At 40.0% G+C, this 72,089-nt stretch overlaps 1 long non-coding RNA gene across 3 annotated transcripts; it reads right to left on the minus strand.

Annotated features, from left to right (window-relative positions):
* Window positions 1-21,724: 21,724 nt before the first annotated feature.
* On the minus strand, window positions 21,725-25,809 carry LOC147308779 (uncharacterized). 3 transcript variants are annotated; one of them, XR_015126185.1, is made up of 8 exons: window positions 25,762-25,809; window positions 25,469-25,598; window positions 23,845-23,976; window positions 23,628-23,727; window positions 23,450-23,509; window positions 23,270-23,360; window positions 22,946-23,103; window positions 21,725-22,278 (listed from the first exon to the last, which is right to left on the minus strand). It is a non-coding gene; the product is annotated as an uncharacterized LOC147308779 (long non-coding RNA). The 3 variants fall into 3 exon arrangements; XR_015126186.1 differs by having other exon boundaries at window positions 25,474-25,794; XR_015126184.1 differs by having other exon boundaries at window positions 25,469-25,794.
* Between the last annotated feature and the right edge of the window lie 46,280 nt (window positions 25,810-72,089).

A 72,089-nucleotide genomic window follows, 5' to 3' on the forward strand; every position in this document is an offset into this window, starting at 1 on the left:
GGAAGTTTTACATCATGACTTCATCACCATTTTGCTGACTTTTAAGTAATATGAAGCTATAACCCTCACGTGATTAAAAGCACTTGTGTCTGTGTCTGTATGATCAGATCATGTTCAGTAAAGTTATTTTTCAAACAAAAGGAAATAATTACTATGTTACCCAAAGTCAGTCTTTTAAAAAAATGTACACCCACCTATCTGTTGGCCACTGGACGGGCATCTGTTTACCTGCTAGCCAACACAGGCCATCATCTTGCATCCAGTTTGGACATGAGCGCAACATAAAGAGCTTTGACTGTCAAAGCAGACTCAGTGCTGCCTCCCCATGATGTGTTGGGGAATCAAAATAAAACCAGCTGAGCATCATCACAACATGTAAAAGTCTAACATTTTGTTTTATATAAAAAACATAAAATTGCTACACACTTGGTAGATATACTGAAGAAGTTACCGTTTATCACATGACACATAAAAGATGTAATATTCGTGCACCAGGAACTTAGTCAGACGGGGTTTTTCTGCCTGCAGCTGCAAAATGCTAACCTCATCCCGATTATCATACACGCTGCAGGAGTGATTGTTTTTCACATTATATATTCTTTTTCTCTTTTGCCGGTGTGGTGCTTGAAATCAAAATGGATCATCCCACCTACTCTCACCAACAAGTCTCTGCTGAATCCTTCTACCATTTCAAATGACAATCAAATGCAAGTCACTTTCCACCACACTTGCCGCCCCATAAATATTACATCTGTTTTGTTTACGGCAACACATTTTGAAGCCATTAATCTTTTAATGTGATTTTAAATTTAAATACCCCTCCACCCCCCCACCCCAATTCAAGCTGATTTTCTTTGTTAAAAATATTCTGTGGCCATCCTTTTTAGTGAGGGCGTTAAATGTATTCCTGCAGTCCAGATACAAGAAACTGTGCCAGCATAGAGCTGAATTAAGGCAATTGTGCTGAATGTAAGATTTTTTTATTTTTTTATTTTTTTGCTATGCACTGTTCCTTTGTGCAGACACTCTGAGTGATGCGGTTGTAAAGAGGCCCGGACAGAGTTCTTTATCATAGGTCTATGAGACTTTCAGAGTCTCTCCAGTAATCAGGTCCACATGCCAATAGTGATGGATTCTGCTCTGCAGCTACCCTGCAGACAACACGCACATACAAATCAGAATTTACATGCCCAAGTCCTTCTTGATCAATAAACATTTACTCCTGAGGAGAGTCTCCATCTGCGAGCCTGTCGTCGTAATCAGATCAACCTTTTGTATTGAAAAATGAGAAAATGCATAAATGGGGTGACCTCTCAGTACTTTTGTCACGTACTTTCTGTCAGTGTACGTAAACAGAACAGGGTTTTCTCACCTCAGGATGCCGTGGCGTTAACCTGACTCCAAACTGTTACATAGGGCGCTAATGAAATCAGACCTAAAGCAAATTCTGGCAGGGACACACAAATTACAAGGATGCTGATGACATTGCTCCTAAGAGACAGAGATCATTTTAATCAATTAACTGAGAGCATTTTGCTTCACTGATTAAGCCGGAGAGAGGAGCAACAAATGGCAGGGCTTGCTTTGGTTGGATGAAGAGGATGCCTTCCTATTTCAGCCATGACAGATGCTGGAGCATGCCTGGACACTGCTGGACTACTAAATCCTTGCAGTCAGATGTTTGATATTTCACATGCGACCTCAGCACGTCTCCATGGCTAGAAATGTAATACACGTTTGACTGCCTGACGATGAGAGAACAGACTCATGCTGTGACTCAGATTGAAGTTGCGAAGAGTTTTTCTGCTGGACCGTCAGTTTGTGCAGTCCTCTGCCGTCCTACATGTACCATTTGCTTTTTATGTAAAAATAACATATTCATGTGCCTTCCTAGAATGATAATGTAACACCACTAAGTTGGACTGGTTGTAGCCAGATATTTTTTTTTGTATTTGTCTGTCATTTTTTTTTTACTTTAGGTATGAATACTAATGCGTTTCAATTTAGCCTCCACAGACAGACACACTTTAGCTGTTTTTAAATGAATGCTAATCTCTCACATATTTAATTCTGATTGAACATTCCTACTTCTTACCAAATCAGTTTTTTCCTGGCGCTGCTATCTTACTCATGCAGGGGCAAAAAGGAGATAGTGTTTAACGCCTGAAGGCGAGGAGATTTTTAAAAAAATGTTTTTTATTCACTTACTTACCTCTGTGGGAAGGTCAGAGGTCAGAGTCAGCTACAGGCCGCTAGTCCTGGAGCAGGTAGGGATTCGGTGTCAAGCTCAAGGACGTTATGGTGAGAAGGTTTCTTGCCGAGTCTTCTGATGCAAAGGTCAGTAACCTGCTCAATGTGCTACCTCGCAGCCCAATATGTCCTCCAAACAGACAGCATAAATAAAATGCATGATCAGTAATAATACAAAAATTATTTTGCAAAGTATCTGTGGTAATGTTCATTCCTATAGCAGTTGTTATGTCAGCTGTAAATCAATACAAGGCCTAATTGAACATTATTGCTGTGCAGAAAGCTCTCCTCTGAGTCCCGATCTGTTCTTTGTCACGTTGGAGAATGCGAGTCACATTCATCCCATTCTGCGTTATTGTATCTGTAATTACACATTATCATGTTTTCATTTAGACTATTTATGGTAAAAAAGAAAAGAAAAAGAAAAAAATGAAATGCCACCTGCGTTCTTGCCATCCTCTCTCCCCATGTCTCTGTCAGAAGTATTGTCATGACTCATTCGTTCCCTTTCTCCAGTCCTCTCTGCATCTCATCCTGTCTGCAAAAGAACACACAATCTCTAAAAAGTTCTTCCCTCCTGTTCGTCTTTGCATGACGCAAGTCTAATTACGTTGAATTATTTGGCCAATGGTCTGTGAAGCACATTGCGGCCACGATCGGTGCACTACAAACAGACCGTTATCAGTGAAATCCCTCTGCTTGCGAGTGCATGGAGATGGAAGCATAATTAAAATGCAAGGAAACCAGGTCACAGATAAAACTATCCACTGGCCAAAGAGTAGACTCCTACACTGGCACGACTGTGTACTCTGCATTTTCATTTGGAAGCATTTTTTTTCATCCCACATCTCACAGTTAATTTACATCTTTTGGTACTTTAGCTAATATTATTCTCAGGATATTACTTTTACTAAATACAAGAAGTCTTTTTCAGTCATTAAAGGATAGCATTTTATACAGAAACATTACACTGTAGTAAGTAAACATTAGACTGTATAGTACTTGTGTTTAATTGATGATTACATGAATCCTGCATTTGATTTAGTAACAGAAACCATCTGTTTAGAAAAAACCTCACCATCTGTCACTGAAGGAGAGAATTAGTTAAGATGGCTTAACAGCCAACATTGAATTTACAGTCAAACTTTGCAATAAACGACACAAAAACTTGGTGACCAGAGAACGAGGGAGGAGTGAAATACAAATGGGCAGGACGGTTAATTAGTCATTCATCAGCGCTTCCCTAATAACGCCTGACCCGGGACGTTATAGCCGGTAATGATTATTTACTAAGTAACCAGCTGGAGGATATTACATTAGTGACTCATTGGGTAATTATCGGTTCATAATTAACATAAATCGATATCGCTCATCACCTTTTTTTCATGTGTCTCTCCTGATTAAAATGATACAAATGTCATGCTTCACTTTACTTGAGGGGACACAGACACAGAAGGTAATGATGAGTAATTCTGAAATAATGACCGAATTAAAGTATGATGATTCAGGTGGCACAAAAAGAGTAATGGTTGGAATAAATAGTACACATCAGTGTTAATCAGGAATTCTTATGAATTGATTCAGCAGCATGATGCCGTCTAAACAGTGTCCAGGAGATGACCTGACCGCAGACCTCTCGCCCGCTGAAAACATTCACACATTCAGAAATAAAGGAGAATATTTCCTTAAGAACAGGTGATGCAACACAATGATAGACATGCTTCTGCCCCATCTTTCATAAAATAAGCATATTGTCATGGTCCTGGGTCGGTGACCCAGCGCTTTTAGTTTGTTATCATTTTCTAGATGATGATTGTTTAAGTTCTGTGTTATTTTCGATCTGCCTCTGAGTCTGCGTCTGTACCTGTCTGTCTATGGTGTCTCCCCATCTGTTTGTGAATCTGTCTGTTTAGTTCAATGTCTTGTCTGGTTCCATGTATCTGAGTTTCCTGTTTTATTGTGAAGGTCCGTGTCATATGTGAGTGTGATCAGTTTACGTTTCCCCTGTCCCGTCAGCCCAGATTCCTCCCAGCTGTGTTGCCCTCCTGTCTCTCATCCCCTGATTACTGGTGTGTGTATTTAAGCCCTGTGTGTTCTCCTGCCTGTTGCCGGTTCGTCTGTGTTCCTCCGTGTCAGTCTGTTACCGTCTGTTACCCTGTGTTCCACTGTGTTCCACGGTGTCCTGTTCCTCGTCTGCGTCTCTCTGCTATTCATCATCCGTTGTCATATGCTCCCAGGTCTGTTATTTTAGTTCTCCCAGTTTAGGTGTCTTTAGTTGTTTGTTATGCCCCACTGTTTGTTTGCCACTACACCTCTGTAAATAAACCACCGGTATCTCATCCACTGCCTGCATCTTGGGTCCTCCTTCTATATCCAAAACAAAAAAAATAGACTGTCAAATGTATCAATTTCAGCCATTATTGTGTTGTTTTTAAGTGACTCTCAATTAAATATAAGACTTTAATGATTTTAACATTACTGCAATTTGTTTTTGTTTAGGCAGCAATGTGACAACTTTTTTTGTTGTTGTGTAAATGGAGCTGTAATTTTTTCCCTAATGATCACTACAGTATTATCTTTTGTTAAACAATGCGCGTATGCTTGAAATTCCTGTATTAGGAGTTATTACTGTTAATGAACGACTCATTAACTATGATGCCATTCCTGTTTGTTGTTAGGGCCCAGGTCTGTGACCCGGCGTTTTGAGTTTATTTTGTATTTTTGTTTTTCTCATGTTAGATTGCATTTATGTTAAGTTTTTGTGTCAATTAGTTAAGGTTTAGTTGAGTGATTTATTCCAGTTTATGTTTCTTTCATGTCTCCGTGTTTATGAGTCTTTTCCTGTCTTCTGTGTTAGTCTGTCTTGTCCTCTATGTTTAATGTTTAGTTATGCCCATGCTTTCGCCTCCCTTATCTGTTCCCATGTGTCTCTCCTTGTGTTTCTTGTGTCACGTGTGTGTGTTTCCATGTCTATTGTCAAGCTTGTCTTGTCATGTCCATTATGTTTCTTGTTTTATTTTGAAAGCCTTCCATGTTCAGTGTGTTTAGTTTTACTTCCCCTGTCGTGTCATGTTAATTTGTGTCAGCTGTGTTTCCCCAGGTGTTTCCACTTCCCTCATTAACCTTGTGTGTTTAAGTCCTCTGTCTTCCTCTGTTCAGTGTCGGGTTGTCTAGCGTCATGTACTTCAAGTCGCAGGATTATTTTCAAGCTTAGGTTCATATTCATGTTTCTGTTTCAAGTCACAGTTTACATAGTTAATCCTATAGCTTCCCCAGTTCAGCTTATAGTTTAGTTTCGCCATTGCCTTTCTATGTTCCTCTATCAGCCATAATTAAAAGCTCGCTTTTTGTTAAAATCCTGTTCTCTCCTGTTTTCCTGCTCTTGGGTCCGCACCACAAACACACCGGCTATCCTGGCCGTAACACCCTCCTTCTTCAGTCTTGATTTATATGTGGTATATATATGATTTATATATGGCCCAACTAAACATTGTGGTGTACTTATGAAAATTTGTATTACTAGTGTCACCAGGCTGCACCTTTTAGGAGTTAGTCCACAAATGATAAAAGTCATCTTTCTATTACAGTAAACACTATTACTGGAGTTGTGTTGCAGGAGTCATTCAGCTAATGTCTGCTGGCTGCCTGCCCTGAACAGTCATCATCCAATCATCCAATCACTGCTTCAGAGGTGAGTCAAGCCTTTGACTTCTTACATGTCTATGGGGCTGTAGTTCGAGTGATCCCTGACATTTAAATTACACCAATTTCCAGTTCTATATTCTTATTCTGTGTCTAAAAAAGAATCATTATTCACAGTTAACAAAATCCTTATTGAACTTATACAAAGCCCTGGTGAAGCCCCCTCAGGTCATCAGCTCACCCATTGCCTGAAATAAGCCCTTTTAGTGCCCATCCTCATCATGGCCCCAAACACAACCTGGTGTTTCTGAGTACCTCTTCACCTTTCTCAAAATACACTACATTACCAAATCTGATCCAAACTATGAGAGCATACAGCCCAAACATCCACAGCAATTAATATTACAGAGGCCCATTACCTGCTCATTTTGAGAGCTAATGTTGGATTTAGTCTTTTAATTACATTTAGACAGTATTGATATGATCTCAGTTAATCAGCACACACGAGGGAAATGCACCAAAAAGGTTAAAATTGAGAACTTCTGCTGTCTGGAAATATTGAATATTATCTGATGTGGTGGTGACTGGTAGCTCCCTGTACTGTGGCTTATAATAGCTTTCTCAAATACAAAACAGCTTGAAAACCTGTGTAGAATTATAAATTACAGCTTAGCTAAATACATCTTTTATGCTGTGCTTTCAGTCTATTATATAACATAGTAAGCTATTATATATACTCTGCTGATCAATACAAGACCATATTAATTCCCTTTTTTTAAAATCAAACACATTTAAGGATGGAAAAAACTTCCAGATTGAGAGTCATATGGATCCTGAGATTCTGGCTCGTTGTGAATACTTGCACATATGCTGATCTGAAATTAAGCAGAAAATAAGCAGCCACCATACAATCTACACTCAATGGAGTCAAAGGAGCTTGCAAAGAAAAGCGTCTGGACTTCTTTAAGTTGCTTGAAGACGTTTCACCTCTCATCCGAGAAGCTTCTTCAGTTCTAAGGTCAAATGGGGGAGAGTCCCAGATATAAACCTAGTGGGAGTATCCCCCCACAGAGGGACGAAAGGAGCCCCTGATGATCCTCTAATCGCCTGAGCCAAGGTGTGAAACTGGGTGTGGGTCCCAATCAGCCAGAGTTTCGGGTGTGTTCATTGTGAAACCTGGCCCCACCTTATCATGCGAATTCCTGAGGTCAGATGGCCCAGGATGTGAGTGGGCGTTAAGGCGTCTGGGAAGGGATCTCAAAACTGGATTATAGATGGCAGAGAGTTGGTGTCGTAAACCCCCGCCTCTGTTCAAAGATGGTCACTCACAATGAACACACCCGAAACTCTGGCTGATTGGGACCCACACCCAGTTTCACACCTTGGCTCAGGCGATTAGAGGATCATCAGGGGGTCCTTTTGTCCCTCTGTGGGGGGTCACTCCCACTCGGTTTATATCTGGGACTCTCCACCATTTGACCTTAGAACTGAAGAAGCTTCTCGGATGAGAGGTGAAACGTCTTCAAGCAACTTAAAGAAGTCCAGACGCTTTTCTTTGCAAGCTCCTTTGACTACGATGACCTGGATGACTGAGAACCTTCACAGACATACACTCAATGGACACTTTATTAGGTACACCATGCTCGTAATGCATTTGAACCTGTTTGCCTTCAAAACTGCCTGGATTCAATAAGATGTTTGAAACATTTTTGGTTTTGGGGATTTTGGTCCATATTCACACGATAGCATCACGCAGCTGCTGCACATCCATGATGTGAATCACCACATCCCAAAGGTGCTCTGTTGGATTGATATCTGGTGATCGTGGAGGTTGTTTGAGTACAATGGACACACTGTCGTGTTCAAGAAACTAGTTTGAGATGATTTCAGGTTTGTGACATGGTTTGTCAGCCATAAGAAGATGGGTACACTGGGCTCATAAAGGGATGAACATACTCAGCTGGGCTGATGCTCAGTTTGTACTGAAAGTGTGCAGAGAAAATATCCCTTACACTGTTACAGCACCAACAGTCTGAAGCATAAATACAAGGCAAAGAATATTCATGCTTTCATGTTGTTTACACCAAATTCTGAACCTGCCATCCGAATGTCACAGCATTTGGGTTACATTTTTACAGTTTTCTAGTGTCCAATTTTGGTAAGCCAGTGTGAATCGTAGCCTCTGTCCTGTTCTTAATTGGCAGGAGAGCCACCTGGTTTGGTCTTCTGCTGCTGTAGCCCATCTGCTTCAAGGTTCCATTTATTCTGTGTTCAGAGATTCTCTTCTATATACCTTTGTTGTAATGAGTGGTTATTTGAGGTACTGTTGCTTTTCTATCATCTTGTAGCAGCCTGGTCAGTCTCCTCTGACCTCTGGCAACAAGGCATTTTTGCTCCGAGAGCTGTCCTTCACTGGATACTTTCACTTTTTCGGACCATTCTCTGCAGACCTTTGAAATGGCTGTGTGGGAAAATCACAGCAGATCAGCAGTTTGTGACATGCTCAGATCATGCTGTCTGACACCAACAACCATGCTGCATTTGAAATCTCTTAAATCTTCTCCATTCTGACGCTCAGTTTGAACAATGTCTGCATGTGTAAATGTAGAGTTGCTGCCATGTGATTGGCTCATTAAAATATATGCGTTAATGAGCAGTTGAAGAGGGGTGCCTAATTAAGTGGCCAGTGAGTCAGTGTATATATGACAGTGACAGGATAAATGAGGAAAAGCAGGTCCATGTCGTGGTCCGCATGTCTTCAGTGTCACCTTTCTTGTGTTCTCTCTCTCTCTTATCTCGTGAGAATGGGTATGTGCATGGCAGGTTACCGCCTCAGGAGGCGTGACAGTAATTAAGTTCATGAAAGAGCTGGATGCGCACACCTGACGGCCATTATTCATCACACTGTCTTGAGGATTTCCTCGGTGTGTGGCTTCTCTGTACGGCCTTTTTGGAGTCACAGTTCTACTTGGACATGTTCTTTAGATTTCACTCTTGAGAGGTTGTTTCAGTACCTAATGTGAAAACCAGCTCTTGTAAACAAAGCATCTCAGTAGTTGCTGTGTCTAGCTCCATCAGATCTTAGCTAATTGTGAACCAAAATGAAAACAGAAAAGTGCAAAAATATAAATATAAGAATAAATAAATAACAGAATAATAAGAATAAATAACAGCTTGTCCATCTCACTACCTATTTATTTTAAAAAAGCACAATGACTAGCACACTTGGATGCCGTTTGGGTTAAATGAGCTTGTTTCGACCTGCTTTGTATTTGTATTGCAGCATAATCTCAAAACCAGACATAGCCTTTGAATGAACTCAGAGAGGCTATTCTGAGATTGGCTGACTACCTAGCTACAGCTGAATGTTGAAAAAAATCTCCTATACTTAAGCAAAATTAGCAATCGTCAGAAAAAACCAAAGGATGCTGCTTTTGTCTGCCTAAAAAATTCATAAATAAATAATAAAAAGTGATCTATAACAGCAATCATCTTATGTGTGGGAGACTGAATTGAGTTCACAAATCAAAACTGAAATAAAAAGTCATGGGGAAAAATGGTTCCTTCATCAAAGTGAACGCTCAAAGCTCATCAGTGGTGTTTACATTGAGCTTGTAAACCTTAATGTCCACCACGAAGACCACATAGCAGCTTACCTCATTAGGTTATAGAGCTCATCATAATGTTTACAGTGTAGTTTGTTGGCTTTTTCCAGCCCATGATACAGTCCTAAATCTTATTAGTTATTCCAAATAGCTCGTGCTCTAGTTAGCACAATTCATTTGGGTCTCATTAAAGTGTTTTTGATGAATAAAGAACTGACTTAATGTGCTCCGGTAGTGACCTATAATGATTTAGAACATCATTAGAATCACCAGCCATCAAAGTGTAGGCTGATGCTGGCTGATTATCATGAATCTGGACAAAGTTGTTTGGAAAACCTAAAAAAAAAAAAAAAACCCTCAAAAAAAAAAAAAAAAAAAAAAACACCACACCAAGTTAAATATGGCCCATTTACAATTTGACGTGTTGCAAATATATGCTACATAAAGCAAATAGCTTTAAAAACTTTATTACAAAGGGAAAAGAAAGAAAAACTGCGGTGGTGGTCATTAATATATAGATTCAGTTACTGTGACTCAGAGTGTGTGTCGAAAATAATTAGCAGATTTAATGACTTGTGATTTTCCATTAAAATAAAATGCTTGCAAATTACCATGGTTACCATGTGTACATATCCACGGCCCTGTCAAATATGAATATATTCTTATTTATATTACGAGTATTAAATAGTCACTGACCTGACACTAATGCTGTTAGATATGACTCCGTTTAATTTGTTTAAATTAGCAACTTTCAAGAACGCGGTGAGGCGCAGAATGTGTAAGCCTGTCGTTTTCAGTAAGTCACATTAAATATTAAAAAGACCTTTCTGCTTTCATTTCCTTAGCTTTTACAAGTAAATGTTCTTGAAATCAAAACTAATTAATTAAATACCAAGAGATGATGTGAATATATATAACCATGACACAAAAAGCTACTTTCTGTCTGTGCAATATTCGCCACTTCTACCTCATGCCATTTATTCCGTCCCTTTGTGCATCTTCACACAGCGTGCAGTGCACCTCCAGTTTGATAATGCACTGCGTTTGATACTAAAAAATCTGCTGTTTTCAAGGCTGGAGTAAAGCTGAGTATGGCAGGAAGAAGTTCTTTTAAATAAAGCACATACAGGCACAGTTGGCTGGAGGTTAAAGAATGAGGCTCTTAAATGGAAGCATGAGGATTTGGAGCCTCTCAATTGGGTGAGGACATGAGAATGTGAATAGAAGAGAAAAGGAGTAATGGTGAAAGCAAAGTGCCCTTAAATATGTCCTTCAGAAGCTGACCATGGAATACTGGGGACACTTTATACACCTGAAAGACTGGGAAACAAAGCATAGGCACTCACAGAGAGACATAATATGCCCTCCTACAGTCTAAAAACATGAAGGTTAGGTGAAGTAGAGAAATAGCGTGTGTGTGTGTGTGTGTGTGTGTGTGCGTATGTGTTCTTGGAATAGACTGCCAACCTGTTGAGAGTGTAGTAGGGTATAGCTGAATGCATGCTGGGACAGGCTCCAGCAAACCCCCTGTAAGCCTGCATGAGATAAGAAAGGACAGAAAATGAATGGATATTAATTCCCACCATGCAACACACTAAGTGAGCTTTCTCAGGGTAAGTAAAATAGTTATCTCATTAAAGTACATTTAAAAGTACATTAGCGCTGTAACTTTTGAGAGAAGACATACGACTTTTGTTACCTAACAAATGAAATTTTACATAAATCACATCCTTACTCAATTCATCGCAGTCACACGCGCTGCTCCAGCTTTCCTCGGTCTGTTATGATCACGAGATTTCGGCTGCTAATGTCAGTCAAAGCTGAGTCCTTTCCCAGTAATACATTTTGGTACAGTACACAAAAATGCTTGTACTTATGATTCAATATGAAAGTTACAGAATCATTAAGAGTTGCTGAACAACATAATGTCGGTGACACAAAGTAAGGCGTTTGAGGTTTTTTGAAGTCGTACCTCAGCGCTTAACGATTTTTGTGCCCCTTGAAGTGAAGCGGTGTAACCACATTCCAGGTTTTAGCTGGGGATCAGGCTGACTGTAAAAGAAGGCATTTGAACTGTCATACTCAGAGCGCTTACAGCCTATTAATATTCCCGTCCCCGTCATAGTCTGGCTGAGAGTACTGTGGAGGAAGATGGCACACGTGCTCATTGATGGCGGGTGGGCGTGAGATCAATAAATATAAAGTGCTGTTTTTGCAGCATAAAACTGTGTTTAATGTGCATGTGGATAGGTGAAAGTGGCCTTCAGTATAAATAAGACTAAATGTAAATGCTAGTCCATAATAAGATTTGGCCATGGAAAGGCAATAACTCAGAGGTCATGAAGTAATGAGGCACAACTTTAAAAGCTTCTCAGTATTATGTATCTCTTGGGGGTGCGCGGAAAGAGTAAATATTGATTCAGTAATGAGGAATGAACGGGTCATTATCGTCCTGTAGCTGAAGAAAGTCCTTGTGGAGAAAGTGATCCTTACAACTTACCTCCATTGTTTAACAGATAGTCGTGAACCAATCTTCACCTATTGATTTATCAACATGCTACGTGACCGTTTGTACTCTGGCAGCTCATCATCGTTTACTGTGCAGCCTCTAATTCACTCAGCAATGACTCCAGCTTTAACAACAACATCAACTGCACTTCAATTACACAACGAGAGACTTAAATCGGATCAAATTGTGCAACTGAAGTTTTTACCCAAGTGCCTCTGACAGACACTCCACTCACCGACCACTTTATTAGGTGCACTTTGCTAGTGCTGAGCTGGACCTCCTTTTATCTTCAGAGCTGCATTAATTTTTCATGACATGGACTCAACAAGGTGCTGGAAACATTCCTAAGAGGTTTTAGTCCATATTGGCATGACAGCGTCACACAGTTGGTGCAAATTCAACAGATGCACATCCATGATGCGAATCTCCTGTTCCATCGACATCCCAAAGGTGCTCTGATGGATTGTGATGTGGTGACTGTGGAGGCCATTTGAGTGCAGTGAGCTCATTGTCATGTTCAGGAAACCAGTTTGAGATGATTTGACTCTGTGACACTGCGTGATCCTGCTGGAAGGAGCTGTCAGAAGATGGGTGTACTGTGGTCACAAAGGGATGGACTCAGGTAGGCTGAGGTGACTAGCAGAGATGGGCAGTAATGTGTTACAGTAATCTGATTACTTTTTTCAAGTAATGAGTAAAGGGATTACTATTACAAAAAAGTAATTAGATTACTGTTACTTTTCCATAAACACGCTGTGTTACTGCGTTACTAAACCGTGATTTTGTTTATGAGAGTGTCTCATGACAATGACGTGCGAGCGTGCGACGTCTCTGGCAGCAACAGACGTGTGCAGATCAACAATGGATAATATGGAGTGTTGGAGAGAGTACGACCATGCAGCGTTTAAAGCTGGGAAGTACTGACATTACTCTGAGTTTGATTCCGTAAAAAGTGACAAAAACACTAGTGTCTGTTGTACACTCTGTGTGGGAAGAAAAGTTCTTTCTACAGCGAAAAATAAAATGTCAAATCTGACCAAGCACCCGGCAAACCTCCAACAGCCCCACTCCTGCTAAACAGGTGAAAATCTACTTAAGAGAGACAGGACTCAGTGCTGCTGAATCTTTGATTTTATTTATTTTTCGCTGTGTTTTACTTGCATCTATTTGAAAGAGTGAGTGTAAATACAAAAATATTTCATTTCATATGCTGGGATATGCAGAAAATAGGGTTAAATGTTAAACAAATTTCTTCAAGTCAAAGACTGTTGCATATAATTTAATTTTTTACTTGATGCAATGTGCATAAAGTTAAAAGATTAAAACTAATAAAACACAAAAAGTTGTTAAAAAGTTTTAACAAGAGACATTTTCATTTGATTCATTTTTAATTGATGGAAAATGCAGAAAAAAAAAAAAAGAATTGGGCTGAAAGGTTTTGCTTCATTAGGTATTCAGGTTGTGTATCATGTTTTTAAAAAGTAAGTAATGAAGTAACTAATTACTTTTGAAAATACGTAATCAGTAAAGTAGCTGGATTACTTTCTTAGAGAAATAATCAGTAACTAATTACTATTTTCAAGTGACCAACACTACTGACTAGGGACCCAAGAAAATATCCCTCATACCATTACGGTACACGACCACCACTGGAACCCATATTTTTGAGTATAATATGTAACAAAGTAATGTATGTGTGTAACGTATGAGCTCAGAATACTTTTTGTCCTATGCTTCATTTCTGGTTTGTAATAATTTAATTCATAAATGTTACCAACACTAGTCCCTCATCACCAAGAAGTAAATCGTCAAGGAAAATGTTGCTTTAAACTAAGCACTGAAATCACTCAGCAACACTGTTCTGTGTGATTACAGCTGTATATATTTAAGTCAAATAGTATGATTTTGTCATTTGTGACATTTTGAAGAGTAGTTGAGTATTTAACCCTGTAAAGCCTGAACCAATGAAATAATTGCCAGCAAATTAAATATTTTTGAAATTCTATTTAATGAATCTTATGACAAAAATTATAAATTTGTACATATGTGTTTTCATTTTTTGCAGTTCATTTAAAAAGAAAAGAAAAAAAAGAATCACACTGATGATGTAGACGTCAAAGAACTCACAAATATGACACAGCTGAATCTTAACACAGGGTATTATGTGGTTCTAGGTTGCTACAAAGGCAAGGAAGTTATTTATAGGTGTGTTTACAACTAGAAAAACACCATACTGGAGCTGGAGAGTCATAGTTTTCCACACGAAATGTTGAACAATATTCAGAAATTTTATTATTCACACCCAAGTGCTCGAACAGAACAATGTATTTCTAATATGCAGCCACAGTGACAAACCCGACAGCAACATGAGTGCAATACACACAAACTTAATTCATGAATTATTCATATGAATTTATTTACAAATCATGTTCTTGCTGCGTTTGGGTTTCCTTCTGTGCAAATGCATCAATTTTCACCCTAAAGTCATAAAGTCCTGTTTGTACCACTCGTAAGCTTTAAGTTCTCAAATCTCAGTTCTCAAGTCTTTTTCTTTGTTTGTTTTTCCATACTTTTTTTTTTTTTTTTAATCTGGCCACTATTATGATGAGAACTAGCTCAAAAAATTGTAACAAAGATGCACTGTCACTGTTTACCTGTCAAGGGTTTCTTGATGTTCATCTGCATCACCGCTCATCTACAAAACAGTCCAATTAGGCAGCTCGTCTCTTTGGCATGCATGCAGGAATTGGGTCATATTGGGTGGCAACAGAGGTGGTTTGAAACTCAAAACATGAAGCTCAAACTAGAAAACATAACCAGGCAACAGAGAACCAGAACATTACCAGAATGACAGCAGAAAAACACAGCAAGCATAGAAGACAACAACAGAGGACAACACGGGGCTTAAATACACCAGGGAGTAACGATGGAATGGAAAACAGGAGGTAAGCACAGCTGGGGCTAATCTGACATAACCAGACACAGGAAGCAAAGCAGGATACATTGATATAGGACACAGACTATCAAAGTAAAACAGGAAACAGGAGATAGGCACAGAGACGCAGATTTGACAAGGGGACACGGCTGACGGGGAAGACAGAGCGAACAAGGAGCACAGAGACAGGAGTAACAAACTGCAACACAAGGACACGACTGGCTTTAAAGACACAGGAGACACTAGACAGGAAACTAGACAAGGGGCGTGAAACACAGGGGAGGCATTGAGACAAAACCAAAGAATTAGAAAACTCCAAAAGATATAACAAGAATTTAACCGAAACAAAGAATATTAATGATCAAAACATAAACACCGAGTCACCAAACTCAGGACCCTGACAAATGGTCTTTCTTAGTCTGTAAGAGTGGTTTCATATTAGCATGTTTTTAGTCACATTAGCGGTTTATCTATTAAAACAACACATCATAGCAAACTGTAAAAGAAAACTGCAGTCTTCACCGTACACATGTTCAATGCTTGAGTCAGTGTCAACCTCACATACACACTGTAACTCACATCATAGTGGCTGTAATGAGACCCCGTCAGCTCCACAGCAGGTCAGAATTTTCACTCGTTCCTTAAAATGTCTGAACATTTACTTGATGGACTGTCAGCCATAACTGCAATAACTCACAAACTATAGTTTTAAATTTGCTTCATTTACTTACATGACAAGTGCACCTGTACTGATGCTTACTCAGGACCACTTGGTGTTACATGTTCACAGACCTCCATAGACCTCCATAGATTCTTGAGTAATCATAATTCAATTCAATTGAGTTTTATTTACATAGAACCAACAATAGTTGTAATATGGTAATTAACTGTGATAAATTGGTGAATAAGTATTGCCAGTGACATACATAGAAATTCATAAAAACTACATAGATTGTGAGTGCAGCCAGAACTTCATAGTAATTCCTTTATAATAGAGATGCAACAACAAAATCTCATAGATGCTCAGCAACCCTGCTTTTATATAGGAATATAACCAGAATGCAAACAGGTTAGTAATTAGTTGAGTTGAATCCCCACTGCAAAAAGATGTGCAGCTACCACATCAGACCATGATTGGTACCTGCCCCAGGTAAGCTGTGCAGTCCCCTTGTGAGCATAAGTGGTTGCCTTTGAGGGTGTTGCTCAACCTCTAGGTGAACAGTTGCAATCATATGAATGTGAAAACATGCAATCACTGTTCAACCACCAAATTTTCCCAGCTGCGAGTCAGTTGCCTCCTATTTATACTGTGGTGCCCATGAGCCTTAAAGACAGTCAGACAAGTGACGTGACATGTGTGCATATAATGCGCAATTTAATATTTTTAAGATTAAATGTTGAATTTGGAAAGATCTATGCAAATCACCCCAATAACCATGCACCTCAGACTGTGCCCTCGTTGAGCTGTATCAACACAGCATCTTCCCTGTGGTGGAAGGAGCAGTGTTTTGCCTTAATTAACCCACTTAGATTGTATTTGAGGCCGAGATTAAACGATACCTTTCATTCTGTGCCAGTAGCCAGCCTCGTTTGTCTTCAGGACACAGTCTGTTTTAAGTCAAGGGTAAAGAACAACGCATTGGGTGGTTTACCAATTGTGTACCTCAGAGTTGGGATAAGTGAGCAGAGACCCTCTCTCTTATGAATTGATTACTTTTGCATCACTCTGGCATTTCTTGCTTTCCTTTGTATCGGTGTTTTTGTGTGTGTCTGAGTGATACAGGGAAGGGGGAGCCTGGCTCTATAACACAAATTATTTTCAATGGAGAAACCCGCTATCACAAAAAACAGGAAATTAGATAGGTTAGACATTCTTCTTAGCTTCAAAAAAGTCCATCTTTGGTATTCATGTGAGCCCATGAGGGACCTGTCGAGGAACCTCCCTCCTAATATTCAGAAGGATTAACTCTCGGTGTGATAGAGGACACACTTCCTTTCCCACATTCCTGTTATAAGAACTAATTAACAGGCAGGAAAAACATTCAGCCTCGAACATTCATTCTATTCAATTCAAAAGACTCACTCACGGACCACTCATCCTGAAAATGTCAGTTTGTGCCCAATAGATTTTTTGGCAAAGTGAATTAGTCAGTACTTCAAACTGTGTGTCAGTCAAACACTTGAGTAATGAATAAGTAATTCAGGTGGTTTTTTTTCTGAAGGAGGAATAGATCAATTGCAAAGATCTTCAAAATGCAGCCATATCACTCACTGACAGAAGAAGGGAGAGAAATCGATAGATCAGCTCTAACCTAAATCAGTATACGATGTCTTTTTCTTTTTTTATTTTCAGCCACAACTTTCTGACAACTGATAAACAAGACACGTTTTGCATGCAATCAATAGTGTTTGCAGGACCGTTCGACTGGGTCGGACCGATTTAAAAATTAACTCGCTTCCCTGAACTGAAGCCTATACTTAGAGCTTGTCGGCATTTGACCACACACTTACACAAATTAAAGTGATCTACGCATCTAGCAAAAACAAAACTGCAATAAATCTTTCCTGCCGTTTCCCGCGGTTGCCGATCCTCTATCACACGTGGCCTTTTTGGATTCTCCTCACAGAAAACTGAGGGGAGATAACAAGCCAGACTGATCCTCTGTAAGTTAGCTCTTCAGAATCAGCCTTTGAGTGTAAACAACAACAGATAACAAGCTTCCATATTAAACTTTACCGCGTGTGCTCCACTCTGTTTGTGCTCTAAAGCTATTTTTATTAATTCAGAAACCTGTTTTGATATGAAGATACTGCGACAGGGCTGTAATATAAGCAGAAGCACGAGTGCAGCATCTGTAACCAACACGAATACTTAACTGTTCCTCAAAGGTCAAATGTGCAATTTACAGTGTTTCATTTTTTCTCGTGATTTATAGGAGTACAGATCGTTTCCATCAATCAGAAACTTATTAATTAAGCTTTTCTTATAGAAGGCTTGTCATTATTCATCAGGCAGAATTTATGATGTGTTATACAATAGCTAAAATAGATGAATTAATTACACTATGCGACCATTATTCTACATGTCACTGAACTTTTGATTTACAATAAATTGTGATTTTTTCATCTTCTTACCCAAACAGAGGGGAAACAATATTTATACCTAGATTAACTTTTCCCTCACTTTAGGGCCAAAAAACAGATTGTAAAGAGGGAAAATACAGTTATGAAGAATCTGCTGTTACCTGTGAATAGATATCCAATATTCCCACCTTATTTTTGGCTCCTGAGGTCTGCTCATTTTATCTGTCTGCTGTTTTCGTGCTGTGCAGATAGCGTACAATCTGTATTTACAGCTTTTTGGCTGAAAACATTAGCCTGCTACACTTGGAAATAACACTGCTGTGAGCAGAGACGGTGAACCAAGAAAAAATGAGAGTAAGTCAAAACAATGAAAGAAATCATCTGAAAGATGCTAAAACAGTTTGAACAGCAGATTTGGGTGATAAATTTCTGTTTTTGTCTCTCCGTTTCTCTCCTCGCCATTGCTTCATTCACTGAAATCATTCACTGGTGCAGCCGTAAATGAGTAAAATTACACCAAGTAGTTAATGCTGCTATAGTTAACTGATAGCATTGCATTTGCGAGCATAGCAGGCATTTTAAAATGAGGCAGGCTTTATTCTTTCAACCTTCCGTTTCCACTGCTGAAATATGAATAACTTAAAACTGCTCACATAAATAAATGAAAAATAACATAACTGAAAGAAATTCTAATTAAATGGGCCATATTCTTTGTGCATTTCGGCAAATGGTTGTTTGAGCATCTCCTATCCTTGAATACACGGTATTATGCTTCTCAAAAGAATACAAGTGCAAAAAACAAAACAAAAAAACACTTGGTCACTGAATGAATGCATTTCAAATGAAATAAACTACAGAAATAAAAGGTTCTTGTTCTGTGAAAAACATGTGAAGGCCTAAAATTGGAATAATGCCCCGCTTGTTTTTTTGCTCCTTGTTCATCACCAGGGAGAAGATGTAACCAAAGTGTTCTCTGTGCGTGCTGCAGGACCGATGATTGCAATCTTTTTGATCTCTGACGGAGTGTGTGTCCTAGAAAGGATCTCCACTGGGAGATGCTCACGAATGCGTTGGAGTGCGATATGATGAACTGAAGACACGCCTGACGCCCTCCTAAAGGTGAGGGAAGCCAGAGGTGTAGTCTTAGCCTTTTCTAAAACTTGGCCAGGACCAGTAAAGGAGTTAGACTTTCCCTAAGCCTCAGCTCATGAGCATCAAGCAGGCATCTCATCTTATATCACAGCTTGTGTCACTGCTGTGCTTTGCAGCAGCATCTTTATGCCACTCAAAAGATGCCTGGCTTTGAGCTGTTTTGACGAAGTTAAGTGATGCAACCCTCCGTCTCAAATGCTGAAATGTGGCAAGTCATGTAGATGAAGTACAAATATTCTCTTAGATGTTGGGGCACGGTTTCTGCTGACATTACTGTTTCAACAACACATGATAAAAGGCTGCGAACGTGTCTCTAGTATTCACGGAGCTCCGCTGACTGACGTCAACACTGGCAACTCCTCGTTCAGTCGTGATGTGCCGAAGACAGATGAGAGAGGAAAAGATTTGCACATCTGTCATGCCTTCAGTCATAAAAAAAGGGGGAGCCGGGTGTTGCTGTGCATCAAGGGAGGGCGCAGCATCCGAAAGCTCTGAAAGTAAGTTTATGTGAGATGGAGGAGATGTTTGAGATTCACGGGCACAGAGCGGGCTTGTGTGCTAAGACAAAGAGTGTGTTTGTGACTTGAAGAAAACACAACTGTAAAAACCTGATTATAGTATAAAAAGATATAGTATAAAAGACACACGCACACAATTTATACATAATCCTGATCAAGCTACCTTCATTTTTTTTTAAAAATCAAAGACTACCAAAAACCATGACTTTCTAATACAAATTGATGTGTCACACCCTCGCATTGATTTGTGTCTCCTCTTAATCTCACTAATTAAGTAAACCTTCAAATGAAATGAACTCCCATTGGGTGAGACAGATAGCTGCCCGTCCTGAGCCTGAAACAGTGCTGGTGACAATTATTATATAATCTTGAATCTTATATAATAATATATATAATAATCTTGAAGGCCTAAAATGTAAAGTGTTCTACGATGACTGTGGTTGTCATAACTTAAATGAAAAGATGGTGAAACCAGAAAGACAGGAATTTAATCAAAATAAATCAAAATATCACCACTAGCCCGTAAACTTGGTGCACTTATTCAATTAAGAATTGGGGATGCAATTACGCCATCGTTTGAAATTTTGTGTCGGGTGAATGGTTCGACTGATGTATAAAAACATGTTTTTCTTGATTCCCTGTAATTTTATAGTGACTCACCTGTCAAAATGAATTATTACCTCCACCAAGGAGCTCTTTTATTCTCCACGGGACATTTCTGCTTCCTACAGATACGGTTTTTGTGAAACTGCCTGCACGGAACGTGTGCTGGGTCACATCTGCATTTATGGCATTGAAAGGATTACAGTTAGTCAAATTCAGTGGAACTGTTGGAATTGGTGATTTTCCCAGTGGACTGCATGTGTATAAATCTGAGCTGGTTTTGTGCAGATTTCAGATGTGGTGGAAATTTGTATTTGCAACCTGTTTTGTGTACAACGGAAATGGTAGCTTCTAGAACAAGAGTGAAGTGAAGAACTGTAGTAGGTGCTGAGGGATAAAGCTGATGATCCACACCATGAAGATACAGGGAAGAGTTGTTGAAGCCTGTTTAAAGAGAGAGGCGATGATTAGTGAACAGCAGCATGGATTCATGCTGAGAAGAGCTCTACCGATGGGATGTTTGCTTTGAGCGTGTTCATGGATAACCCTGTCGATCCAGAGAAAACATAAGATAGAGTTCCTCTGTCCACGAGGAACTCAGGAGAGAAAAGAAGTACCTGAAGGTGGTGCAGGACATGTATTTTACGAACGCAAGACAGTGGTGAGGTGTGCAGTAGGAGTGACAGATGGGGGCAGGATTACATCAGAGATTTTCTCCAAGTGCATTCTTGATTGCAGAGGTGATGGATTGACAGATGAGGTCAGTCAGAGCCTGGAGGGGTGGAGGTATGCTCTGGAGAGACGAGAAAGCCAGAAGATGCAAGACAGAATACATGTGTGTGAGTGAGAGGGAGACAGATGGAGAGGTGAAGATGTATGTATGTCTCTTTTCACTGCTATGCTGATGATATTCAAATCTACCTCCACCTGACTGGGGATGTTTCATCTTCACTACATCCTCCGTTTGATTGTCTGAGCGATGTTAAAGACTAGTTATCACGTAACTTTCTTACTTTAAATGAAAAGAAGACAGAAATTATTGTTTTTGATAGAAATATGCACTGTAAAAAAAAAATCTGTCAAATTTACGGTAAAATACCGGCAGCTGTGCTTGCCAGGAATATACCGTGTAAAAAATGTGGAATCTGTAAAAGACAATACGGTATACTGGTTTTGTAACCCTAATTTTTAAGGTAGACAACGTATTATTTTACCAAAATCATGATAGAAAAAACCAAATATATTTGTCAATTATACAGCAATTTAATGTAAAAAATGCAACTTTCCATAGCTTTTTACGGATATTTGCAGTAAAAAAAAGTAATATAATAATATTTACAGTAATTTGTTGTTAATTTAACAGTAATAGGATAGACCCTATTATTGTAAATAACTGTAAAAACAACAGAAATATGTTAAACCTTATTAAAACCTTTGACAGTAAAAAACACAGTGAAATTGTATAACAAATTACAGCATTTTATTTTGACCAGATACATTTTACGGTAAATTCCTGGCAACCACAGCTGCCGGTATTTTACCGCTAAAAATACAGTACAATATGAGGAACATAAATGGTTTACCGTACATTTTACATTTGCAACCGCTAAATATAGAAAAATCTAAAGATGCTCATATACAACCAAGGTAGAGAATATTACTGATAAACAATGAGAAAATTTGACATACCATTTGAAAACAGACTAAACATATTATTTTCTCTATTCCTACAAAACAGCATAGATCTTGAGAATACAGCATGTGTCCATATATATGGCTGGTAATCCATGGAGGAATGAATAAACATGAAACAAAATATTACCTGCCCCTGACCTATCAACAGTAATGAGTCACTGGGTCCTGCCTTGGTGAAGGAAAGGACTCGGTGGAGTTTCTAATGCGCATGGTGTTGAAGATACAAGCTCTGCAGGAGTACTTCAATGTCCATCAGGAGTTCACTTTGGACTGGCAGGATCCCCTCTGCAGCAAAAAAAATGGACAAAGTTTGATCAGTGCTTGAGCAAAATGCACAGAAATGAACAAAACGTGCTGCCAAAACCAGATCTAATGATAAATGATTTCTTAAGTGTAAAATATACAGTTCTTAAAGGATAGCTATTGTCAAAATGCAACCTGGGCTGTTTTTTTCAGTTGTTTTTTTTTTTACTGTAAACGAGACAAACATATATCTAAAAGCATAATTACGACAAACAAGCCGTTTTTGAGATTGACCGTGATTTTGTTTTGTGGTCAATAGCCAGTGAATGGGAATACTAGGGGGCCGGGGCATAAATTTGAGCACATCAAAATCGATACAGTAAAAAAAACAAACAAAAAAAAAAAAAAACAGCCCAGGTTGCGTTTTGGCAATAGTTATACTTTAAATCTACTTATGTAAAAGTGATACATAGACAACGCAGCCCTAATCACAATCATAATTTGTTGGAAAACGTATTTAAGTTTCGTATTGATTTATCATAGAACTTGAAGTTAATGGCTGAATGCATGGTGATGAGACCTATCATTCAATCTACATTTTATAGCGTATGAAACTGCTCACCTGGACATGAACCTGAGCTCGGCTGATTAAGATTAGTGTCTCCTGTCCATCTTTCTTTAGCAAAACTTGAATAATACCACTGCTTACCTCTTATTGAATCTTTGGGTGCAGACTTAATTGAAGAGCCTCGTATAAACAGGCAGGGTGTGATGTTTAGGGAAACCAAAGAATACAGCCGCCATCATTTCTGCCAGAAGACTCATGGGGTGCAACGAAGCTTTCATTGTGGACTGGCTAGATACCTTCTGCATTCAGAAGGAAAACAAGAAGGGCATACACCATAAACAATAATAACTGACAAAAATAATGAGACAAGAAATTAAAGTAACAAAATAAGTGCAAATCAAGTTTCCCTGTGTTACAGTGTAGCTGAATGTTTTTCAACAATTTGATTTACAGTAAAACACATACCAAATATTTCCAGCCAAGGTTTGTTTCAATCTTCAGCATTTTTTTCCTGCCATTGTCTTGAAACTGTTTCATCTGTCTCTCTCATTTGATGCTGTTTACAAAAACAAAACAGCAATATTGTAAAGGGAAAAAGGAAAATTAATTTAATGGAAAAAAAAAGATTATGACCTGAAATCTCACCATTTCCTGAGAGTCACAGGTCCTTTGAGTATCCTTATGGTTTCTGCTCAAATTCAGTGTCTGAAAAGGGCAGGAACAAAACAAACCTTTTTAATCATAATAAAGACAAAATAAGATTTAGAGACAGACGACAAAGAAATGTGTAAAATATCTTCTTGAATCTGTTTACTTTACTAACCTTGAAAGAGACTCTTGGGTCTTAGCTGTGCCACCACCCTTAAACCTTAAAACAGATGGAGACGATATGCTGGCCTGGCTTGAAATTTCCATATTTGGTGCTGTAAAACAATATCACAAACAATAGATTAATTGTACTTTTTGGACCTTGGCCAAAGCATAATAGAAAAAACAGAAAGTCCTTCATGGCTATTGTGCAATGAAATCATAATACTTACTGGTTTGTTTCTCAGATGTCTCCACTCCTAATGATTGTAGTGCCTCCAGTACAATTTCAAGGATTGAGGCAGACAGGTCCGGCAGCACCTTAGTAATGGAACTCCTTATGCTGCCCCCCATTTCCAAGATGTCTGATAAAAGAATGTGAATAAAGGTCAATTTACACCAAGTGGTACCTTTGGTCTTAAAATATGAAGCTGATCTTGCTTGATACTACACTTTTATACAGTGTTTCATAAGTACCAAACTAACAGCACCATTATTGTGACAGCACACTGTGTTTCAATGGAACCATTTGGTACCCATACTTCATGTAAGATGTTAATGGATAGAAATCAATTAAGTCAATGGGTTTTGACCAAAAAAATCATTTTATTTAAAACAGCTTACTATCACTTATGTCACACAGAACATCAGCAGGAGGCTCAGTAGAGGGCTCTTCTGATTTCTGCCACAGATCAGACTCTAGCAGACATCTCAAAGTCTCTCTTAAAGGCACATAATAGGCAAACCTATCTTTTCTGTTTTCATCTCTCCCTAAAAATATTTTCTTTGGTTCCGCATAGTTGAAGGCTTTTTTAAAGATCTGAGCTCTGGAGTGCACTGTCCTCAATAGCCCGGTATGACATGCAGAAAAAAGATCATAGCTTTTGACAGACTCACAGACTTTGTTGATGTCCTCCTCTGATAATGATGTGTCATCTTTTAACAGTGATGCAAGTTTACCCAAACTGTATGTCTGTCCCAACTCATGCATGTTCTGCATTTCCTCTACAATGTTCTGTATGGTTGAAGCAGGCAGTAGAAACTGACCCTGCAATTTTAAGTAGAATAGTGAAATGTTTCTCAGAAAAAGATCACAGAATTCAGGGGGCATTTCCATGTTATCTTCATGTGTAATAGACTGTGCAGCAGGCTCGGAAATCAAGGGTACAAAGTCATCTGATGTGGTTGGAACAGATGATGATTGACATGCAGACTCTCTATATAAATCACCAATGCTGCTGTCTGAAAACTCTGTGTTTACGTGACATGTGAGCAGTAAAAGATGATTTAACTCTAAAGGTATTTGTGCATCCTCTTACTGGACAAGTGACCACGTGTCCTTCCACAATATGGCTCTTCAGATGAGCTATTAACTCTTTAGAGTTCTGACACTGACGTTCACACATCGCCATTGCACATGTAAACGAAGAAACCACCGCCACACCAGTGACATGGGTGGGGGCAGTGTCTTCGGTAAAAATGAGCCTTAAACGCGCCATACCTGGTGTATGTCTGCTTGCAGCCTGCTTCAATACACCGAAAGAAACAACGTGGCTCATTCCGATGCAGTTTACAATGAAGCACGTAGCCCCTTGATGACTGAACTACCTTACCACAGAAATTACACGTTAACATAACTCCATGTACTTTGGTAATTCCTCCCTAGCGAATAAAGCACGCCATATACAGAAACTAATCCAGAGCAATGCTTCCCTCGCAACAGTAATGCTAACTCAACTCACAAATGCTAACTAAATTCACAACCTCACTCATAAAAAACGAACTGCTAAAATTATCTATAAACGCTGGGCTGGTGGATTTTTATAACAGAGATAACTTGAAGTTGCATGTACTCACCTCACCTCGAACTAATTGTAAGCTGCCAGGATGTCTACAAATTCCGAAGATGCTGTGGTCCAAGCAGCAATAAATGGCGCTAATATACGAGTTCAAAACTGTGTCCGTTAGCGAAGCCAACTTGAGTCTCCTGCATGAAAAAAAGAGCGGTTGGCACACAGCTCAGCAGCGCGCCGCGCTATTGGTCATTTTCAGGTGACGTCATCCCGCAATGTAACGTCGCTCTTTGTTTCTTTAGGAGGTTCGAATTTGATCAGAAGTCACGTCTGCAGACCGCTGCAGCCACGTCTTACCTTGCTTCCCCTTTTTTTGGTGAAATGGTTCGCTCATACTGCACAATGTTGCGACCAGATTTTTTTTCTCTGCAATTCGAACGTAAAACGTCTGTACACAGTTTACCAGCAGTTTAGCTACCAATCAACAGCGATCACACAAATTCAAAATTTAAGGCCGACCCACTTAAGGTGGTCTGATAATATGGCGTGAAACACAACAACATAAAGTTGTTTTAAAATAATAATTAAAAAAGATTATTGAAATCAATTTTATTCACAACCATAAACTTTATTTTTAACATCTTCTTTTGCTGTTGATTTTTTTATCAGAAGGTTAACAATGATATACTGCAGGCCTAACTTTTAATCTGTATATCAGTATCTGAATTTTAAAATAAAAAAATACTATCAGTTTTATTGTCTTTCACTGCTGATATTTGCTTTTTTTTAATGGTATGTACTGGTTGTATTATTACGGTGGACCCTATTTTTTAACATCTTGTTTCTGTAAAAATGAATGTTTTTGTTTGCTTAAAAATCTACAGCTTTATACTGTGAATTCCAATGTGCACAACCCCAAAAGATGTAGTTTTACTCAAATAATACCGTAAAATCTAAGTTTTTCAGACATTTTCAACATTACAATATGTAATTGTAAAATGTATGTGTAACCCAGTGAGTTTACACGACTCAGTAATGCACTACAACATGTTATTGTTAATTGGGATTTATCATTACTCTGTTAATCACTGAGTTGATCAAAAATAAATCAATAATAAAAGATAAATACTATAAATATAAGAATAAGACCCAAAGAGTATATTTAACACCCCTACTGGTTAGGAAGGAACAAGCCCCGCCTTCCCCTGCTCTGTACCGTCACGTGCTCAGACACAGAGAGAGACGGAGGTGCACGAGACCATCACTGATTTTCACCGCCAAGCTTTTCGCTGGAAAATAACTATTAACTTGATAAATTGAGCAAATATCCATACCGGAGATCTGCATGGACCTTGGAGAAACGGACCTGATTTATTGTGAACATTTCGGACCTTGAAACCATCGCGGTGAGTCAGAAGCTGTTAAGCTAACCTTGAAGCTAAAAAGCTAACAAGAAGTTAACAGGGAATATAATGGCCCGATTTCAATGTTGTAGATCTGCGCGGGAGCGGATGAAGTGGACAAGATCCTCTCTGAGAGTTGAACAAGATCCTCTCTGAGAGTTGAACATTAGAAGTGTGCTGGTGAGTTAAACTGGGACTGGGCGAATCAGGCTAATTGAAAAGCTAACTAGCCTAATGCTCATAGCTGTAGCTGACCACGTTTTCACTGTGGGAGAACACACGGGGTTTCTCACTGAGTTCAGCCATTTTGAGCACTCAGCTTGTGTGCTGATGATGTTCTAGTATTACTTGTTGAATATTAAATGCACTAAAATTAGATGATGGAATAAGTTAATGTTGATCTTAAAGGTCATGAATCTACTTTATTTTGTTACATTTGATGCTCGAGCGGCACTGGATAGATGTCCGTGTGTATTCTTACTGTGCTGATACGTTACCACATACTGTAAAACTACAGCCTGTGGGTTTTTGTATATTCTTTTGGTAATTTTATTCTGTACATTGAGTGTAAATAATATATTGCTTCATTGCTATGCAGTGTAAAGCAATGCTCCTGTAATTCAGTTAAAGGGCAATACTGTAAAAAAATAATCTACCATAGTTTATGGTTTATTTCTGATTTCTGATAGAAATGTGCACCTTGACGATAGAATAAGCTGATTGTGATTTAAAGATTGCATTCATGATTAAGATGCACTGTATAGACTATAGTTAGAAATTAGAATTAATGTTTTGTGCTTGTTTTGTTATAGCACTTACATTATTTACATATGGCCATGTATATCATTAGAGTGTGAACTGAATTAGTAATAGTCCTGTTGTTTACAGGCTAGGTTTTTTTATGGGATCGTGAGACCTGGATCTCTTCCTGACGAGGAAGATGGCGAGCCTTTCCCTTTGAACCGAACCGAACCACAGCCATTCTGAGTTGGCCCAGAAGGGCAGGTTGCTCTTCTCTCACGAACAATTGCAACAGTGCGGTAGGACGAAATCGCACCAATCACAAACTTTTGACCTGTTGGATTTGACTTGACTGAACACTGACTATTAAGCCGGCAAGACTGACATATCTGAGCTCAGATAGGATTCTGACTGTTATTATTATTGCTGTCACTGTATTTTATTTTATGTTTTCATTCCTGTTCATAAAATGCTGTTAAATTGTTGCTAAATAGTTTAATACAATTCATAGCAACTTTACCTGTGGCTCCAGTCATTCTTCTCCACGCAACTCCCTTTATCCCTCCTGCGAATCTAGCTATTGGCCCATTCTCTCCATCTTACTTTAATTTCCCCTACCCTATCCTGTACTTGGCTACAGAAAGTGGCGAGCCAGCCAGGAGGGTTTGCAGAGTTGTTAGTCCACCCAAAATTTAATAAAACGATTAAGAGTGCCTGGAGCTTCACAGTGACTTGTATTTTTTTCTACTGGTACTTTTACGTGTCCTAACCATGGAAGTTGTGAAAACAGAGAATGTTAAAGTTCAAAATGCTGTCTTGGTCAGTGGTTTAACTAACACAGACATTGATAAAGAAATAATTGAGTTCTTAGAAGCTTTCGGTCCTGTCAGTAGGCAGATTAAGCTACCAACTGGTGGTCAGATTATTGTGGAATTTCAACATGAGGCTACTGCTAAAGAACTAGAGAAAAGATATTTGCCTTATGACAGACCTTGCACTGTGAAACCTGAAGTTGTCTATCACGTTCGAGACCTAGCCAGTGCGTATAGCATTGAAACCAGCGCATCAGCTACTGTAACTTACCTGTCACAGCTTAAAGATGTGGCAGCACGAAGCAACCGATCGTTTAAAGACCTTTTGATGGATGAACTAGCTAAAATTGGGGAGTCATTGGGAGGGGATGTCCACACAGTTGAGCCTTCCACTGAACAAGAGCCAGTGCCCCACAGTGATGAGGCCCTACCTTCTTCTCCTTTAACACCCAATAGCAACCATGTAAGTGCCTTGAATACTCACCCACCGGCAGAGGCTGAGAAACAAACCCCTCAGATTCCCACCAACCTTTTAAGCACACCTGAAGTGCAGCGGGTTATTGTAGAGCACATTGTTAAAAGCAGTGAAGTCATTCCCCCACCAAACTCGCAATACAGACTGAAACCTTTTTCAGGGAGAGTTCCACATCCTCCTTTCGAAACTGACTATGACACTTGGCGCAGCAGCGTAGAGTTTTGCTTGACTGATCCCTCGCTCACCGAAACTCAAGTTGTGCGAAAGATTGTTGAAAGTCTTTCACCCCCTGCAGCGGACCTGGTGAAAGCTTTTGGTCCAAAAGCAAACCCCAAAACTTACCTTGAACATCTTGATTCTGCCTATGCAACTGTAGAGGACGGTGACGAACTCTTTGCTCGCTTCTTAAACACCAATCAGAATGGAGGTGAAAAACCCTCACATTACCTGCAAAGATTGCACACAGTGCTAAACCTAGTCATAAAAAGAGACGGAATTGCTTCTAGTGACATCAATAAACAGCTCCTGAGACAGTTTTGTAGAGGGTGTTGGGACAGCTCATTGATTGCAAACCTTCAACTTGAACAAAAGAAAGACGACCCACCTCATTTTGCAGAGCTACTCCTCCACCTACGCACCGAGGAGGACAAACAGGCAAGTAAAGCAACCCGCATGAAACAACATTTGGGGATCCAAAAGACTCGTGTTTATTCTAACGTGCAAACCACACGCTCTCAAGGTAGGAACGATTATGAGCATGAAATGGACAGCAATTCGTCTGACCTCCAGAAGCAAATTGCTGACCTCAGGTCTCAAATCGCACAGCTCAGAGCTGATAAAACAGAGAAAAGATCGCAGAAACTTCAAAAGGAAGCAAAAAGGAACCCAAGTACCAAAACTCAGAACAAGCCGGGACAGATACCACAAATTGCTGCAGTGTCAGCCAAACCCAAACCTGGATACTGTTTCAAGTGTGGAGAAGATGGTCATATCGCTTCCAGCTGTAGTAATGATCCCAACCCAGCATTAGTAGCAGCTAAAAGGAATGCCCTCAGACAGAAGCAGCGAGAATGGGAAATATCCAGACCAGTTGATGAGTCATTTAATTTAAACTAGAAGGAGCCCCTGTCGCGGGACAGATGGGTGCTAAATTTGAACCAAGTCCCACTGAGAAAAAGACAACAAAAGCCCAATGTGAAACAGCTAATGTTCACTCAGTGCCTAAACTTCCCAAAAGACTTGTGGGTAGAAAATGCACAGCCAGAGTTGTTATCAATGGCGTTGAATGTAGTTGCTTGCTCGACTCAGGCTCTCAAGTAACCACTATTGCCAAATCCTTCTATCAAGAACACTTACCTGATCATCCTATAAAACCCATCAGTGATCTCCTAGAGGTCGAAGGTGCGAATGGTCAGACAGTCCCTTACTTGGGATACATTGAGACGAGTATCATGTTCCCCAAAGATCTCGATCAGTCAGAGCTTGAACTATCTACTCTTGCCTTAGTTGTCCCTGACATTCGCTCAAACTCAGACACACCTCTACTAATTGGCACAAATACACTTGACCCCTTATATGAGCATCTTTGTGAGAACACCTTACCTGACTTTAAGGTACTCCCTTATGGATACCAACAAGTGCTAAAGACATTAGCATCCAGAAAAAGACAAAGTGACAGTGGCAAGATCGGCTTGGTAAAACTTCAAAGTAGAACCCAAGAAGTCCTTCCTGCAAATCAAAAGCTACTAGTGGAAGGTTTTATGCATGCTAGCCACGCTAAGCCTGAACAGTGTGCACTTATTGAACAGCCCACTACCAGCTCCCTACCTGGTGGTGTGTTTGTAGATTGTTGCCTTATATCTCTGCCAAAGCACGGACCTTATAAAGTTCCTGTGTTGCTGAGAAACGAGACTAACCATGACATTACATTGCCCACTAACTGTGTAATTGCTGAGCTAGTTGCCCCTGACTGTGTCATGCCATGTCCTGAGCCTGAGAAAGGCGACCAAAAGGTGTCTGCAACGTGTAACTCTCAGCAGCAGACTTCAACCTCAAGACCCCCTCTCAGTTTCGACTTTGGTGAATCACCACTATCTGAAGAGTGGAAAGAGAAGATAGCTGAAAAGCTAAACACCTTCTCTGATGTTTTCTCACACAATGATCTTGATTTTGGGCATGCCACACATGTAAAACATCACATCAACTTAAAAGATGAAACCCCCTTCAAACAGAGATCTCGCCCGATTCATCCCCATGATTACGAGGCAGTTAAAAAGCACTTACAAGCCCTCTTAGATGCAGGCATAATCAGAGAATCTGAATCTCCATTCTCATCACCGATAGTGGTGGTCCGCAAAAAGAATGGTGATGTGCGGTTATGCATTGATTTTAGGAAGCTTAACTTGCAGACCATCCGCGATGCCTATGCCTTGCCAAACTTAGAGGAGTCATTTTCTGCTCTTGCAGGATCTCAGTGGTTCTCTGTGATGGACCTTAAGTCAGGGTACTATCAAATCGAGATGTGTGAAGAAGATAAGCCAAAGACAGCCTTCGTGTGCCCCTTCGGCTTCTACGAATTTAATCGTATGCCCCAGGGAATAACAAATGCCCCAAGCACTTTCCAAAGGCTTATGGAAAAGTGTATGAAAGACATCAATCTGAGAGAAGTGTTAGTCTTTTTGGATGATTTGATAGTCTTTTCCAGTTCCCTTGAAGATCATGAGACCCGACTCATTCATGTTCTTGAGCGACTCAGAGAGTACGGGCTGAAACTCTCGCCCGACAAATGTCGTTTCTTCCAAACATCAGTCCGTTATCTAGGCCACATTGTATCTAGAGACGGCGTAAAGACTGATCCCGAAAAAACTGAAGCACTCAAGACTTGGCCGAGACCCCAAACCTTAAAAGAACTCCAATCGTTTCTTGGTTTTACCGGTTATTACCGGAGATTTGTCAAAGATTACTCAAAAATTGTCAAGCCCCTCACCTCCCTCACAGCTGGCTATCCTCCGAGACGAAAGCATAGTAAGAACCCACCCAGTGATCCAAAGTATCTGAACCCCAAAGAGCCCTTTGGTGATCGTTGGGGACCAGAGTGCCAGAAATCGTTTCAAACTATTATTGAAAAACTCACCACCTCACCAGTCCTTGGGTATGCTGATGCAAAGCTACCTTACCTGGTACACACAGATGCCAGTACAACCGGACTTGGGGCAGCTCTTTATCAAGTGCAGAATGGAACCACACAGGTTATAGCCTATGCAAGTCGTGGTCTATCCCGTAGTGAAGCTAGATACCCCGCCCACAAGTTAGAATTTCTAGCTTTAAAGTGGGCCATAACTAACAAGTTTCATGACTATTTATATGGAAACACATTCACAGTCATCACCGACAACAACCCATTGACTTACCTTCTGACCACAGCAAAGCTTGATGCCACGAGTTATCGTTGGTTGGCTGCATTGTCCACCTATAACTTTGACATTAAGTACAGAGCTGGGAGACAAAATCTTGATGCAGATGGACTATCTAGGAAACCACATGACAAACCTGAAGACGATCCAGTTTTTACCCAGGAATGTCAGCGCATTGATAAGTTCAGATCCCATCTCTTGTCCTCAGTCAAAGATGTCGAGCTCCAACTTCAATCCGATACCGTGATGGCAGCCTGTCAAAGATATATGGCTATGGATCAGACTGAACCCTCTTGTGCTCTAGTCCAGTCACTTGCCATGTCTGCAGGTGCCATTCCAGACATGTTTCAAGAAGAAGGCAATGATAACAATCTCCTAGCCTTACCCAGATACACCCATACTGATCTTGTCAACCTGCAGAGAAAAGATCCAGCCATTAGTAAAGTCATCAAGCTGCTGGCAGCTGACTCACGTCCACCAGCCGATACTAAGTCTGAGTCTCACGATGTTCTCTTATTTTTAAGGGAGTGGAAACGTCTTGACCTCCAAAATGACTTACTGTACCGGAAACGCCAGTTGGGGCCAGAGACCTTGTTGCAGTTAGTCCTTCCTGATTCCTTACGCCCTACAGTTATGCTTAATCTTCATGACAACATGGGGCATTTAGGGGTCGAACGCACACTGGAACTCATTCGGTCACGTTTCTACTGGCCAAAAATGGCAGTTGATGTCGAAAAGAAAGTGAAAGCTTGCGAGAGATGTGTCCGTAGAAAAGCCCTGCCAGACAAGGCTGCTCCTCTGGTAAATATTAAAACTTCCAGGCCCATGGAGCTAGTCTGCATGGACTTCCTCTCAATAGAACCAGACAGTAAAAACACTAAAGATGTCCTAGTGATCACGGATCATTTTACAAAGTATGCTGTGTCCATTCCAACCAAAGACCAGAAAGCCACCACCGTTGCAAAGAACTTATGGGAGAACTTCTTAGTTCATTATGGCTTTCCAGAGCGACTTCATAGCGACCAAGGGAGAGACTTTGAATCGCGTACAATCAAAGAACTGTGCTCTCTGCTCGGTATCCGCAAAGTCCGAACAAGTCCTTATCATCCTCGTGGCAACCCTGTTGAGCGATACAATCGCACATTACTCAGTATGCTTGGTACCTTGAAAGACACCGAGAAACATCACTGGCGTGACTTCGTAAAACCACTTACTCACGCTTATAACTGTACAAAAAATGATGTAACAGGCTATTCTCCTTATGAGTTAATGTTTGGTAGACAGCCTCGCTTGCCCATTGATATTGCCTTTGGCCTGCCACAGCCAAACAAGCCACAGTTGACTCACTCTCAATACGTCAAGCAGTTGAAAAGCTACCTCGAACAGAGCTACGAAATAGCCATCAAAAACTCCCAGAAAGTAGCAGACAAAAACAAGAAACGGTTTGACAAAATCATCCGTGAATCCACACTACATGTGGGAGACAGAGTCTTGGTTCGAAATCTCCGCCTGAGAGAGAAGCACAAATTAGCGGACAAATGGGAGCAAACAGTGTATATTGTTACCAAACAAATGGAAAACTTACCAGTATATACTGTAAAACCAGAAAACGGAGATGGACCCAACAGAACGCTCCACAGAGATCTGTTACTTCCCTGTGGATTTCTCTCACCAACAGAGCATGAACCCGAGCGAGTCACAAAAACTAACAGACCACGCACAAGACAAAGTTCAGCTTTGGAAGTTGACTCCGACCAAACACTTGAGAAAGAGGAAGATGAGTTTTATTACCCTGAACCTCCACAAGTGAAAGACAGACATTTTTACCAAGTATGCGCCATACCGCCAACCCAAGGATTCAAACAAAACAAAGATCCTGTAAATGATAACGAACAACCTAACACATTACCGGACATGACAGACTTACCTGAAAAGGAAACTGAGAACGAAACTGAAACATACTTACCTGAAGGCGAAATTGGAAGTTCAACTGACACCAACTTACCTGAAATGGACCGTGAAACAGACCTACCTCAGACAGAACGTGAAAGTGAAGCAAACGTATCACCAAGTGAAAGTGACACAAGCCTACAAAATAACACACCAAGTGAGTCTGAAACAGACACTCGAAAAGACAAAAATGTTTTGTCGACCAGTTTGTCAGATTCACCGTTGTCAGAGAACTCAACTCATCAACTTTCACCTGAAAGACAAGTTGAAAACGATGATGAACCTGAAACCTTGCAAACAGAAACACAGATCAGAAGATCTGAAAGAATTCGCCAACCATCCCAAAGACTCACTTATCCTCAGCTAGGTAACCCACTAGTAACAGTGGTTAAATCACTCTTTCAAGGATTGAACAAAGCTTTCATCGACTCCCTTGCTCATGATGTTACCTATTCCCCCAGAGCCATGCACGGGGACGTGCATGAGATTTAAGAGGGGAGGATGTAACCCAGTGAGTTTACACGACTCAGTAATGCACTACAACATGTTATTGTTAATTGGGATTTATCATTACTCTGTTAATCACTGAGTTGATCAAAAATAAATCAATAATAAAAGATAAATACTATAAATATAAGAATAAGACCCAAAGAGTATATTTAACACCCCTACTGGTTAGGAAGGAACAAGCCCCGCCTTCCCCTGCTCTGTACCGTCACGTGCTCAGACACAGAGAGAGACGGAGGTGCACGAGACCATCACTGATTTTCACCGCCAAGCTTTTCGCTGGAAAATAACTATTAACTTGATAAATTGAGCAAATATCCATACCGGAGATCTGCATGGACCTTGGAGAAACGGACCTGATTTATTGTGAACATTTCGGACCTTGAAACCATCGCGGTGAGTCAGAAGCTGTTAAGCTAACCTTGAAGCTAAAAAGCTAACAAGAAGTTAACAGGGAATATAATGGCCCGATTTCAATGTTGTAGATCTGCGCGGGAGCGGATGAAGTGGACAAGATCCTCTCTGAGAGTTGAACAAGATCCTCTCTGAGAGTTGAACATTAGAAGTGTGCTGGTGAGTTAAACTGGGACTGGGCGAATCAGGCTAATTGAAAAGCTAACTAGCCTAATGCTCATAGCTGTAGCTGACCACGTTTTCACTGTGGGAGAACACACGGGGTTTCTCACTGAGTTCAGCCATTTTGAGCACTCAGCTTGTGTGCTGATGATGTTCTAGTATTACTTGTTGAATATTAAATGCACTAAAATTAGATGATGGAATAAGTTAATGTTGATCTTAAAGGTCATGAATCTACTTTATTTTGTTACATTTGATGCTCGAGCGGCACTGGATAGATGTCCGTGTGTATTCTTACTGTGCTGATACGTTACCACATACTGTAAAACTACAGCCTGTGGGTTTTTGTATATTCTTTTGGTAATTTTATTCTGTACATTGAGTGTAAATAATATATTGCTTCATTGCTATGCAGTGTAAAGCAATGCTCCTGTAATTCAGTTAAAGGGCAATACTGTAAAAAAATAATCTACCATAGTTTATGGTTTATTTCTGATTTCTGATAGAAATGTGCACCTTGACGATAGAATAAGCTGATTGTGATTTAAAGATTGCATTCATGATTAAGATGCACTGTATAGACTATAGTTAGAAATTAGAATTAATGTTTTGTGCTTGTTTTGTTATAGCACTTACATTATTTACATATGGCCATGTATATCATTAGAGTGTGAACTGAATTAGTAATAGTCCTGTTGTTTACAGGCTAGGTTTTTTTATGGGATCGTGAGACCTGGATCTCTTCCTGACGAGGAAGATGGCGAGCCTTTCCCTTTGAACCGAACCGAACCACAGCCATTCTGAGTTGGCCCAGAAGGGCAGGTTGCTCTTCTCTCACGAACAATTGCAACAGTGCGGTAGGACGAAATCGCACCAATCACAAACTTTTGACCTGTTGGATTTGACTTGACTGAACACTGACTATTAAGCCGGCAAGACTGACATATCTGAGCTCAGATAGGATTCTGACTGTTATTATTATTGCTGTCACTGTATTTTATTTTATGTTTTCATTCCTGTTCATAAAATGCTGTTAAATTGTTGCTAAATAGTTTAATACAATTCATAGCAACTTTACCTGTGGCTCCAGTCATTCTTCTCCACGCAACTCCCTTTATCCCTCCTGCGAATCTAGCTATTGGCCCATTCTCTCCATCTTACTTTAATTTCCCCTACCCTATCCTGTACTTGGCTACATATGCATATTTATTTGTTTTCACAGAAAATATTTATAATTTCAACATTTTATTACAGTAAAAAACAAAGTTTTATCCAGTCTCACAATTAACGGTTATTCAATCTATTTAATACAGTAAAAGGAAGTTTTTGATTTTACGCTCCATTACCGTTGGAATTTGACGGTGTTTTGCTGTATATTTTACTGACTTTTTTTACAGTGTGCCTCTGGGACAACTGACTGGCACATTCGGGCCTGTTGCTAACCACCTCACTGATGCTGCTAGGAATCTTGGCGTTTTCATGGATAGTTCCTTCAAACTAGATAAACAGGTCTCTACTGTGGTAAAAACCAGCTTTCACCAACTACGCCTAATTTCTAAGGCTAAATACCACACAAAGATCTGGAGAAACTCATTCATGCTTTCATCACTTCAAGACTGGATTATTGTAATTCTCTCTACTTGGGCCTACAATCTTCTCTTCTTCAGCGTTTGCAGCTGGTCCAAAATGCCGCAGCACGTCTCTTGACCGGCACTAGAAAGTACGATTCTATCACCCCTGTTCTGGCAAATTTACACTGGCTTCCTATTAAATACCGAATTGATTTTAAAATTTTATTGTTTACTTATAAAATTCTAAACAATATGGCACCTGACTACTTAGCTGATCTCCTCTGTCTGTATAGCCCTCAGAGAGCACTAAGATCATCGGGCCAACTGCTCTTAGTGCAACCTAGGTCTCGGCTGAAGACCAGAGGAGGCCGTGCCTTTGCCGTTGCTGCACCCAGGTTATGGAATACTCTTCCTCTTCATATTCGCGCATCAGATTCCATTCAGCTTTTTAAATCACGTTTAAAAACGTATTTGTTTAACCTGGCATTCAAGGCGAATTAGAATAATTTACATCTGGCTTTGCATTTAGATTATGTAATTATTTTATATTTTATTTATATCTGTAATTTATATTTTATATTGTGATTTTTATCTGTATCATGATTTTACTGGAAAGCACTTTGGTGTACTTCGGTCTTTAAAAATGTGCTATATAAATAAATTTTGATTGATTGATTGATGTAAGGAGTGCTGAGATCTTCCTTCCAGGATTAGAAATCGGAGGCACTGCTCAGGGTGAGTGGTTTGCAGACTAAGTAAGAGAGGCAAGGTTGTAGATGGTTTAGACATGTGCAGAGGAGGGATAGTGGATATATTGGGCAAAGGATGTTAAATATGGAGCTGCCAGGCAGGTGGAGGAGAAAAAGACCTCAGAGGAGGTTCATGGAGTAGTGAAGGAGGATATGCAGAGGGTTGATGTGACGTAGAGGTAGGATGCTAGTGGATGGAAGCAGATGATCTCCCAGCAGAAGAAGAAGAGGGAAATGTTAGATAAGTAGCAGTAGTGTAGCAGGACTCAACTCCATGCAATCATTATATGTGCTGGATTTTAAATTGCTTCACAGGAAGAGGTTTGCATCCAGTCATTAGACATGATTAGATTATAAAGGCACAGACACATGTGTACTGCATTAACTTGACTTTTACCTGCTTTGCAAGCCACAGGGATCATTGTGGAATTCCACTTCCAGCATCATCTGTTTTCTAAGTAAATGAAGTTTGCCAACACAGACTCTAATAAAATGATGTTATCCACTGGTCTACCATTTTAAAACCTCATATTAAGCATTTCTGCCATGGCCATCCTGGTCCTTTGAAGCCAGATGTCCCATATATCATAAAGCAAAGCTTTGTTTATCTCATTTATACCTATTTTACACTAAGAAAATCATTCATGCCTGGGCTTTTCTTTCAAAATTGAAGGCTACATCCATCCTCATATCCATAATTCTGTGTTGGCATAAATCACACAGGTCTGACTATTGGTTCAGGGTCATAGCCAGAAGAAAATCTGACTAATTGCTACCATATGAATATTAATAGATCACCTTTCATGAAGCACAAATAGAAATAATTATTAAATAAATCTTTATCATTTGGCTATTTGCATGTACTAAAGTCTGGTTGACGTAAATGTGTTTACTTAGATACAGATCCCAGATGAATTAAAATGAAACTTTGTGACATTTTTTTTTTTTGGCAGGGGTATGGACCCTCTGATTAACCATGATTTAAATATGCTCAACAGCAGTTAAAAAAATATCAAAGAATCAGCAATCCTCTCAAGTATTTCTTTGTGCAGCGCTCCGTAGCAAAGGAGACCAGACAGCCACAAAAACCTTTGACTGACTCTGCGTTTCATCCCAACTCATTAAAAAGATAGTTTTGAAGGGGGTGCAGTCCAAAATATAACCTTACACTTCAATTCACAAACTCCCTTATCTTGACTCGGCTATTGTAACAAATGTGGATGTTGAAAAATTTCACCGGCCGCGTGGACCAATTATGTGACTGTGTTGTTCAGGTATGAATCACTGACCTAAAAAACCTGAGCCATAATGACCCTCTGTCCTTAAAGTGATAAGTATTGAGCAGCCTGTGGAGTCATTGGCCTCTAATGTCCTGGTTAAGGGCGGAGGAAGGCGGGTGGGGGGGGGGGGGATAGAAGAAGGACAGAAAGCTCTCTGGGCTTCAACTGCCAGCCCAGCACCTCTCACAGAATAAAAATGCAGCTCTTATCTCTGATTCTGTGGCCCCAGCTTGATCCACACTGATCTAAAACGACTTTGTAGTTCCAGAACATTATCCTGCCTCTCGGCAGCCATCAGTGGCATCGGCCAACACACAAGCATTAATTATAAATCCATTAAAAGGCCTAGTTCGTCAGCAATGCAGCCATTATCAGATGACATGTCATTATTTTCCCTCTTCACTGCAGCACTGAGCTGTGGTGGCTGCTGGCCAGTTCACTGGAACAAACATCTCATCTGTTTAAGGGTGCCGGTCTGGGAGCATATAATGCATGGTGAGTGGGTTACGGGTCTCTCGGGGTAATGTGGCACCCAGCCTGATGTTACAACGACAGTGGTTAGGATATTAATTAAGTACATTTATTTGTCAACTCTAAAATATGGTGCACATTTGCCAAAAGGGCTCATCTCATTGCAATACAAACACAAGTAAATGATACAAACTTCTGCATCAGCTTTCATATCTAATTGATGCATCTGATGCAGAAAGTTCCAGAATAAGCAGAAAATGGACTGTGGGCTTGTCTCGTCACGTAGCCACATCCACAGACGAGAATGAAGTCTGAGTGATCTACCGCCGAGGGGAATCCTAAAAGTGACATTAAAGCATTAAATTATAATAACTACTTGCTTTGTGCGTCTCAGTGACAACAAAATATAAGAAAGTTTTCAAAGTGGTAAGGGTGATTCTTTCAGTTCCTGATTCTTATTGTCTGTTTGCAAGATGTGTTCTTAGGCTCCACTCACACAGGCCTACAAACCCGCTAGCAACCCCCTGGAAACCGCAGTTCACTAGGGAAGAAGATGTATGCCTGATGAGTTGGTAAAAGGTTGCTATGTAAAGATGTATAAGGTGAAAATCACCTTGCAGTTGCTCCGACTAATAGCAGACTGCTAAGGTTGCCTGTAGTTTGCGTGGAAGATGCCAACCTAATCTGCAAACGCTTGCCAACTACTCTCCAAGCAGTAATGAATTTGTTAAATGTGCAACACAAACAAGTTGTCAGCAGCTGCAAGACACAGCTTTAATACTGAAGGCAAATTTTCTCCAGTTCTGAGTTGTGTTGCAATTAGAACTTTTACTACGAGCCAGTAAGTAGCTGGTGTGTTCCTTATAAACTACAGGCGACTGCTTCAGCCTGGTAGCAATCGCCCTGTTTGCAACCACTTGCTGACTGGTTGGAGGAACTGCTGTACAAATACTTTGTTACTGTACTTTACTGAATTTTCAGGTACCTTTACTTTACTCAAGTATTTCGTTTTGGGCAACTTTTTATTCCCCCCCACCCCAAACACACATTTTTACTCAAGTATTTGTACTTTCTACTCAAAACAGGATTGTTACTTTTGGTTTAATGCATCTGAGGGAAATTTCTATTTCTTTAATCCCTAACAGTATTTATTTTCTATTAAGGCGTGGAGGTAAAGTTAAAAAGGTTTTATTCCCATGTACTGCTATTATTTTATTATTTTATTGAAATAGCACAAGGTTCAGTTAGTTTTGCAAAAAACACAAAACAGATGGTAGAAACGTCTTCCAGAGCTGTTTTTACTTTCTTACACTGAGTATGTTGCACCCTCAGAGAGACATGACTCCATTCTCCTTTTTCTTGCAACTTTATTCTCCTCAGTTCAGGTTTGGAGTTTACAGGCAGAATAGCGTATCATCAGCAAAATATCGCTCCCTCACGTCACAGACACTGTTTTTTTTCTGCGCTTACTGATGACATCACACATCTGAACTCTGACCTCCTGGAGCCAGTAAACTACAAAAATTAACTAGAAATGTGTCCAAAAACAAAACACAATTAAATAAGAATAGTCTTTAAAGATTTTCCCAACAATTCAGAAAATTTTAAGTTTTATAACTACTTTTAGAGCGCAACAAGTACACAGTACAGTTCAGAGCTTTTACTTTACTCGAGTAAAGACTTCCATCCAGTTCTTGAATTTTTACCAGAGTATTTTTAAAGTATCTGCACTTCTGCTTTGGTAAAGAATATATTTGGATTTTATGCCACCTCTGCTGACCTCTCTTTAGGCTTTCGTGACTGGGGCCATAAAGGAACAGTTCCCCCTAAAATCAAATTCACAGTTTTTTCCTTCTGCCTGTAGTGCTATCCATCCACCTTCAGAGTTTTGATGCGAGTTGACTAAGAATTGGAAGATATGAGCCGTAGAAGTGTCTGCCTTCTCCTGAATTTAATGCAACCAGATGGCACACGTGGTGCACGAAGTGCCACAGAGCTGATGTCGGTGTCTCTTTCCAGAATCAGTAATGATTCTATAAACCCCGTTGTTGTTAGCATTTTCCTGTAGCAGCAATTTTCTTTTTTACCATCTACACCCATCGACCAAAATACACATATAGCCAACTAATGTTACAGTTCAGCTCAGAGAGATCACAATTAATGGTTGATTCCTGTTATTCTGTTTCTCTCATTCTGTGTCGCATTACAGGTAGAGCACACTTTTCCTGAAGAGTGATACAGTTTGTGTATGAAGTTTGGTAGAAAAAAAATAGTTCCTACATAAAATTTCTGGCCAAGTCTTGGATTTTTTTGTTTTTATTTCTTTCTTTTTTTTTTGTAGTTTTGAGCAGCACAAGACACGTGCCATTTAACCCTATTAATCCCAGCTAAATTTCCCAAACTGTGCAGCTCACATCAATACTAACTGCATGGATAAATGTCGCTAAAGCCAGAATACATGAATTCAGCGGCCCATTTAACTGTGTTTTTCTTCTCTCGGTAATATGCCTGAAATTCTGTAATCCAAGTGAGGCTCATAAAACTAATTATTTTCCATACTGTTAAAGTAAAGACTAGATCAGAGAAGACACTGTTCTTCCCGGAGCACAAAGGCTTATTATATTAAAAGTTTCCTACTGTTGGAACCGCTCAAATACAAGAGCTCAGATGCTCGCTCACTCAACTTGGAGAGGGATCGTATGTCAGTGCCAAATTACACTGTAGTTTGTCTGTGTAGCAGGTGGACTGTGCGCAAACAATAAGAACCAAACCAATCCAATCTGATTTTTGCTCTGTTGTGCAGCTTAGATAAGCTGTAATCAAATGGCACGGTGCAGCTCAGGAACAGGGAAATCAGGGAACCTTGGGAAATCACATACAGAGCTGTGGATAGACGTTTGTGGGGCAAAAAGCTCTCCTGTGTTTCTTCTTGAAGTCTCTGAAATGACACATTCAACATGAACAAATAGATGGTTTTGACCCAAGATGACTCAATCGGTGTCTTCCTCCAAGACGATAAAATGAAAATGACTAATTAGTGGGAGGCAGATGGCCACCTAAAATTAAGTCCTGTCTGATAATAATAAATGAACAACTATTGAGAGGAATTTGAATCCTTCCTATTTTCACCACACAATTTCTCTCATTCTATTTTTAAAAAAAAAGAATCACAGTTTAAAAACCACAAAGACGCAGGAAACTGCGTGTACAAAATTAGCCCCAGGCTTATCGTAATTTGCCCTGATTTGGACTCAAACATCTGAGCCTCGGGGCTAAACGCACAGGGAGACGGGGAGAGAGACTGAGCCGAGCGCTCCTTCACCCTCACCTTTTCCTATTTATAGACTTTTGTTCTTTCAATAGTTCTCAGAGGATCTGATGACTAGATGCCACTTTCTTCTTTGTTTCATATGCTGTTGTTCCCCTGGCGGTGCGTTCTTTTGGGGGGAGGACTAATGATACCTACAGTGTTTATTTCTTTCGACTGTGTTATCCACACTCCCTCTAAACAAGACATCCTCATTATCCCCAACTGCGCTCTCATAGGCAGAGCCCCTGAGCTGTAATTCCTATCAGTGTTAACTCCTGCAGAAGGGAGTAGGTATTCATTATGAGTTGATCATGTTTTCTTTTAGTGGCATGTTGCTTTTCAGTTGACACTAATAGAGCTGGTAGGACAAGATGCCAACAATCTACATCCACCTTAATGTTTGTCTTTCTTTTAAAAACCATTTTGCTTTTTCAAACTGCTGGAAGAAATTAAAACCAATTAACTATGTAAGTGATATCAGTAACATTCCTAATGGATGAGAGAAAAAATACTGACAACAGCCAGTGCTACTCCTCAGCCTCACACCTATAGTATGCAGTTGAAAAGCCAGGTGACCTCTTTTATGACTCATTCACAAGATTTTCACAAAACCTGACCTTTGACCTTGAGGTGGAGGTCACTGAGATTTGAACCCGTCTAAGAGTTTTAGTAGATGCACCTACGATGTAAATTTGAAGCTCCTACGTTGCCTCGTTCTCAAATGATCAAATTCACAAACATAGGCGTCCACACCACCCGCCCGCCTGCTCACCCGCCCACTCAGCAGGGTGACGAAAGAACTCATCACCCTTTTACAGCCGAGGGGTAAAAAATGCTGAAAAAGGAAGTTGAAGACAATAAGAGAAGAGCAGTGTAAAATAGTTTTTGCAGGTATTTTCATTCATGAATGCATCTCTTGATTGTAGATTGCAGAGAGACTGTAGACTGTTTTCCAATGATACGCCTACCTCCTCCAAAGTGCTGTTGACTTGTTGCAAAGGGTTTTTCTTCTGCAATCATCCACTTTACTTCTTCTGTGGTCTTTCAGGCCTGCTGGTGTGGGGATCTCTAGTCCAGTCCTTCTTTTTTAAGATTGTACCAGTTTGTAGAATTGGCCACACTTATTGAAAATACCAGTGAAAACAAATGCAAATGCAAGTTCAACATTCGGAATAATCTTCTGACCTTTAATTTGTTTCACTGGCTATGGGATGACAAGGGAACCGGTCCTACCTGGCCAATGGTTTGTCGGTCTATTGTCCAATTAATTTTGAGCCTGTGAAAATGGGGGACTGTGCATAAAAATGGCTGTAATTCCTAAAAACGTAATGCAATAATTGTTCAACACCCCTTGAAGTAAAGCTGAAAGTCTGCATTTATCTCTTGTTTGATTTGAAGTTGTGTACTTCACCAGTTTACTTACAGATGATTCAAGATATACAACAGAATATATTACAGGACTTAAACTAAATAACTAACAACTGTTCATAAGCTAATACTAATATATGTCTAATATAACCAATGACATGAAAGACAATGCACGATTTAAGTCCATCCTTCTTGGATGTATTAATACATGACCTTTTAGCGTGCTAAAGATTTTGCTACTTCCCTAAATTAAATTTCCTCTTTCCCCTTTTTGTATTTTAGTCACACAGTTCATAATTAGCCCCCCTCTCTGGTGACTTCTTTGAATAAGCAATGATTAGTTGTGCCTCATGTCAGTGCGCTTTGGCTTTAAGGTTGAAAAAGCAAACACCTGAAAAAACAAGGAGACTCACACACACACAGAAGGCCACCTGGAATGTCTCCTGTTCTCTAAACTTGTTCTGCCTTGTTGTGTACCCGGAGCTGACAGCATGGCAGGAAAGGTGAAAGGACTGAGCTCATGGGACTGTGGAACTGACAGATTGGGTTAAGAATGCCCCACTACATGAACTCTGAACATCCGGACAAACATCATGTCCAACCCGTGCACTAAGAATATGACTGTTTGGCTGCAGATCCAGCTCTAATCACAGATAGTCAGTCTGTATTTGACAGCGTCTCCAGATGGCAGCAGGCAAGGGGACACGGCCACATGACTGCATCTTTCCGTACAGTCCTTGCTGCAAGGATGATGGCAGTATGGTTTCTGTCAGCAGTAACAGATTGTTGGGAAAGAAGTCTGTCTACATAAAGTACAAATAACTATAATGAACTAATCCCATATTTGGGATACAGAGAAGGCTGAAAATGTAAAACAACGTTTTAGCAGTTTTCTGATGATTCCTGATTAGTGCTTCTGCAAGCATGACTCGGGTATGTGAGGGATATTTAATTTTACTTTCTCTCTCTCTCTCTCAAAATACACATTGATGCACTACATATACATAGTGCATCAATGATGCTTCAGTTCTCTGTGTAACTGCTTATGTGGGCTGGGAGGAAATTGCTCCTCTGCCTCTACTGATATATAATTTTACTTATTTTTCAGCCCTCAAACTGATGAATCTGATCTTTTCAGTCATTTCCAGACATTCTCTACTGCAGTCATAATTACTGTGAACTCAGCCAATAGGCCACAAGACCCCACATGTGAAAAGAAAAGCTTTTTGAAGAAATTACAGGGTAAGAGCATGCTCCAAGGCACATGAACCACTCTCCCCAGCAAGTGAAGTTCTTTAAAGGTTTCTTTGCTTTCCGGAAAGTCCTGAAGGATTCCAGTATTGCTATGAAAGCATGTTATTCTTTTGGTTTCAATCACGGATTTCTGAGGGACATTCAGTGTGAAGGCTGTTTTATTTTTTGATCACCCACAAGGCTAACCACAACCCACTGGGTTTACTGCATTCATGGGATATAATGGCCCAGTTTAAAGCATGTGCAGGAGTAGAAAAAAAATCTTCCTTATATAACAGGAGGTTGGATTATAAAAGCTTACTGTACCAGTACTCTTACGCTTAATCCATATAGATGCCATTTACACTTGACAGGACTTTCTTCCAGTGCTTCCCTTTAGTATTTCTACCAGGATTGTTCAACCAAAAATCACATTGGAAGTTGTTACACTGGATGCACCAATGGCTGTCGACTTGGTCTGCAAGAAAGACTAACCAGTCTTGGATTTTAGTTGGTAGGTAGCTAGTGTCAGACTATTTTTGTTACCATTGCTTTTACAACTAAAAATTTCCCGTGCTATACCTTTAAAAATTGGAGTATTAGTTATTCGTCCATGCTGAAGATACAAACACGAACTACGAAATGTAGCTGCCTGCATTTTAACCAAACCTGGGAAATTTGAGCACATTACCCCAGAACTGACATCTCTTCACTGGTTGCCTTGTCAGGTTTGAGTAGCTTTTAAGGTCCTGCTGCTCACCTACAAGGCTTTAAATAGTTTGGCGCCTTCATATCTCTGACCTTTAGCACCTCTATGTTCCATCCCATGCTCTCTGATATCAGGACACTTGGTCCTTCTAAAAGTTCCTAAAGCCAGAAAAAAAAACTGTTGGGGACCGTGGTTTTTCTTTTCGTGCTCCATCTTTGTGGAAGAACCTCCCTCAAGATATTAGGCAGGCATGCTCTGTGGAGGTTTTTAAAGCTACCTTAAAAGACCCACTTGTTCACCATATCCTATGTGTCTTAATTCTATTTTTTTTGTTGGTTCTTACTGCTATTCCCTTTTGTTTGATCAGTTTTCAAACTGTATTGTTTTCATTTATTTATCTTTTTTCTCTTCAAATAGCTGTTCAGCACTTATTATTATTATTATTATTATATCAAGTAATGCATGGACAAGGAGAGGACTTGTACACGAGATGCGTATAAAACATGGCTCTGGCAGAACTTTACAACTGATTTTACTGATGCCAGAAGTCTGTGGATAGAAGAAGAATGGCCAATAAATGAACATTTTAGAGGTAAAGAAAAGTTAGAAGCACCCTTCAACCATGTTAAAAAACTATTTAAGTATTTTTGGTTTGAAACAGCTGGAAAATTGACAGGCTAAAGTGGTACAGTTAATTTAACTGACCATCATGTTTTTGCTGTCCAGGGTGCTGCACAGGTCATGTGACTGAAAACTATTAATAGACGGGGAAAAAAATAACTGGAAGACTAAAGACAGAGCTTCTGTTAAAATGGATAGGGACCCATCTGGTGAAACATGGTCTGGAAAGAGCACAAGCAATCAAGACCTTGTTCTCAGCTGTTTTGGCAGGATGGATGCATACATGGACAAAGATCAGTCCGCCTGCCTGACGGTTGTGCATTAAGACTTGAAGTGACAAGAAGGAAACTGACACAGAAAGCAGATGCCAACACAAACGGCAAGACAAGCAGCGGGAGAAGATCAATTGTGTCATCTTGGCTTTCATCAAAGTTTGTCGGGGAAGAAAATGTGCCTCTGCTTTCTCACAGTCCCCAGAGATTTATTTGTAAATGTCACACTTGTCATATCGTCAGCAGCTGTGTCTCCTGTGGATGCCAAATCGCACACACGAGCAGATGCAAATTACAAAATAACCCGCTGCTATGTATTTTAGCTTCATTTTGGAGGATTTTCTTGGTCATCTGCAGGCAAAAGAATCCTAAAATTAAAATATCGACTGCAGTTTTTGTTGTAAATTGAGATACTAGTCTGGCAATGAACACAGATACTTCCACATGCACACACACACACACACACACACACACACACACAAACACACACACACACACACACACACACACAGATGTTAAAAGAGTCTGTATGGTACACATCGGCGGACAGACAGTACTCAGTCACTTCTCAACCACATCTTGGTTTGTCTCTCATTAAAAATGTTTGCCTGGATGATGCCATTCTGTCTCTAACCAGCTGTGACCGTGTCATCTGTCCCAGGAATTAGTTTGTTCTTAGCCGTTTTAGACATCGAGAAAAAAACCTCTAATTATTTGCTAGAATACCAGAGAAATTACATCGTTGTAATCATTTTGCATCTATTTTGTCAGTCAAATATGGATCAGATTTGCATCGAAATGACAACAAGACACTTAAGAGTACGAAAAAGTAGATGAAACTAACACTAAATTAACATTTTTTTAATGTGGGGCCAGCTTCTTCTTCTTTTTTTTTTACAGCAATTGTGTATCATGGATCCTTGCTCTAGTTTCAGAAGTTAGCAACATACGTTAGCTGCACATAGACATAGCAGCACAGATAAAGGTAAGATACCCATATTCCATCCATCTTCTTCCACTTATCTGGGGCTGAAGCTCAGAGGAGCTTAGACCTCCCTCTCCCTGGCTACCTCCTACAGCTTGTCCAGGGGAACAACAGCATGTTCCCAGGTCTGCCCCAGGGGCCTCCTCCCAACCGGACATCCCCAGAACACCTCACCCAGGAGGCGCCCAGGAGGCATCTTTTGCAGATACCCGAACCATCTCATCTGGCTCCTTTTGATGTGGAGGAGCAGCAGCTCTACTCTGAGGATGGCTGACCTCCTCCCCTCATCTCTAGGGTCACCCTTTGGAGAAAGCTCATTCCCGCTGCTCTTATCATCGATCTTGTTCTTTCAGTCACTACCCAAAGCTCGTGACCATAGATGAGGGTGGCGATGTAGATCGGCTGATAAATTGAGAGCTTCGCTTTTGTGCTCAATTCTCTCTTTACCATAATGGACAGGTACATTGTTCGCATCACTGCAGCCACAGCACCAATCCATCTGTCGATCTCCTGGTCCCCCCTCCCCTCACTTGTGAACAAGACCCCGAGATACTTAAACTCTTCCACTTGGGGCAAGAACTCGTCCTGAGCTGCAGTGGGCACTCCACCCTTTTCTGGCTGAGGACAATGGCCTCAGATTTGGAGGTGCTGATTCTCATTCTCACCACTATACAATACCGAGTGGAAAATAAACTGTTACACATTAAACAACCCACGTGTCATCCACAAATGACAGAGAGAAAGTCCAGGACATGCCAGTAAAATAATTCCCAGCATGGTCCTTCCCCCACGGGCATTTTTCTTAAAGGCGTCTATTTTAATTAGTGTAGTCTAAAATAATTGAGCAAATATTTGCAGAGCTACAAACGAGGTAAGACCATGAAATTACCACTTGTGCACTTTAGCAGTGTGTTTGATCTTTTAACACTATAAAAATGGACATTTTAATATGAAAGTCTTTGGGCACAATATCTCTTTACAGTCTGCCTCAAGTTTTACCTGGAGCGACTGCAGATTTGCCACTTTTGGCTTCATTTTTCAGTTCTGCCCCTTGGTAGTTCCACAATAAAGTTTTTCATTATGTCAAAATGAGGGATTCTATATGACTTCAGAGGACCTTTATACATTTTTTGCTAAAAATTAGTGAAGCATCTGCCGAGTAAATATGCACTACTAGCAGTGGTAATACATCCAGCAGCTGGTTGGCTGGCCTTAGTACAAATACTGAAAACTTGGAGACAGACTGTGGAGTCTGTGCATGGTAATACAAGGTAATAACAATCCTCTGCTTACTGGCAGGTAAGAATGTGGTTTAAAATGGGGATTATGCCTGGGACTATTGCTTGCACAGAAGTGTTCAGTGGCTGCTTGGCATCTTAAAAACATTCGCTTCACTGTTCTGGCAGAAGAGTTTTTTTATTAGCTTTGGACAAGGCCAGCCTGGCTGTTTCCTTGCTTTTCCCGTCGTTATGCTAAGAAGCAAACTGGCTTCCAGCAGAAAGATTAATATTCGCTTAGTGATATCAGTCATCATCATCTGTCAAAGAGAAGGTTAATGAGCACATTTCCCAAACTGCTCAAATATTCCTTTAAAAGTGTTGACTGCATGTACTGTGAAAGAAATCGCGTATGTAAGAGTCTGCACAGAGATGGAGACTTTTTTTTTTAACAAAAGAGAGATGCAAATTTTCTGTCAAGCTTTCATAATGTTCAGCATTGCGCTCTCCGCACCCCGCAACTCCTAACGTATGGCGTGATCCATCAAACCATTCATTTTACATTCACGGCTTTGTGAATCTGTTCAAGCAGCGACGTCATGATATAGGTCACTTTGACATTATTCTCCCCCACAGCTTCTTTCAGACATTTTCCATGACGAGTTACTGTGATGGCACAAGTGATATGTAAAGCATGTCAGCTCATATTCTTACCATAGCTGCTGTATTTTGAAAGTGACATTGATAATTAGAGAAGTTGCATTCCTGTTTATAATAATCTGACCATGCACACGCTTTAGTGAACCGATCAGAGAATTATTAAACTCTAGCTTATGCACGTTTACACTCCAGCACCACTCCAGGGGTGACGTTTGTTTACTCTTATAATCTGACTGAGCCTGCCTGGATAAATTTGTTCAGATATTAAAGTTAGTCCTGTTCATAAAGGTGTGCAAATATAATTGGTATATCTTGGCAATGTCACATGTCATACTCTGTGTCCATTACAACACAGACTTTACTATAAGGTTAAAATTTCCAAATAATTTGTTCTTTAATGGACGTGAAAATGCGAATGAGGGGAAACTCAACATTCATGAAAGGTGTTATGCACTCGGGGTGCCCCTGCCACACAAACTGTGTACTTCGCGCTCTCTCTGATCTTCATGCGGAAGGAATTTTCCGGTGCTTTAGATGTGGAAATAGTTTGAGGGTTGCACTTTGTCATGCGGTGCAGGAATAGTTTGGCAATACAAGACTGAGACCCTTCATTCCTGAAAACACTCGTGTTTTTTTTAGTGAGTGGTATTTAGTGATAATTCAAGATGCAGAAGACAGGGTCACAATCAGACTTTGTGCTTTGCGAAAAATGACATGTAAAGATCACTTGGTCCAAACTAGCAAAGATTGTTGTTGTGATTTTTGTGATAAAGTGTATTCAGACATTAAGGAGAAACTTTCAGATGCCGTCAGAATATCTGAAGCAGGGCTTGTTCAAAGGGGGCTTTTGATGCTGAGTGTGAAGCGGGTACGTAGCGCGGTGCCAGACGGCCAGACTCGGCACACGAAGGCGTTAAAGTTCAGCCTTCATTCCTGCTTTGACAGGCGACACTTTTAACAGGCCCATAAGTTGTCTGCACTGGTACAGGCAGAACAAGTGTATAAATCATAAATCAAACGGTTCGCTGCGGCTGGGACGTTACTGCTTTTAACAGAGATGACTCAGACAGAATGAAAGAAGGAGAGCCAAAAAGATTTTTTACTGCTGCGATCCATCCGTCATAGGGTGTTTGTAGTGAATAATCCGCTGCACACCGGTTCAGCAGGTGTAAATGGCCTTTGATCGTTACAGAAGGCGATCCGTTAGAGCGTCTTTGTCCATTCTGGCCATCTGTTCGGCATAAAACATCTGGGATGCTGCCATAATTTGCTCAAACACTGAGAAATTATGCATTTCGCAATTGCATTCTGACTTGATAAAATCACAGTGGTAGGACTAGTATAGTTGGCAAAACTTTCCGCGTGTCAAACCCTATATTTAAAAAATGCTGCAAATGAGATTTGGAGGGAATGTTTGGAAACGATCAAGCATTATTATGTCGGGGGCATAAAACTGTCTGCATTATATTACCAATAATTTTGCATTTAATTGCACGAAAACGGTGAACTCTCGCGTTTAACTTTGGTTTACTAGCCAAAACCTGCTAAAGTGCAATTTTGCAGCCCGTGCTGCGGATTGCATTGCCGAGCAGCTGATGGATATCAGTGTCAAACTGTTAAATTAACACAATGAGTAATGAGAGTTCTGCCCTTCAACTTCACAGTGTATTTGTCATTTATGCGTGGCTTTACCTGCCACCGTGTCAGCATGTCCACATGCTGTAACAACGTGGAGTGTCATTGAGGAAACATGGCCCGAGACCTTGTTTTTTGTCCACATCCATCCATCACAGTTCCTTCAGCGCTAATCAAGTCAGCAGTGCACCTCCTATACAGATTACTGGTTTCTCACAGAAAAAACGCCTGCCCTTCACCTCATTTGACCAAAAGCAAGCCCTCCGTAGTAAAAATGATCCTAACACACACACACACACACACACTTCCCTTCGCCGTCTACAAACTGATATGCGAGTTGGATTCCAATTTCCGGTTTCTGTTTGGCAAAAAAATGGCAACACGAGGCAAGTGATGAATGAAGGGTTTATATGGGCAGTGGCCTACTTGAATGTTAGTGTGTGACTGATAGCTGCATCCATCACTCGAAAGTCATTATTCAAAACACATCAACTAACTATTGAGAAAAGTGGGTCAAAAGAAGGAGAACTTGGTGAGTGGACTGATACGACATAAGGGAGGGCTGCATCGGGGCATTTGAAGTTTAGCTCTGGCTCTCCACCCCGTGACAAATCACCGCAGCACCAGAGTTAATGTCAACGCAGCAACTAAATTAACATTATACGGGCGAAATCTGGGAGCAGAGACAGCAAAGGTGGAATTTACCTCAGGGTCTGGGGAAGTTAACACATAATCCTCCATCAGAGGAATACCTGATGAGGACATGTTTATATGTATAAGCGTCGCTGACACTTTTTATATTCCCATGAAGTGGTGTAGCAGATGGTAATAAAATTCAGACGCCTACATGTTAATGTTTCGTGCTGGGTTATATGTGTTTGTATTCATGTATGTGAGGGAGCGACGGAGGAGGAGGACAAATCTAGTAATACTGTTTTCCTCGATAATACCAAAAACAGTAAATATAGTTATGACACGAGAAAATCTTTTTGTGGGCATTTACAATATATAGGCACAGTATATTGGCATATACTACAAACCTATACTACAAACTTATAATAAAAACATCTAAAATGTGCAAGCTCCCACTTGAATTTATGAGCACCTTCACATGGAGAAATCGGGTGATGGCAAGAAATCAGAAAAGACATTTACATGCGCAGCAACAACTTGGTCAATTCCCCAACCTCAGAGCTATATTTTTAACCAAGATTTAAATATTTTGAGTGAATTAATGAAATATGAGTCTGCAACCTGAAGATATTTGGTCAGACCCTTTTCCACTGGCAACAGAGAACAGCAGTGTTTGTAGAGAGCAAACAGTTTTTTCTTTTTCCTTTTTCCAAACTTTATAATTGTTTCAACACAGGAATACAAAGTCTCTGCTTTTCTTTTCAGCCTCGCTGCCACTGCTGTTAACACTATGACAGAAGTCAATGTCAGACACATGGATTCTCATAGATTTTGTTACGAATCTGGAGTTGGTTTTTCTGCATTTACACAAAGAGGAAAGTTCACATTTTTGTGAATCGAAAGCTTTAAGGGTTCTGTGTTTTTCAGACTGAATGCACAGATGGATGGGCATAAAATGCAGAGGAGAATTTGTGCTAACAAGCAAAAGCTTGTAGATTACCCAATTAATTGAAAGTGAAAGTATATTAATTCAGAATGAAAATATTTAATTGCTTGCCTAGCCTGCCTTTCCTTGATCTGACAGCAATTACCAAACCAATCCTTCATGCCGTATCCCTCACTGAACAAAATAAAAAATGGTTTGCATCCACACAGTAATATTACGGAAAAATGTCCACATGTGTTTATCATTTTATCTGCATCAGTGGATATGCTTAACACGGAAAGTGAAAAGAAAAATAACAATAAGTGTGCCCTGATGCATTTTTACATTACTGAGCGATTGAGCCACCCCTCATTTCTTTACATTTTACAGTTCTGTGACTTAAAAAAACACAACATGTCCAAACATGTGCAGTATATAAGGCAAAAACAGAGTTTACAATTCTAATTAGTTTGAAAGTCAATATTTGATATGACTACCTTTATTTTTCAACACAACCTGAACTCTGTTAGGCAGATTTGTTGAATTCCTTTAAGAAATCTTCAGGAATAGTTCTCCGTGATTCTTGAAGGATGGTAAGGTATGCTGAAAAATGAAGCCATTTATCAATAAACGCATGGTGGATCAAAATCTCACCTTACTTTGCTGCATTCATTTTTTCATATATTTTGACAAGCACCAAACCATGACAGAGAATCCACCATAATTCACAAATAGCTGTAGACGTTCACTGTTGTACTCTTGCATGACCTCCTCTATGTATATACCGTATATTAAAGGCAATTTGAGCCAAATATTTCAATTCTGGATTCATCACTCCATCAGACCTGTGGTCACTGATCTTTAGTCAACTTCCTTCCTTCCACTTCCTTAAGTATGGCTTCTTGACAGCCACCCTTCCACTGAGACCATTTCTGATGAGGCTTCAGTGAACAGGCTTCAACTAATGGGTCAGATGTTTCTCTCAGGTCCTGTGTCAGGTCTTTGCTGGATTTTCCTATTTCTAAAGGACATGACTTTCACACATTGTTCACCTGCTTTAGATATTTTTAGGCCTGTCATGTTTTCTTTTGTCCTCCACTTGTCCAGTTCCCTCCAATTTTTTAAGCACATACTGCACACCATGCTAAGATATGCCCAGTATGTAAAGATACAATTTAAAGTTGGATCTTTGCTGAGCTGTCTGTTATGCGCAGACACAACTCTGGTTCATCCCTTGAGTTAAACGCCTTTTTTATGCTTGAATGATTCATAGGTCAGTGTTAAATGGTTTAAAGGAAAACATGAAAAGAACTGGACTGAAAATGGAAAATAAATGTTGAAAGAACTTCAGGAAGCCTGCAGAAAACAACTATCCTTTTTTCGTTTTGTTTTCAGTAGTTAGTTGCTACAAAGCCAAATCTGTAATCATAAAATAAACAAGATATGTTTTACCTAGAACATCAATAATTATCTTAAAGTCAATCTGCACTTGCATTAAAACTTCACAGTGATGTGCTGATTGGTTTACACTTGGAACTAAGGTAACAGCTACTGATATGCACCTTTCCATGTGCTACTAACAAGTATCATTTGGCAAAGTGCAGTGATGTAAAGTTAAGTTCAAGGCAGGAGAAAGCCAGATATTACCACTGATGAGAAGGTAGGAAAAGCCATGCATACACGGGCAAAACATGCAACAATAAAACAGAAAGAACATTGTGGCCTTGATGTCTGTGTTGCAGAAAGAGGGCAATTTCAAAGGTTGCTGCAGTACTAACAAAAGTTTAACAGCAGTGAAAAGAAAATCATTTCAGAGGTCTCGAGCAGAGAGGGGAAGCGAGAGTGAGAGATTTCTTTATTCAGCTGAAGCATAATGATTTTACGGGGCAGTGAGGAAGGAAACCAAGTGAACGGAGTGGTCTGATAAGTGGAAATAAAAGACCCTTCTAAAAATATATTGAATGCACTGTGATAATACACAGTTCAGTGTGTTAGGGCTTAATGTGATGTTGGGACACACAGTAAATCTGTTTACATGCTCACGCATGGGAAGCCCATAATTTAAATCAGTGAATTTTAGGGTGAAGACTCAGTTTAAGGTTAGGCTAAGATTAGATTAGGGGTCGGCTTTAGCAAATAATGAGGCGCTACAGTACTGTAGATCTCAGTGCAAGTCAGTGCGTTGGGTTTGTGCATACAGTCATAGCACAGAAGGCATTTCCTTTTCAGTCTGCTGCTTCAGAGGTCTCCAAGTGAACGCAGTGAATTTACTGGCTCAGTTAAAGCTTCTGTAAAGCAGGTTTTGGGCAGACTTTGGTCAAGAAAAAATTGCTGAAGGTGGCAGCTCAGGGGATAACAGTAACACAAACCCAAGAGGGAGGGAGGAAAGGAGTGACACCATAAATCTCCCTGTACAGATTATTCTCAAATGATCCCCAACCTTTTAGGCGCACACATCATGTGTGATGGACTTCACAAATACTATCTGCAGGAATAAAAAACGGGCACACTTGAGAGGATTGACGATTTTGGTTTCCGCTGACCATTATTTATTTTCAAGTGGCAATACATGCACACAGTTTTTATTGTTTTACTGCAGTGTATTTCTAACAGATTATTATATTATCTCCCCGTGCACAGACATCACTTTTACCAATAAGCACAATTACATGTTAATGGTGTTAACAGAGACTTAATAGACTCACCTGAACACTTGCCGTGTGTCTTCTGCTGCATTTAGCTGCAACACCCTCCCAGGATTTTCTTTGTTTTGCCTGCGTTGATCATTTTCTGTCCGCTCGTCTCTGTCATTCTCACTCCAAGTGCTTGTTGATCGTGTGACTAATCAAGTGTGATGGCAGGCAGAGATCATGGTGTGGCAAAGGTCTGCAGTTTTGAGTAAATGTCAGCTGCCCCGTGTCATTTTCCATTTTTAACGCCGGCTCTGAAACTCTTGGGCAACAAACCCAGAAAAGTCTTCTGACGCAGCACTTTCTGCAGCTCTGTAACAAAAATGTTTTAATACGACTGGAGTGTCAGTGTGCGCGGCTTGATCAAGCTGGTATTTCGACTTTCGACTATTACCTCATTTATTTTAATGTTTTCATTCACATTCGTAGCTGTTTAGCTGGTTTTCTCCCAAATCACAATTTGTGCTGATTTTGCACTATCCCCACCAACGACAAAATAAGGGCACTCAAAAAACAAACGATAAATAAACAGTCAGTCTTTTTACTTCATGTTTCATTTCATTGCTTTACACACAGAGCAGGCATCGTCTGTATTTCTACATATATGCACAGGTGCAAAAGAGGGAAGCTGCACAAAAAAAGCCTTTCCAACTGTAGTACCTAGTCTCTACAGAAGTGCAGCCTTTTCTAATGGAGTACAGGTGCTGCACCTTAAATATAATACATTAAAAGAAGAAATTCTGGACTTCACTCATTTCTAAATCCTGATTGCGTCCACATTTGGTTCATTTGGCCACACTTATTCACAGCTACTAAAATCTGTGGTTTTCATTATATTTAATAAATGAGTCTGGAGAGACACAGATGCAAACTGTAACTATTTGGCTGCAATCCTGTGTTGTTTCTTTAATTTGTAACTTTCATAGATGTTTTTCTTTTTCACCAAAGAGGGAGGACAGCAAAGCAAAGTACATTTATTTCATGATGAATAATTCCAATACTGATGGCATCAAGTTTAAAAGAAACATTTTCTTTATAGTTGCTCTTAAAGTGTAGTGGAACAGCACAGAACATCATCGTGATGAATTCACTGTTTGTACCTTGATCGCGTCCAAAACTTAAAAAGATAAAGAAAAGAAAAAGGAGAGAAAGGAGCAATATACAAACAATAATGTCCTTCAGTAACGGTGAAGGATACAAATACACCAGTGTGGTTAACTTTCAGTGCTTTCCCAATTATATATTGTGAGCTATTACTTAAAAGGACATTACTTACTTTTACTTTTGTAAATACATAAGATTTAGTGATATCACCACAGAAATGTTTAAAAAGAACAACAATTAAGGGAACCATGCAAAAGCTACGGGACGCATAAGCCGCTAATAACATAAAGTAGATGCAAATATGTCAGCACCTGCTGTGATATGTATGAAGAATGATATTATTACTTTTCTTACTACGCGTGCAACAATTATCAATTATCATAGTGCACACATCAATGGTGTGGGATGATGTACAGTCCAAAACTGGTATTGTGCTTGACGCAATGGACGAGAGGCTTACCTTTGTGTTTTTAAGCTAAAAGAAAACCATTCAGACCTCCAACTGTTTATCATGAATTTAACATTTAGTTACTGTATTAAATCAATACTGGACTTATTTCTGCAATGTAGAAGAGACTTGCAATGTTTTTGGCTCAACTCCAACCCCAAAAAACTTGCACTTTCAAGATGTGAGGGGGAAAAAAACAAGAGTGATTTCTTTTCCAAGTTATCTCAGCAATAAAAAGTCCAGACTGTGGAGAAAAACAGCCGTCTGATCTCGGCGCATTTTTGAAGGCATCGCAGAATAGACTCTAATATGTACTGCTTTTTCTATGCAGAGGTCAGTAAAAATATTTTTCCATTGTGTGTCAGCAGGATTATGCTAAAACCATTTTTCATTCAACTTGAAAGATGGAGCATGTGATTATACAAAACTCATTTCCATTTGGGTGCAGATCACGTTTTTTGACACAGGGCACTGGCCTTATGCTACAATCATACTAAACAGTGGTTTAGTGCACAACGAACTACAGTGAAATTCGTGGAGATCAAATAGTTTTTGATAATGCAACAATTAATAACAAATCGCCAACAATTGCAAATCTGTTGCCATCTACATTCACTGAAATTCACATTAAACAGAAATTAGCTACTTACATTTAGAATCCAGCCTCATGGTTATGAAAAGGAAGTTCAGTTCTTCCACATGCAGTGGTGTGGTTGCTGCAGGACAGCAATTTCACTGCAAAATGACACAAGTACTCAACAGCCTTGCTTTTAAACGGGAATACAACCAGCTGGCAATCAGTTTGGCCTACTGAAAAGAGTTAACTGTAAATAAGTTGACTCAGCATGTTGGAAATCTGTCTGTGTTGATAGAATAGACAGAATGATTCTGTCTCAGAATGACTGCACTTAGTCCGAGTTGGACCTCGATTGTTTGGAGACAGGTTGCCTCCCACCAGGTGAGCTGTGCGTTCAGGCAACTATTTGCAATCGGTCAATGCAAGCAAAAGATTTCAGTTTTGTTCTGTTCTAACTTTAGCATTACTGAGTCATTAGCAGAGGTGCCCACTCCCAAGAGCCTTTCTGGTATGTTCTGTATATCAGAATCAGAAATCCTTTATTTATCCTGAATAAAATTATGGGTTACAGCAGGCAGCATGCTGGTAACACCATTATATTCCATAAACCTGAAACAAGCATAAACAATCTTACAGAAGGTCTTAAACTCCCTTTGACTATCAGTCGTACACTTTGTGGATTTTCCATTCTTAAAACAGGACTGAAGCGTGGACGTCTGCATTGAAAGTGTTACAAATCCCATACTGTGGATTTACTAAAGTGTTATTCCTGTTTTTGACTCTTTGGTTGTTTTACATGTGATTCCCTAGCTATAGATGCAGTGTGGTTTGAAATGCACTTAATTAAGATGCAATGGTTGTTTGATTTTGACAAAGGCATAGCCAGATATTACATGTATAGTAAAAGATCACCTCATACATCAAACATCATGTTATGGTTTGTAAAGCAGGCTACGATAAAATGTATCAACCATGTGATTTGTGGGAAATGTTTAAAAAAATGCCTTGCCCATCATTTTTCGATGCTTCTTTTTGACATAATGATCCATCTCCATAAACGCGAAGACCGAAATTGTTGCTATGAATTCATCATTCTAATACGCTGTACTGCAGGTGTGTTTGCTTTTAATCAACAACAGCCACAGTATGAACTGGAAGCCTAATCATCTCTGAAACAAATATCATCTTAGACATTTACATTTCACACATCAATTTCTTCTTCATTAAATAAAACATTTGCACAAGCCATGCATTCCACCCTGATTGCCAGGAAATGCAAACAATGTAGACACTAGTAAATGAGCTATAACTCTTACAGGGAATCCATATTACTCAGAGGAATATTTACCCAACAGCTACTGGCAACATTTAGATTAAACAGACAAATAGAAATCTTGCATTCAATATTTTCATTTTAATAATGAATCACATGACTAATTATATATGAACAGTGACCCTCGGAGACAAGCCTGCAGAGAATTATCACATGGATTCTCAGTTTATCGCAGCTGTAATAATCCTTTTACTGTTTGTCTAATTTTACAGCCTGAAACCTCACTGTTTCGCTTCACCTACATCACTGTCATGGCATTATCTGCCACAGCAGGCAGCTGTTTCCAATGAACAGGTTATAAAAACAACTGAACACTACTCACTGGCACCATTTTTGCATGTTGCTGTTATAGAGTCAGATATATTTCCCTCGAGAGGAGAGAAGAAAAAGATTAAAAAAAGAGTGAGAATTGGACTTAAATTCATCAGTTGGACACAAATGTTGCTCCAAATGAATTCTAATCTCTAGTAAACCCATTAAAAAGGTCGCTGTATCATTTTAAAAGATGATATGATGATGAGACTAAAAGCTGGCACTAGATTTTAAATACAAGGATTCCACCAATATTGAAATTAATACTGAGACTGCTTATTGATACTTGTGAATAATCTCACTGTTAACACTCTTGTTTTTCATCTCCATTTTTTATCCAGCAGGTATAAGTGTGTTTACCAATGTTTACCAATCGACTTCAGGTTTAAACACTCTAATTAACAGGTTGAAAATAGTGACATTAAAGGAAGAATATGCAGCGCCACCCTGTCAGACGCCAGTGATGTTGGAGCTCACTGATGAATCAGGTGAGCTGGATACATGGCTGATTCAAAACTAAGATCCCCCTGCTGTGGTCAGAAAGGGGAGAAAAAGGGGGAAATAAAATTAAGAATAAAAGAGGCATTTATAAACGTTTAGGTGTCAAGTGAAACGGGACAAAGGGGGGTGTTATACTGTTATTTTCAATGTCAGCATTATTATTGTATGAGAATCATGCAACAAGCATTGCATCGATGATCATCTATTGAAGCTTTTGACCTTATACTAACATCTGTGTTCCTGTGATTGTTATAACTTCTGATGAATCTTCCATTTACAGGTGTTAGGATAATGATATAATTTTTCATTGCAGGTGTAACCATGATCATTTTTATACATATTGCAACTTGTTGCTCATTGTAGAGTTGTGCTCAAGTTAATAAGGGTTAAAAGCTACAGTCAGCGCGAATGTCTGACTGATCTATTGAGGGAAAAGGCTTCGAGCATGGAGGGCCGCACGCGCTTACAAAACACTGATATCATGTTATTCTTTGTGATCTTTTCTTAAATTATGTCTTTAAAGTTAGTTTAAATAGTGGCAGTTAATTAAACGAGATTTATTAAAATATTAAATACCTGAGTCAGAACGTTACACGCGGATCACCTTAAGAGTCTGGGAAACTTTGTAGCTGCCTAACTTTTTTTTTTTTTTTTTTTTGAATGTTCTAGCTCCGTTGATTTGACACATTGGAATGTGTCAAAAAAGGGGGGGAAGGTTGAGCTTTAACATCAAACAAGGATTATTTGAACATTTTATAACTTCATTTGTGTCTTTAATAATTTAGGAATGGTAAAGCTTAAGCTAATAGCGGTCCGAGAAGACGGACCTTTTAGAGAATCAGTGAAAAAGCATAAACTATCACTTTCATGTTTAATCATTACTCATTGAAATGAACTGAATAGCGTTTAGAACATTTGTTAATTTTTTGTCTTTTGTTAAAAAGAGGGGTTTCAATAATTTTCAGACACACCTTGCAAATGTGCTTATAACGAGTTGGCACTCGGCCTTTTGAAGGTCAGAAGCTTCGTTCGGCGTGACTGTCCGGACTGATAAAGTGTAGGAAATGCCTTGAGTGCAGAGGGCTAAATGCAAACACGCTTACACACACATAAGATATGATTAGAATAAGTCCCTGGGACATTCTGAATGTTTTAGACCAATTCTGAATCACTAGAAGGTCAGTAGATAACAACATTAGATTATTAGGGTTAGGAAGAGGGGTGTTTTGGTTTTCTGTCTCTTACAGAGAAAGGAACAGACACCAGACGAGGTCACAGAGATGCGAGGATCCTCCGTAGCAGAGTCAGACACAGTGACTGCCGAGACATCAACTGGGTCCAAGGGTCATGGCGCTTGGGCTCCAGCTAGTCACCACAAAAGGATGGATCCCATAAACACAGCAATAACCATGAAGGGGTTGGCGGAAATCCGGGAACACCAGACCAACGAAGTTCGAGAGGCTTTTGGGCAAAAAGGGGACACCTTCCTGTTCCTTTTTCTGGAGAATACACAGATCGTTGTTTGAAATCGGGGCAGAATAATCCCCTGATCTGTGTTACGACTGAAGGGTTGTCTAACCCCTAAGGTTGAAGAATGAAGAGCAGAGGATCACCCAACTGGACGACACTGGTAGCTGCAGCAATAGAATAAAGGCTGAAAGCAGTGGGAGACAAGGAGAGTGTCATCTGGACCTGCTACTGTTGGAATCATAGTTTTTCTTGCATCTGAATTGCGCAAACACAGAGGTCATCCCACATATGGTTCGCCCCTCAGGGGGACAAAGGACCTCAGGAGTGAGAAGAGATGAACCCGGCCACACTGAATTGAAGGGTGTTTGTGAGGTCATTATTCTAATGACCTCATCAGGGGGAATTGTTAGATTATAATATTATTTTATGCCATGTTACACCCCTAATTAAAGATTGTGAATTATTATGTAGTTTTAGTTTGCATTATTCTCCTGAATTAGAAGAAGCTGATAACTATTACATTAGTTAAACTGATTTGCATTACATTAAATTGCTGACTTGTTGTGAATGAATGATATTGTTTTATGATGCATTATATTGCTGAGTTATAAGAAATACTGTTCGCAGAAGGTTATTGTCTAATTTGTCTGAGTAGAAGAGAACAGAGTGTGCTGGAGTTTTCTGCCCCATTTCAGCAGGAGCAGATAAACAGGGAGCCAAGGTCGTAGCTCAGGCGCTGTGTGAGAGAGAGCATGTGAATGTTTAGGCTTTTTATGATAAGGTGGAGGCACCAGAGGCTATAAAAGTTTGAGCAATGCTCCACCATTTTGAGATTTTGAGGCTGTCTGCATCAGTGTCCATCTCCCACGCGTGTGTTCATTAAAATCATCATTTGACTCAACCCGACCGGACCAGTGTTGTTATTGTGGTTTTTCTCTTGTCTCCATCCCCAATATTTTGAACCTTAACAGTTTCTAGGATCAAGCCTCCCTAGATATTAAAAAACAAAACCAGGCAATATAAAATAGGTTTTCTCTAGTTATCAGGAGAGTCAACGCAAAGTTCAAATTGTGTGTTAACTAAGGCCCCAATCACACAGACCAGCTATGCTCTGCAAAAGTCATGAGTCACCCTTCATTCCTTTATATTTTGTAGGAACATGGAATATAGGTGCAATGTGCAAGCATACATGGATGCATCAGCAGGGATGATGAGACAGAGTACCGGGCTGTGGTCGACTCCTTTGTCACGTGGTGTGAGCAGAATCATCTGCAGCTCAACGTGGCAAAGACCAAGGAACTGATCGTGGACTTCAGGAAGACCAGGAAACACTTGACCCCTGTTTCAATCCAGGGGGTCAGTGTTGACATTGTGGAGGACTATAAATACCTTGGAGTACACATTGACAATAAACTGGACTGGGCTAAAAACACCACAGCACTTTACAGGAAGGGCCAGAGTCGTCTCTATTTTTTGAGGCGACTGAGGTCCTTCAACATCTGCCAGAAAATGCTGAGGATTTTCTATGAGTCTGTTGTGGCCAGTGCGATCCTCTATGCTGTTGCATGCTGGGGGAGCAGGCTGAGGGTCGCAGATGCCAACAGACTTAATAAACTGATCCGTAAGGCCAGCAATGTTGTGGGGATGGAGCTGGACTCCCTCAAGGTGGTGTCGGAGAGGCGGATGCTGTCCAAGATAAAGACAATGTTGGATAACACCTCCCACCCACTCCATGACATGCTGGTCAGTCACAGGAGCTCGTTCAGTGAGAGACTGAGATTACCGAAAAGCACCACTGAACGACACAGGAAATCATTCCTGCCTGTGGCCATCTCCCTGTACAACGCATCCACTTAACACACTGTTTGCTGCTACAACTACACGTTTCTTTTCCAACTATTTATCTATGAGTGACTTATGTATGTATGTATGTATATATATGTATATATTGTACTATTCTTAGTTAGCGTATTGTCTGTCTTGTCTTAATGTTGGTTTAAAATGGAGCACTGTAACAAAAAATAATTTCCCCCAGGGATCAATAAAGTATTCTGATTCTGATTCTGATTCTGAAACAGAGCATATAAGGAAAGAAGCGGAGTCTAACAAGCCAATATTTAGTATGACCACATTTACTCTTCAGCACAGCCTGAGCTCTCTTGGGCAGCTTTCTTTTAATTTCAGGAATATTCCACAAGGCTTCTTAAAAGGCATTCACAGCTCTTCTTTGGATGTTGCCTGCCTTTTGTCCTGTTCTCTGCAATGATGATCTCACACTGCTTCAATCACATTGAGGTTCAGGTTATGTGAAGGCCAATCACATATGCCTAATGTGTGTTTTTCTACCCATGTATGTTTTTACTGCATTGGCAGTGTGTTTGGGATCATTGTCATGCAGGAAAAAGTAAGCCATTACCAATGAGATGCTTTTCAGAAATTACATAATGCGTAAAATCTGATCATAGATTTCTGGGTTCATAGTTCCAACAATTTTTACATAATGTTTACAAGACTACCAACATTACTGGATGAAATGCAGCAGCAAACCATGACAGACTCACCCCTAGTCACCACCAGTGTTGGGACTAACGCGTTATTAAGTAACGCGTTACAGTAACTACGTTATTATTGTGGTAACGAGCACGGTAACTAGTTATTATGCCAAAATCAGGAACGCGTTAGTCGTTACTGGGATTTAGATAGGGTCGTTACTCGTTACTTCGTGTGGTGGCTATCGCGGAGCTTCCACAGATTCAGTAACATTAGCAAGTGGTGAGGCCAGCAGGTGGAGGATGGAAAGGGGACGCAGAAGGAAAAGAGACCCGAGGCGGCCGCCGGTCCAAGTGTGAACTGAACTTCAGGTAAGAAGTTATGACCTGCAGTCTCTCTGGGTCAGATATAAACCAAGTTTAGGTGGAGTTTATTTTCGTTATTCTGACTTTTTCCGTACTGCATGCTAGCTAGCATGACGGAGTTTCTATAATATTCTAATATATTCTATATTCTAATGATGTTGAACTTTATTTTGTTCATAAGTTATTAGAGTTGCCAACCGTCCCTTCTGGTATTCAGAGAAAATATTACGCGTTTCTTATTGAGGTGAAAAGGAACAGTTTGTCCCGTAATTCAGCTACAATGAAAAAGGCACAAAGCTGGAGTTATTCTGTGTTTACGCTGCACAGCTGCCTCTTCTCTCATCCTCTCCCCCCTCCCTCTCCCGTTTCTACTTCAATCATGAAAACTGATCAATGATCAGCTGATCGGCTCTCTTGTTTGTTTATCGCTCACTTTGCGCCGAAAGAGGAAACCAGCGGATGTCGTGCTAAACAACAGCAGCACGTTTAAGCTTGATCAGCTATTGTTAGAATTAATTTAATATTAATTTCTAGTATCAGCTGATGTTTGCTGACAGCTGCAAAAAAGCTGCTGGTCATGATATGGTTTGGTTATCTGGTGAGAGGGAAACATGAAGATGAAACCAGGAGATGTCCTTACTGAATCATCAGAGCTGAACAGGTGATGGAGAAACAGGTTTACCTTTTAGGTGACATGAATGAGTTGAAGGGAAGTTATGAACTGTTTCTGAGAGACAAATAACACCAGGATCCTTTTTTAAGTAGCTGACAGCTGGTAACTGTGCAGGTGCTGAAGGAAACGGTTTCCAGGGCCTAATCCGTGGATCGACTTCCTTCGAGGCGTGGACGTCTATCAGCAGAGAATGTACCTTCACCTATCAGCAGAGAATGTCCCTTAGTCTGTAACACAGTCAAATATATTCTCAAGTAATATTCAAGCATGCCATTCAGCGTGTTAGTACGAGCTCGGGAGCAGCTTGGGAGAACAAGAAAACAGAGACTGCTTTAGATTGTCTTCCCAAATTGACTCAACTTTATTCACAAGTCCAACAGTTTATATAGAGGGTAAAATTCATGAGACAGCAGATTATCAGTTTAAACCAGTACAGACCAAGATAAGGCAGCGTCTTCCTGCCCTTGGGTGAAGAAGCATCCTTTGTGTAGTTTATTAGTTCAGCTACAATTGTGATTATCTCAGCGACATATTTTCAAGGCACAAAACGAAGAGTTCTTACATTAGTGAAATCTGAAACAAACCATTTGGCCTTCAACAGGCGTCTAAAAGATTAAGAAACTAATGTAGCTGAGGGAGTGATCTCTGTGGTATTTCAACCTTGTACCAGCCTGTGATTCTCACACATCAATTCTTGGGTCAAAGAGAAAAATAACTAAAACAAAGGGGCCTTATTGAATGACAGAGTTTTCCTGCATAATGTCACTATAAAACAATATCCAGTAAATGCTACCATGGTACTAAAATACCTAACAGGTGCGGGTCTAGCAAAGTGTTGCCAGGGGGGCATGTAGGGCATTAACAGGGAAAGGGGGGCACAAGGAAATACTTTTCTTTCTTATTCTCATTTAAAATGTCTCGCTTTTAAAAAATAATTATCTGAATCTTACAACAAACGATTGATAGATTGATGCATATATACCATCAAAACAGTGTACATCACTGTCACAACAGTGTTTATTTTCATTCAAAGGCTTTATGATTTTTCCTATAATGGTGGGCCGGTCTCTAGTCAAAATGCCCGGGCCAATTTTCTGTCCCAGTCCAGCCCTGTATGCAGCTCATCTGCAGTCTGGTGTTACCTACATCTTCCTATTCAGAAGGCAGAATTTCCGAGTTCTGAGTACAATCGAAAGCACCACGACTGCAGTTTTTGTGTTGGATGTAAAAGGCGCACATGACGCTGTGAGGTATGCTAGAATCATGGCAGCAGTCAATGACGGTCCAGGTGTGGGATTTCTCTCGTGGAAATATGCATTATACATTATACATTATCTTTTCCTTTCTATTGGTAGGTGGCACAGTGCACTTGTGGCAAGTAAGCAAGCTAGAAGACTGGCAAAGTTATGGAAGAAACACATTAACAAGAGAATTCTGAGTAAAACCAAAGTTACTTTCCCTAGTAACTAGTTACTTTGAAAGTAACGAGTAACTTGAAGTAACTGAGTTACTTTTGAGAGAAGTACAGTGGGGCAAAAAAGTATTTAGTCAGCCACCGATTGTGCAAGTTCCCCCACTCAAAATGATGACAGAGGTCAGTAATTTGCACCAGAGGTACACTTCAACTGTGAGAGACAGAATGTGAAAAAAAAATCCATGAATCCACATGGTAGGATTTGTAAAGAATTTATTCGTAAATTAGGGTGGAAAATAAGTATTTGGTCACCTCAAACAAGGAAAATCTCTGGCTCTCACAGACCTGTAACGTCTTCTGTAAGAAGCTTTTTCTGTCCCCCACTCGTTACCTGTATGAATGGCACCTGTTTGAACTCATCATCTGTATAAAAGACACCTGTCCACAGCCTCAAACAGTCAGACTCCAAACTCCGCCATGGCCAAGACCAAAGAGCTTTCGAAGGACACCAGGAAAAGTATTGTAGACCTGCACCAGACTGGGAAGAGTGAATCTACAATACGCAAGCAGCTTGGTGTGAAAAAATCAACTGTGGGAGCAATCATCAGAAAATGGAAGACATACAAGATCACTGATAATCTCCCTCGATCTGGGGCTCCACGCAAGATCTCATCCCGTGGGGTCAAAATGATCATGAGAACGGTGAGCAAAGATCCCAGAACCACACGGGGGGACCTGGTGAATGACCTGCAGAGAGCTGGGACCAAAGTAACAAAGGTCACCATCAGTAACACACTACAACGGCAGGGAATCAAATCCTGCAGTGCCAGACGTGTTCCGCTGCTGAAGCCAGTGCATGTCCAGGCCCGTCTGAAGTTTGCCAGAGAGCACATGGATGATACAGCAGAGGATTGGGAGAATGTCATGTGGTCAGATGAAACCAAAGTAGAACTTTTTGGTATAAACTCAACTCGTCGTGTTTGGAGGAAGAAGAATACTGAGTTGCATCCCAAGAACACCATACCTACTGTGAAGCATGGGGGTGGAAACATCATGCTATGGGGCTGTTTTTCTGCCAAGGGGACAGGACGACTGATCCGTGTTAAGGACAGAATGAATGGGGCCATGTATCGTGAGATTTTGAGCCAAAACCTCCTTCCATCAGTGAGAACTTTGAAGATGAAACGAGGCTGGGTCTTCCAACATGACAATGATCCAAAACACACCGCCCGGGCAACAAAGGAGTGGCTCCGTAAGAAGCATTTGAAAGTCCTGGAGTGGCCTAGCCAGTCTCCAGACCTCAACCCCATAGAAAATCTGTGGCGGGAGTTGAAAGTCCGTGTTGCTCGGCGACAGCCCCAAAACATCACTGCTCTCGAGAAGATCTGCATGGAGGAATGGGCCAAAATACCAGCTACTGTGTGTGCAAACCTGGTAAAGACCTATAGTAAACGTTTGACCTCTGTTATTGCCAACAAAGGTTATGTTACAAAGTATTGAGTTGTATTTTTGTTATTGACCAAATACTTATTTTCCACCCTGATTTACGAATAAATTCTTTACAAATCCTACCATGTGGATTCATGGATTTTTTTTTCACATTCTGTCTCTCACAGTTGAAGTGTACCTCTGGTGCAAATTACTGACCTCTGTCATCATTTTAGGTGGGGGAACTTGCACAATCGGTGGCTGACTAAATACTTTTTTGCCCCACTGTAACTAGTAATGTAACTAAGTTTCTATTTTAAAGTAACTTACCCAACACTGGTCACCACCTCCGTAAACGCTGACAACACTTTGAACAGATACTCGTTTTTACGGACAGACAAAACATGCTTCACAAGTTTTCAGCTAAAAGCTCTTTGGGAATCACCTTGATGGTGCAAAATACTACCATACTACTAAAATACTGGAGAACTAAAATATAACTGGAGAGCACTTAAAAATACAAGAAAGACTGGCTCCTTTGAAGGAAATTATAAAGAAATAAGTAATACGAGAACCCTTGAGTAAGTCAGAGTTGTGTCAGCGGAGGTTCAAAATTCAGGTTGTCACGTGATACACAAAGACTTCAGATAGTTCTGGTAGTGCTTACAGGCAAATTTCAATTAAGAGACAGACCATCAATCTTTGATAATTAATTATTAATGTATAGATGCACTGACTTATAATATTTACATACCATATCCCATTAGAGGTGGGAATCACCATATATCCCACAATACGATATTATCACGATACTTAACGCACGATACGATATTATTGCAATTTTTTAAAAATATTTTGCGATATTCAGATTCTGTACATAAAGGTAAACTTTATCAATATTCATTTTATCTAATAACAAAGTCTCACACTCATTTTCTCTCTTTCTTTCTCACCTACCTACAGTCTTTCTCTCATTTCAGTCAGTTTTATTGTTGACAAACTGAACGGTTTGTATTACAGTCTAGTCCAACTTAACTGAGTGCAACCATCTGGTACAATTATAGCTATTCTGAACTATGCAATATGAAAACTATGCAGCCCCTTCAGCAACTGAAGAATTTGAATGTAAATTAAAACAAAATATAATTTTACATTAAATAAAAAAGTTTTAAACTTAATTAAAATAAAACATGTCTTAAATTAAAATAAGTAAACTGTCATGTTCATTGCTGCCAAAGAAAAAGTTAAACACATTTGGACAGTGAAGGAATGTCAGGATTCTTGCTCAGAAAGAGGATCAACATGCTCTGAAGTCAGAGCACAAAAACCTTTTTTGTAACAAAATATAGATTTCTGCTGTCCCTGTATCGATACATTATTAGCAAACAAAATATCACGATACTACACAGTATCGATTTTTCCCCCACCCCTATATACCATTGTCTATGTGTTTACATTAATATATATGCATTTCAACAGTAAATATATGAGAATTTGTTTGAACAGTTACTGTTCCCTAGAGCTGTAGAATGGAATGTATCGAATCGAATGCATTTATCCTATTTTAACTTCAACTCCACTGCAAAAATACAAATAAAACCTTTATTCTCTAATGTTGTAACATCGAGTATAACAGCATTAAAATAACAGAATATACAAACAACAGGCTATGACTATAGTTATGTCCCGCTAACAGTCTCTTAATCTTTTATAAATTTACAGCACCTAAATCTTCAAGCTTATTGGTAGATAATCTACCCATGCAATAGACATGCACAAATTATTTGTATCTGGTTGTACTTATTTGTATTTCTTAAATATCTTACCTTCCCCTCTGTGAATCGCTACCTTTCCATGGTGGAGGGGTTTGTGTGTCCCAGGGATCCCAGGGGCTATGTTGTTTGGGGGCTTTTGCTCCCTCGTAGGGTCTCCCATGGCAAATTGGTCCTGGGGTGGGACCAGACAAAGCACGATTCAAAAGCCCCCTATGAGATGAAGATGCAGAGAACAGTTCACCTGCCCCACCCTGGAGCCAGGCCCGGGGAGGGTGCCTGAGGGCGAGTGCCTAGTAGCCAGGCCCTCACCTACCTACAGTCATGAGCTTTAGGTAGTGACTGAAAGAACAAGATCGAGGATAAGAGCAGCGGGAATGAGCTTTCTCCAAAGGCTGGCTGGCCTCTCCCTTGGAGATGAGGGGAGGAGTTCAGCCATCTGGGAGGGTCTTAGAGTAGAGCTGCTGCTCCTCCACATCAAAAGGAGCCAGATGAGATGGTTCGGGTGTCTGCCAAGGATGCCTCCTGGGCGCCTCCTGGGTGAGGTGTTCTGGGGATGTCCCATCGGGAGGAGGCCCCTGGGGCAGACCTGGGAACGTGCTGTTGTTCCCCTGGACAAGCTGTAGGAGGTAGCCAGGGAGAGGGAGGTCTAGGCTTTTCTGAGCTTCAGCCCCAGATAAGTGGAAGAAGATGGATGGAATATGGGTATCTTACCTTTATCTGTGCTGCTATGTCTATGTGCAGCTAACGTATGTTGCTAATTTCTGGAATTAGAGCAAGGATCCATGATACACAATTGCTGTAAAAAAAAAAAGAAAAAAAAAGTGGCCCATTGGAATGAATGGAAATGAAACTACTGGTTGCTAGGGGGGGAAAGTGATTTCAGGAGGTTATTTGGCTGTTTTGGTTAGTAGCCAACTGCTGCGGTTGCTTATACATTAGTTTGTATGGAACTTCTCACTAAGAGGTTGTGAAACTGTGAAAAATATGAGTGTGACGCGAAGCGGGAGCTGTTCTTCAAAGTAAAAGATGCACCTTTCGAAAGGTGTTAGTTTCAGCGTTTTTTGGTTCACCCTTTTTATAACAGCAGTTTCTAGCAACCACTTAACAACTGATTAGGGAATTTTCCCCACGCAACCTGAGGTTGCAGTTAGTGGTTATTGATGTGCTAGCTATTAGCTTTTCAGCACACAGTACATACATCAGATTCACATCACTGTACCAAATGCACAATACAATCAATAAACACTGTGTTTTTGAAGTATTTAAACTGATACTGTGTCTTTAGTGAAAAAGTACAGACTGTATTTTAAAAAATAATCACTGGTGCTTTGGCTTGAGGTCAAGAGGCTCACATTATTAGCACTGATGGCTACACTGGTTAGGTTTGCTACACTCTTTCAATTTTTCAAGACTAACATAAGTGTTTCCTGAAGTTGCTAATGTCGCCCCGTTTAAGCAGCCACATTATCAAACTGCATTTAGCTGCATTTTAAATTCAATGTAGTGAAACAATCCCACACTTTTAAACATTTTGCCCAGTAGCCATGACTGGAGCGCTGAGAATGTAAACACACAGTTACTCAAACATAATAATGCCGCTTTGTCATCATTAGCAACCTGTTAAAATGTTGAAATGAATTAATGTTGCATAAATACCGATAGCAGCACTGTTTGTCTAGTTATTTATCAGGAACTAATGTGAAAGCTTTCGTTAGCCGTCCCTATAGACATTGGATTGACTAGTCTCACCACATAGCAGTGACCTTTAAAACTTTGACGCGGTCGTGGATTTTTGAGATTCATCTTCAGTGACTTTGTGACCTCCGAGTGATCATTCAAAAAGAACAGCACATCATTAAGATGCGTTTTCTAGTGATGGTCTGACTCTGACAAACACACGAAGCAAGCCGGTGACACAGGGGGGCTGTACTATATATTTCCAAAGCACTTCAGCCATTACCGCCGTAATAATCATTCCGTGTTATTGCGCACTCAGAGGCATAAAGTCATCGTGAGATTTCAGTGCTGAACATATGGTGCTACCAACCAAGCAACTGAAGCTATAAAATCACAATACATTAATTATAGGGAAATTTTGACATCAATCACAGTAAAAGCGGGCTCTTGCCTTCCCACAGAGCACAAGTCACATAAAGAGCTGACTTCTGCAGTCATTATAATTGTACGGTAGCTGCATTTATGATTTGTTTATACATAACAAATGCAAATTGCAAGACTCAAACATAATTGTATGCTTTAGTATTCTTTATCGTAATAGTCACTTTTAAATAAAATGCACTTTACATCATATTGATAAGACAACAAAAGGGTATATAAAAAAGCATGGTGCACTATTTTGTGAAGGGCTCTAATGGTCAAGTTTATTTTATTCATAAAATGTCATAAAAATTGTTTGACATTGATCTGAGGAGAAGATTCAGCATTATTTTTCTGGTCTGTGCTAACACCGAGCCTTTGTCTGGTCTTTTACTGCACATGGTTTATAATCACTGCCATCAGGTTGTTATCTCTGCCTTTGCTGCCAGCAGTGAACCAGGATTTTCTTTTAGTTTAAATGAATTATTTGGA

This window comes from Aulonocara sp. 'chitande type north' Nkhata Bay, linkage group LG18, assembly GCF_057382095.1.
Source record: "Aulonocara sp. 'chitande type north' Nkhata Bay isolate Kocher_YH1m ecotype deep benthic linkage group LG18, A_spYH_male_GT1.1, whole genome shotgun sequence".
Taxonomy (NCBI): Eukaryota; Metazoa; Chordata; class Actinopteri; order Cichliformes; family Cichlidae; genus Aulonocara; species Aulonocara sp. 'chitande type north' Nkhata Bay.